The following is a 72,089-nucleotide window of genomic DNA, read 5'->3' as shown; positions in this document are numbered from 1 at the left end:
TCCCTACACTCTCTGACTGGCCTCCCTTGGCCCTCTTCCTTCTCCCACCTGCATGGCTAAGAACCTCTGGGTTATCTTTGACTCCACTCTCTCATTCGCCCCTCACATTTCAGATGTCTCTAAGAAGTCAAACTACCAACTTGACCTCCTCAAAGGTATTCTTCCGTTCCTCTCATTCGCCCAGAAGCTCACTGTATCTAGAGCTCTGGTCCTCTCTAGGCTTTACTATTGTAATAGCCTCTTTTTAAATCTGCCTGCCTCTACTCTCCATCCTCTCCAACTCACCCAGAACAGGGATGTAAGACCTGTCCTTGGCCTCAAGCCCAGGGATCGTATCTCTCCAGCACTGAAATCTCTCATTGGATCCCAGTGGCTGCAAGGATCAAAGTCAGGACCGTTTGCATTGTCTACAAGGCCTTCTGGGGCCTGGGACCAAAATATCTCCAGCTTTCACTTCTAAAGTATCTCCCTACTCAAGCTCTTCGCTCTTCCACCTCCAACTCCTTGAGGGTAAATCACTTTTCCAAGCAAAGAGCTAGAGGCAGATCTCGAAACTTGAGCAGAACCATCTCTGGTTCCGGATGCTGCTCAAGGCTTTCCTCTTTGCTTCAGCCTTTTCTCTACCTCTTCCCTGCTGATTTCCTGCCTGCCACTGCACTGGTTACCAGACTGCACTGGTTACCTGGCAACCCTCTGAACCTCGGGCTCAGGTCCCTGCCCCCCCAGTTGCACAACTGTGCTGCCGCCTGGCAACCCTTTACTTGGAGCTGTATCTGTTACCCTACAGTCCCCTTAACTGCACTTCCCAATCACCTGCTGCCTGCACTTAACCCTTGCATTCCCACCTGCTGGCCGCACTTCCTTTTCTGTTTGTTTGTGCTTTTGGTCCTATGTCCTACACTTCTCCCCCTCCCCTTCTCCTGGGACTTCTCCCCCTTTCCCCTCCCTCCTCTTACGCAATCTCAATGTCACTGGGCCTAATAAGATTGCTTCTTGTTCCCCTTGTTCCCTTACCATGCCTCGTCGCGCCTTGAAACACTTATGTAAAGGCAAGCTATGAATAAAATATCATATCATATCAAAAGCATGGGTATACCTGCTGGTTGTTTATATATTATGATTTGTTGATTTGAAAGCGTGGACTAACGAATTGTTAATATGTGTTTGTCTAATAGAATTGTAACACACGATTTAAATACAATGGGCCTCATTACAACCCAGGCGGTAAAGGGTTAACAGTGCCGTAAAAGGTGGCGATGTCGTTAACCCCTTACTGCCTAATTACAAGGTCCCTTTGTGGGTCCCCACCTTAACGGCTGGTTTTATCAGCCGTTAAGGATTGGACCTGCAAAGGGACCTTGGAGGTAATTACGGTACTGCAATTTGTGGTACCGTAACTACCGCCTTCCCCATTTCCATCGACCCCTATGGGGGCAAAAATGGGAATGGGGAAGGGCCAATGGTGAATGGGGAATTACCGCCCCGCCAACCTTGGAATGGGGCGGTAATTCCACCATTCACCATAGCGGAATCAGTAAAATACTGGCAGCAACCATGGCGCTAGTAGCGCCATGGTTACTGCCTGGGTCGTAATGAGGCCCAATGTAATGCATTTTTAATTCATACTTTTGTATTAATTAAAGATCCCTATTTTAAGGAGACTAGCTCCACATTCACGTTGCTCATGGAAAACCAATTTCTTTTTGCTTCAAACACCAAAGACAGTGGCATCCCCCTTCTAAAAAGAAGGTAATTATGTATGCTCTTGCACCTGCCCTCAACTCAACTAATGAACGTAGCTGAAATAGATCTGTTAAGTTAAGTTCCTCTTGAATCATACTGCTCCCTTGCAGCAAGTGTGTTGTGTCACACAGCCAATCAATCTGCCACTAAATAATTCACTGCCTGCGATCACCAACACTTCCACATCCAACCATTTTTCCAGCCTCTGCAAAATAAGCTGACCCAGTACAAATTCCTCCTCTGTCCTACTGCTCACTTGGTGTGCTTAATCAAGAGTGGTTTGTGTTACCTCGCCAATCAATCTAGCATTAATGCACACCACCTGTGGTCAACATCACTGCAACAACATTTCTTAGAAACCCAAATTGATTTAATGATGTCTAAAACAATTCATTTGATTGTATTGTGTGTGAATATACCAGTTCAAAAAAGCTTTCGTATCACAATTTCCTCCACTATTATCCTGTTCAATGAAGGATGCTGAATTAGTTGGTGTTTTGCATCAAACAGCCAACCAACCTGTCACTAATGCTCACCATTTTCAATCACCTGCCACAACAATTTTCCCAGCACACCCCCAAAGGTTTTTCTGCTCTCTGAGAACTATTTCACTGCTTTTTGTGTGTTTAAGTTTCCAGGTATAAACAAGTTATCCCGGAGGAAATTCAACCTATGTCCTACTGCTCGCTCTCTCTGTTCAAGCATGTGGTGCCTTGTGTAACACAGCTACGCGACCTGATACTAACTCCCACTGCCTGCGATCACCAACACATCCAACAAATGTTCCCAACTCCCCCACATTTGTTTTTATTCTCCGAAAGATTTGGCAAACATGTTGAACGCAACTGCTTGTGTTTGAGCTTATGTTTAATCAAGAAGTCCCAGTGCACATATGCAATGTAAAGTGTTGAGCTGCCAGGCACAGAAAGTGAAGTGTTTCAAAACCTAATCCCAAAGGCAAGCCTGCCTTGGTGTGTGAAAACATAAAAAATACAATTATATGGTGCTGAGTACTGCGTAAAATCATGCTACGCAAATTATTTCCTATAATATTAAATGTAAAACATGCAATGTTTTGTTTTAAAGTCCGAAAAGCCCTACATAAAAAGGAAAGTAAATTGATAAAGCTCTCAAACAGCTACATGCACCTAAAACTTCCTTTCTTTTCAAATGTTCCTTCTTCCAGTCGCTCCCAGTAGATATATCAAAGGCCCATCATGTAAAGATTTCTCGTTTAAATCCCCAAAGAGCCCCACCTAGAAAAGAAAGTATCATGTTCCAGCTCTCAAACAGCAACAGACATCATTTCACACCACCTCCCCCCCTCTGAAAGATTTCCAGTGTCTGCTGAAGAGACCCATAAGGTTTCCACAATATATAGTCCGGCAAATCTGTTTCCTGAAACGTGTTTACCTTAATATCTTAAAGGTTTGAGAAGTTTGGTAGATCCGGAATACAGTGAAAAGTTGGTGATTTGGCATTGAAACAAATAATGTGGGCCAAGCTTACTAGCGCGGACCAGACGTTACCCATGTTCCCAATTTCTGATAGCTGCTCACCTTCACAAAGGCTACACTCTCCTAATCCTTTTGGGGATCTATGCTGACTTGTATACTGTCAACCAACCCTCTCTGCTTCAGAACCTTGTCAAGCTTGTCATTTCAATACTGCTATTGACTTGACTGTGACTTAATTTCTTATCATGGCTTCACTATCGTATAGACAATAGATAACTCTGAGTGCACCCAACTGCCTGTTAGCGTTCCCAAAGTATCTGTATTTGGCTCTCTGCTATGCACTCTCTACACTTCTCTCAGACAACTCATCTGCTCCTTAGTCTTCTCCTATCACCCATTTGCTGACAGAACACTCATTTTCGTCTTCTTCCCTCTTATCACAATTGATCTCTCTGTGGGCACCTCAGAAGGTCTCTCAGCTAGCTGTCACTGGATGATACTTCACTGTCTTTTGCTTAACTCCATGAATATCAAAGGCATCTACCTCCTGGACTCCTATATCCATATCAAAATTGGAATATTACTGTGCCGCTGCAGCTCAGTGGATGCAGCAATTTCTGTGTGCAAAATTCAGGTTGCCACCTTTAAAACATGGTTTCAGTGTAGGTTTTTAGTTGCTCAAATGTGCAGATCAACCTTCACCAATTTATCACTGCTAATACAACTGTTGACAATGTTAACCTCCTCAGTTTCAGAAGAAACAACTCGCTCCTCAAGTACATGTCTGCCAACAGCCTTATGCTAACTCTGGCTAACTCTGGTACTCAGTGCCCCCCTATTGTTTCTCCCAATATTCAACACTGCTACTCACAACCTCTTTAAACTCCACCGCTCTCCTGCAACACTATATCTATGCTCACTGGTGCTGTATGAAAACGGTGTCCCTTTTCAAAAGAATTGACTATAGATTTTAATGGAACAAACAAAAAACTAATTTCTGTTACATTCAAATCTATTCATGTTATCCCCCATCCAACCTGGATGAAAATATCTCCTCCTCACATCTTCCCTAATATCACTGTTTACCAGCCAACCTGCAGATTGTCCTGATTCCACTCCTTCTCTCGTCTTGCTACTTTACATGGCAACCTACTACGACCATATGCCAAAAAAGCCACTACCACCCCTCATTTAATTCTTCAGTAAAGCTGCATCTCTCACTTCCCCTACTAGACTACTCGGTCTATCCTACCACTGTACCCATTCAGCGCCTTGAATTACTCTCTCTTGTGTACCATACCTGGTGTATGCATCAGATTCACCAATAATCAACAAGCCTTTTGCGTGTTACTTTTTTTCTCTATTGAAAGGCTCTTGCTACAAATACATATCCAGTCCAATTGAGCTACCGTGGTGCCAATGTAAAAACCCAGCTAGTTTTACGTATCATTATGGACCAAATAGGTGACAGGTGACAGTGTCAATGAACAATGTATTACATTCCACCATTTAATTGGAGTCATTGATATTTTTGGAGGGCAGTTATTAGATGCGCTTTGGCCTTTCACCTTACATGTGACAAACAGCCGTATGTTGTACATTTATAGGGTATCTGGAATTGTGTGGGGATGCACAGAATTATCAAAGTCACATTGCGGTAGAAACAACACATTGACCAGTCTGCAATGGTGAATTGTAGACGCCTAATAGAACTTACTAAGTGGGGTTATAAAAATGTAGCATCCTCTAAATAACTTTGCTATCACTCATCTATCACACATCCAACACGGCTGACTAGTTTATCCTTTCAATTAGCACAGAAAATATGAAGACATAAGACATTATCTATTCTACTACTCTGTACATTTGGGCAACTAAAAACCTACATTGAAACCATGTTTCAAAGGTGGCAACCTCAATTTTGCGCAAAGAAATTACTGCATCCATTGAGCCACAGTGGCACAGTAATAGCATCAATATCCCCACAGGTCCCCTACTCAGAGAGATTTACATGAAAACTAGTGTATACATGCCACATTTGATAGTATATACAGCACATCAAATATTAATTGTGTTTCATCGTTCACCAGTGTATTGTTTGAAGAAATAATATCCTGGATATCAAAGAGAGGTAGCTGCTGGAAGAAAACACATTTGCTGGCCATATTCCCAGTAGTCACAATTATTTTCAAAAGCACGGCATACATCCTGTACCACCCCCTGATTCCTCAACACCTTGGGTTTCACAAAGTATTACACATTTTCCTAGAAATCTGCCATGATACTGTGAATTATTTCAAAAGTAAACTCCTAGTCAACAAAAGGAAAAGTGAGGTAGAATGAAAAACACTGACTGGCTGAAAAGTCCGAATATGTGTAATCAATGGGCTACAAAAGTAATCATAGGATTCCATGTCACCAGATCCATTAAATTGTTTGGTCAACATGCATGGTGGACATTGTGAAACGTGAAACAATGTTATAGGGTTACAGAGCCTTTGGCCTACGGCAACATTTCGAGTCAGATATACGACACATGAAAAATAAAATGCATTCACCATGGTGTTTTTTAGTGGCCTACAATAAATGACTTTGTGCAAAGCCAGATCTTGGTCTGCAGTTGCAATTCACAACAATCACTGCTTATTGCTGCTTTCAGCTGAGAAACTGGCGATGAAATAAACATAGTGTCTGAACAATACAAATCTTTTCCTGAGCTGGGTTAATGCTTTTTGGAGGCCGGTGTGAAGTTATAAACTTTAACTTGGCACTGCCTTGTGCAGTCCTCTCAATAAAACTGACACATTCATCCAAGCAGATCATACAAACCACAGCACTTGACAACAGATATGTGTCAAAGTGGCCACTGTTTTTGTTTAGATTGATACGAATCAATTGTGTGCTAGCAAAATAGGTCGAAGTGGTCATGAACGTTTTGCACACAGGATAAGTTGTACTTTTTTTGGAGCACACAATTATCAATTTTGATGGAGGAGCTGTTTTAGTCAGAGGGCTTGTGCATAATGTGGGAGAGGGCACCACCCCGTCAGTACCATTGTGCATTATGGGGAGCCTTGCCAGCCCATTAAGAGCAGCTGAAGGAGCTTCCTGTGCTGACTTAAAACGTAATGAAGAAATGTGGTTTCCCTTTGACTGTTTGGTTCCTGTGATGAATCCCACCGACTCCTCAATAATTTCCTGCCTAAATTCTCCTCCGAGGTGACCAGGGAAAGGCAGATACTTTCTGATCCTGACCTTGGGGGTGGTGTCCTGTGGGAGGATCAACTGGGAGTAGAAAAGGCCAAGGGTAGTGAGATGAATCTGTGAGAGGAGACACAGTATTTGTCCTAATTTAGAGAGGAGGGTTCTGTAATGCCAAAGTATTTAATGCCTTGTTGTAATAACCATATTCCTGTTCCACAAGATACAAATATAAATAGGAGTGAAAACAATCACAAACTCCTAGGTCTTGTGAGAAATCAAAACCCTTCTAAAATGTGAGAGACTTGTAAAGCTGAAGACCTCTTTGACACCCAAAGCTACAGTAAATTAAAGTCTATGAACAATAACAGCATGCCCATTGTCAATCACGCTTGGTGCTTATTCTTATGAAAGTTCTTTAAATAAATATTGCAAGTAACACACTTGTGTTTAAAAATGAAAATCAAGTTCAGAAACCCAACTTTCTCATTAGGGACTGCAAATCCCATATTTACCTACGTACTGGGACGAGGAAGAGGGCAGAAGATGTGCAATTCTGCAGGATTAGTCAAATCATTAGCACAAATGACACACACCTGAGGGACACTGAGATGCTTAAAAAGCCCCCTCAGGTGCAGGCCAGGAGAGAGCAGGATAAGAGCAGCAGCAGTAAGAAGCAGCAGCAGAGTGACTCATGCAGGCAGCCCAGACTGAAGCTGGAGGAGAGAGAAGATGGCAGATTGCAGCTACAGGTCCTGAGAGGGTCCGTGCCTCCTGGAGTCTGAAGGGCAGAGGTCACACCGCAGGAAGCGTGCAGGAGAGAAGCGTGTCGTTGGAGACCAAGTTTGCACAGTCTGTGCAGTGGGAAGCAAAGGCAACAGAAGCTTTCCTTCCCACGAGGCCGTCTCAGGTGGCTGGCATGCCCCCGAGGGCATCAAGGAGGGTCTGATGGCTGGCTTGCATCAGAAGATCTCTGGAGCAAGAGAAGCTCCGAACGCAGGTGGTGCGGGTGAAGGCAGACTAAAGGAAGCAGTTTGCCGAGAAGTGAGAAGCCGCAAAATGAGAAGTCCTGCAAGCAGCGAGGGGAATGGAGTTGCATGGCTTACCCGGTGAGTTGACAGGTTTGTGGTAACCCCGGAGCACTCAATCCCTACTAGCATGGCTCAGGCAGGCGTTCGATGAGTGATTAATGTTCACGTAGGAGTGAAGGAAGTTCAGAGATCAATTGTGAAAACCGAACTATTAAACATCAGCAGACGCGACATTCGTGTACGAGAGAAAGTGATTGCCAATGTGATTTTGAAACTCTAACTAGTGAAAGGCAACATGTTGTAACCAAGGCAAATTACTGTAATGTTATAATTGAGGATTTGTGGAAAGCCCAGGTAACCAAGGGGTCAATTTTAGTAAAAACTAAGAACTACACGCATTGCCCGAGCCAAGAGAGACTACTGGTATACGCTAAAACCAACAAGCATTGCCCAAGTCAAGCGAGACTAAACCGTAGGCAAGCACAATTTAGTCAATATTGCTAACAGCAGAAGGGGGCTAATGAAATGTCCACAAATTGGGAGACATATTGCCCATACTTTGTCACACATATGATGACAGCTGGTATACATTTACATTGCCAAAGCCAAGGAAGAATCAGAAAGAAACACGTGTGTATAGGCACGTTACAAATGCCATATCATATCATATACTTGGCAGTCATTGGTTACTAGTGTAGTGGGGAAAAAAGAGTGGCAAAGGGCTGCCCTTCTCGGAAAGGTAAATCCAGAAGGAGAGGAGCATCATTTGTAGAAGAATATTGTAGAGCACCAATGTGAATCTTGTTTTCCCTGAAGAGTGGTTGCAGTTGCTGAAGTTGAAATGTCTTGAATACTATGCAGTCATTGCGAACCAAAAACAATGTTGATCTAAAACAGTGTTTGGGCAGGGGACTATACCTGAATTACAAACCTTTGGAGAAGTAGGCCTGGCATAGGATTAAACCAGGTCAAAGTTGAAGAATTAATACCCAGTGGTTCTGACAGAGACAATTTGTGTTGTTTGTGGTGCTGAAAGAGAAGCTGAGTAAAGCTGTTGCCAACAAACTATATTTCTTGTGAACTTATTTTTTGTGGAAATCATCTTGACCAAGACTAGTATTTTTGCAATTGATGAACTGAGAACGTATTCAATAAGGAAGAGAAGCATTATACTTTCTGTGTGGGAACTTTTTGCTGACAAGTGACATAAAACGCTGTTGGAACTTTGGTTGAAAACCAGGATTTCCTCGTGTCCTTTTGTTGAACTGTGGCACAGAATCACGTTTAAACCTGGGGAAGGGGAATTCACCCAGGTTGTGAAGAGAAACTGTGGATACATTGTGAATTTACTCATTGTTGTTTTTGAACTTCCATGCATTTCCTTATTTATTTGTTATATGAATAAGGGTGAGGGACAGATATCCTTTGTTAGAGTGTTTTATTTTGTTTATTTTAGGCTGGAAAATGCTTGTCAGGGTAGGGATAGTGAGGCGTTCATCCAACCTGTGAATATAATGAAATGGCATTTGTTGAGAAACCTTTACAGCATGGTCCACCTCACATTTCTGACCCCTCACCTTCCCCACTGTACATGTCCAATGGACCATGGAGGGCCAGCGTATTTAACTTCCTCAGCAATACATGGCCCATTGAAGATGCAGGCTGGGGAACTACACCTCTGAATGTGCATAGGGGGCCTCCTGCACCTCCCGCATGTTCAGATGTCTCGGGGAGGTAAGCAGGGAATGCTCCAGCTCCTGTGCATATGAACAGGAACCAGGAAGCCCTGTTTCCTTCCATGTTCTTGTTCATGTGGCTGTAGGGCCTCTGTGGCAGTGGAAGGTGCCAGGGGCAAAGCAGAGTTTGGAGGGGTCTGAAGGTAAGGTTAACTTTATAATCTATGTTGTGTTTATGTATGCATGTATGCATGTCTGTATGAATGTGTGTATGATGAATGGGTGGCTGGGTGTGTGGGTGTTTGGTGTGTTTGGTGTGTGTGTGCGCATGTGAATGAGAAAACAAATGCTGTGTGTGAATTAGTGAGAGAATTCTGTCAGAATGTGTGTGTGTTGTGTTTGTGCAGTGAACTGATTTTGACATGAGGTGAGGGAGCAGGATGCAAATACAATGGGGAGGTAAGCAGGGAGTGATCCAGCCCCTGTGCATATGAATAGGAACCAGGAAACCCTGTTTCCTTCCATGTTCTTGTTGAAGTGGCTGTAGGGCCTCTGTGGCAGTGGAAGGTGCCAGGGGCAAAGTAGAATTTGGAGGGGGCTGAAGGTACGGTTAACTTTATAATCTATGTTGTGTGTATGTATGCATGTATGCATGTGTGAATGAGTGTATGTATGATGAATGGGTGGCTGGTGTGTGGGTGTTTTGTGTGTGTGCTCATGTGAATGAGAAAACTAATGCTGTGTGTGAATTAGTGAGATCATTCTGTCAGAATGTGGGTGTGTTGTGTTTGTGCAGTGCACTGATTTTGACATGAGGTGAGGGAGCGGGATGAAAATACTATAGCATTTTTTTAATGGGCACCAATTATAAAGCAAGCATGATAAGTGATATTGCTTGACTAGACTGGCATTTTGGTGCAGCCAGTCTCACTATTACTTACTCTTCACATGACATTTTTTTATTGAGCACCTCTATATAAAGCAACCATGTTGAGAGTTTTCACATGACTAGTCTAAGATGATGATGCCACCAGTCTACAGATACTTTTATCTGGGCATCTTCTATAACACAAACATGATAAATGGTGTTATGTGGCTAGATTGGCATTGTGGTGTGCCCAACCTAACTATTTCTTACTGTGGCATGACATTTTTTACTGCCCATTTATAGTAAAGTAAGCATGGTATGGCATTTTGTAATGGGCATCTTTGATAAGGCAAGATGATAACTGTTATTAAGTGGCTAAACTTCCATATTGTGTTGCAGCCACTCTAACTATAATGTCTTGCTATGGCATGTCTACAGGGTATTAAGGGTGAAGTAAACATAATATGTGTTATTACGTGTCTAGAGTGGCCTCCATTTTGAACACGTTTTCTTGTTGTGGGATGGCATTTTTAAAGCGAAGCCAGCTGGAGTATGTTCTTATATGTGAATACTGGCATGTAGTAGTGCAGGCCGCAGTGCAATATATGGGCACAGCCATGGCAAAACAAAGTTTTTAGTCAGGCATATGTTGTGGACAAAGGCATCATGAAAATGGGTTTGGAAATGTGCCTGTGCACTGTTGGTGGCATGCATCTATTTGACTTTTTCATGAGTTACCCTGCAAAACCGATGACAACTGCTTGGCTTTGAACCCAATTTTTCAGAGAAAGTGTACTATACAATGCACAATTTTAAACCACTATTCCAAAAATGTTCTCGGAATGGAAAACCGCTCTTAACCCCACCTTGGTTTTTCTGGGCTCTCTTGCTATGCTAAGTCGTCTGGCATATGTTTTCAAAAAATTAATGCCTTTCCAATTAAAAAATAATACACAGACTGCCTCTGGTTTTAGTTGTATTACTGTATCAGTTGTTTGTTTAGGCATCAGGGCGCACATAAACACATAAACAAAGAGAGGAGAAAAGACAGGACGGGATCAAAAGACATGGTCAATTTAACTGAACAAAAGTGCCTTCAGATGTTTAAGAAATGTGAGCAAGTTATTTCCTTCCGTAAATCAGCAGGAAGGCTGGTCCATTCTGTTACTGCTTGCACAAGGAACGAGCCTCAGCTCCCCCTTTCTCTTCTGACTTTCGGGCATATACGCCGAAAGGTATTGCTGGATCTAGTGGGTCTACCAGATGCTTGCTGGATAAGGCTTTCTCTATGATAAGAACGGGCTGAACCAAACAGACATTTATGTGTCAGGGTGTTTATTTTAAAGCAATTCCTGGAAGCCAATATAGTTCTTTTCTAGACGTGGTAATATGGCATCTCTTGGGGATAGTCTTAATGATGCAAACAGCATTGTTTTGCAGCATTTGAAGTTATATGTACTCTGTTATTGTTGGCACCACCTAGGTGTGGATTGCAATAATCCAATCTAGGCATAATGGTAGCCCTCACCATTATTTCACAATTTTTCATGGTTACATAAGGTTTTATTAACCTCATCAATCTAAGGTGGTACTGAGAATTCTTTTTACTAGACTCTCTACATGGACATCAGCACCAAGAGAGGAATCAAAAAATACACCTACTGTCTTCACTTTGTCTTTCTCCTCAATACAACGAGTGTCAATGAAATAAATAAAAAAAAATGTATCAAGGTTTCTCCTTGCTTGTGGTGACCCAAAGATAAAACAGTTTCTGTCTTTGCGCTATTAAGGCACAGACAATTGTAAGTCATCCAGTCCTTGACTACGTTATAGATGCTTTGAATTCGTTCATTGGCCTAAATGTAGTCACAGCTCAGTTCAATCAACTTCTGAGTGTTGTCAGCATAATTTGTAAATTTGGCTCCTATTCCGTCAAGTATGTCACACAGGGGACGCATATACACATTGAAGAGAACTGCCGATAGGTACTCCACGTGTAAATTGTGTAGACGTGGAGGTTGCCTAGTCCCAGCAGACTCTTGATTTCCGATTGGTGAGAAAGGACCCAAATCAGTAGGTAGCCACCCCTGAAAAAGATCCTGTAGTAGATAATATATTCAGCAGTCTTTTAAGATCAAGAATATCAAAGGCTGCTGATAGGTCAATGTCACGGCTCGCTCCCTTCGCTCCCGTTCCCGCCACTTGGGGGCATGTTTTGGGGTTTATTCCCTACTGGACATTTCCTCCGAACCTAATGCTACAGTGTTCTGATGAATTGGGAGCGCTAAAACCTTATTTTCCAAGTTACTTCCCTTCCGGATCCATTCCAGGTTTTTGGCAGCCAGCATGCTACTTTAATCAAATGACTATGCTTCCCAGAATGCCTGGCTCACTGCTTCACCTCCTCCCTTGCAGGACAAGGTTGGGTGGAGGATAGGCAACACCTGTGGCTGCAGGTGCAGCAGGCGGCACACCTGAGGGGTGTGCTCGTTAAGCAGCTTTAAAAGCCTCAGTTTGCTTCAGTCCAGCGCTGGTCATTGTTGCAGTGTTCCTGTTGTGACTGGTCCCTTGTTCCTTGTTCCTAGCTTTTGTGCCTAGTTCCTAGTTCCTGTTTCTTGTTCCTCTGCCCTGGATTTCGGATTTATGTGCTTAATTGATTTCTGCTTTCTGGATTTCCCTTTCTGTCTTCCTCTGTCTGCAGGCAGCCTTTCTCTGTGCTTTACCCTTTGATGCTGCCAATTTGCCTGTGTTCTCTGTTTCTTTGATGCTGTCCTTTGCTACTGAAAAACTTGAAGCATTAGTCTTTCCCTTTATAGATTTAGCTTCCTGCCTTAAGGTTTCCTTTTGTGATATCATTTTCCCTGCTCCTGATCCTTACTTTCTATTGGGATCCATTCCATGTTTTCCATTGCACTTCTGCATTTATTTCCCATTGATTATTAGGTGTGGGTGTTGTTGTAACTAGTCCCAGTGTGAATGCCCTTTTGTTTTCCTCACTATTTTATAATCACTATTCCTACTTGCCCCTTGACTAGGGTCTTATGTATTTAGTTTCCTCCACCCATTGCTGTTATAGCCTTCAGGGTCCCTGTTTGATCAACTGGGTTCGTGAGTTTACTGACATTCAAGTGGTCTTTCCGGTCCTCATGAGTACTGTTTCTAAGTTCCTTATTCAGTATCATCCAGAGTGTCAGCTCACAGATCCTGTCCTTGCTTGCCCTCTACGTGGGCTTAGCGCTGTCAGTATCTGTAATAGCATAGTGGGTAAGGAGTTTGCCGACTTTCCTTTCAGTCATAAGGAGGTTCTAAGTGCTTACCCCACATCCCTTTTCATATATTGGTATTATTGTTTCACTCTATTTGTACTCCTGGGTTTTAGTATACACGAGTCTTGGGTATTGTATGCACATATTTAGATTCAAAGTTGTACACTGTGCGATTCCGTGCACATTGCCTTCTTCCTTTCTTAACAGAATGACCAGCCGTTATTCCCGTTTGAATATGGCCAGTTTAAGAAAGAAAGGGAGCAAGGCCACTAACAAGTTTGTGCAGAAAGCTTCCCTTAAGTTTACCTGTGACAATCAAATCATTGATCCTGGCTTAAATGAACTCCTTGTTACAAATGGGTATTTACGTGCAAAGTATTTTACCCACAGGATGGCCCATCGTACATTGCCTGATACTAGTTCTGTCTTTAATTTTGATCCAGATTCTATGTCCGCACAAGCCTTATCAGCGGAAAACAACACACTGTTAGATTTAATACACACGAGTGTGTCTGTTGTTGAACCCCATGATTCCGGTTGTGCTTTACCTCAGATTGAACAGTTTCATGATTCAAACATAAAGAATGCAGGGGTTCATTGCATATCTTCTGTTTTCAGCCCTCAGTCTACTGCTTACTCCTCTGCACAAGTACTTACTGTAGTCCCTAATGTCAAGAGGTCTGATGTCAGTAGTCTGCTTAAGGGTAACACAGACCAAGTCGGTAAGAGAGAGTATAGATCACAAAACCTGCAAGCAGTAAATGACAATGTACAATCAGTGCACATCCGGATGGCTAGGGCAGGATCCAGCCCTGATGCCACCATGCCTTCCCCTGTGCCTACTGATAGGGATGTACAGTAAAGGCGGGGCATGCTAAAAGCTGAACTTGAGGAGTTAAAACAAGAATACATTACTTTACTAGAGGAGAATAAAACCTTACGGTCTTTTCTGAATACACCTCAAACTTTATCCCTTGATGAAGTGAATACTGTTCAATCCCTGAGTGCGGAGGTTTTTGTAGGTCATGATACTTGTCAATATGAACAATCTATTGGGAGTGAAAGTCCTCTTTCTAGCACAGCACTTATTCAGGGCACAGGTTCTGACAATTGTTCTACCGTTTGTCAGGAATTGCCGTTAGCTGAAGATTTACAAGCCACTCCTTTACCTAAGATTTCCTGTTTAGCAGTCTGTCATAATTCTGAGCTTGAACACATACATGCTTCTGATTCCCAAACACAATCCACAATGGTGGCATACACAGAATCAGTCACTACTGTAGGCTTAGGTTCTGCCCTTGATCTAGCTGCTGAGACTGAAGTAGACATTCAAGCTGATGTGGAAAACGATGCTACCTCTGTGTTCGCTCCTTCTTCTGCCAATTTTTGTCACAATGAACAGTCAAAGACAGTACAAAATTCATGTTTTGATGGACTCATTCCACAGTATCCTGAACCAAAGACCCGGCAGGCAATTCCTGAACGGTTGATTGTTAATATGCTACTTTCAGAAGCTAAAACAGAGGAATGGACATTTGACGAAATCCTGATTAACAGAGACTTTACTATGGTGATTCCTCTGGTTGATTTTGACTTCTACAAAGGAAGAGACTCTGTGTCATCCACTAAGGAGAGGGACGGCATGGGTACAGCTCAGTCTTTGGTTACTGGTGCCAAGGAGTCAACCGCCCTAAAGGTGCTTTCCATTCCTGAGCCACAAATGTGCCTGTTGACTTCTGGGACTTCAGTCTGTCCTCCTACAACTATTGACTCTTCGATTATCCAGTCCACGGCTCTGCAGTCATCGTTGTCAAACGTGTCTTCAATCAATGAACAATTGCTATGTCTGCCAGTCACTCAAGAGCCTTCACCATGTACGTGGTCAGAGCCAAAGACCTTGACAAGTTTGTCTTCAGCTAACGAGACGGCTCCAGCTTGCATGCCCTCAGCCTCTGAATTTCCTCTGGCATGCCTGTTTCCGGCTACAGTGACTCATCCAGCGGATTATCCTTCAGCCATGGAGTCTCTGGTAGCACATCCTGAGTGCCTGTCTCCGGTCCCAGAGCCTACTGCTAATTTGGCTTCAGTTCATGAAAGACCTGTATCCTGCTCAGCCTCGCTGCCAATATCGGAGGTGTACCTGTCTACTCTGTCTGATCATGTTGCAGATTCATCTACTTCAGAGTTACCTCCTGAATCCCAACCATTTATTACGGATGAACGTCCAACCTGCCCTTCTTATGCTTCAGGAGGATCACCAGAAGGCCAGCCTTTTACACAAGTTGATTCTCCCAACTGCTTGACTGTAGAATCAGCACCTCCCGCATATGCAACATCTGAGTCTGAGACTTCTGCCAGAAACATCAAGCTGGATCACGACTCGGGAGGGCCTTACATGCAAGGCCGTTGGACTTGCCTGGAGTGTTACGAGAGGGAGACGGATACCATCCGCCATGGCCCAGACACCGAACAAGTAGCCAACTAGGATAACGGGCTGGACGGTTCACATTTGGGGGCCGGTTTGGATCAGCCGCTTGATAGCCTTTTTGTTGCCGGATCCCACATGAGCCTGAGGGAGGGGACGGGCACGGCCCCCCAACTGCTGCACCATCCGGGTGCTAGTAGCCAAAGGAAGGGTATGACTGCTGCAGTTCAAGATGTGCCTGTTATTGCTCCTGCTGCGAGTGTGCCTGATGTACCAAGTACTGCGTCTATCACTCCTATCGGTATGCCAAACGTCCCTGCGGTTGTATCCCACGTGCAACAAGGTGGCTACATGACTGACACCAGGAGTGTCAGCCTCGTACAACCCATTGGACTTCCAGGATCCCAGGGCGTGGGACAGATGCAGTCGAACCTTGGTCACCCTCAACCACAGGCCTTTAACCAGATGAATGATGAGAGAAGATCCGAACCTCTACCTCGGCTGCCACCTTCTTTTTCTGAACATGAACATTTCCTGAAACCTGCTATTTTCTCACCTCCTGTGTGTCCGCTCTCAGCAGGGAGACTACCAGAGCATCTACCATTGTCCAAAGCATGTTGCACCAGCCTGCCTCCCTCCTCAATGATGTATGAGCGTTCGCTCCCAGAGACTGAGCTTCCTGGACCTTCCAACTCTGCTTCGGGTCCTGCAAGTCCTTCATGCCTTTATTTGACCCATGAGTCTCTTCCTCACCGAAAACCTGCCTATGGCTCTTCTAGACTGCGGCCTGATTCTATTCATTCCAGTCCCTCTGCTTCTGCCCGTGGGTCATCGTTTCCGTCAGTGCCACCTCCGAAGACAAAGCGCTCCTGTCATGAAAGGAAGATGTTTTGTGCGGGTAACGGCCGCCTGGAGTCGGCCGTGGGAGGGGGTATAGTGTCACGGCTCGCTCCCTTCGCTCCCATTCCCGCCACTTGGGGGCATGTTTTGGGGTTTATTCCCTACTGGACATTTCCTCCAAACCTAATGCTACAGTGTTCTGATGAATTGGGAGCGCTAAAACCTTATTTTCCAAGTTACTTCCCTTCCAGATCCATTCCAGGTTTTTGGCAGCCAGCATGCTACTTTAATCAAATGACTATGCTTCCCAGAATGCCTGGCTCACTGCTTCACCTCCTCCCTTGCAGGACAAGGTTGGGTGGAGGATAGGCAACACCTGTGGCTGCAGGTGCAGCAGGCGGCACACCTGAGGGGTGTGCCCGTTAAGCAGCTTTAAAAGCCTCAGTTTGCTTCAGTCCAGCGCTGGTCATTGTTGCAGTGTTCCTGTTGTGACTGGTCCCTTGTTCCTTGTTCCTAGCTTTTGTGCCTAGTTCCTGTTTCTTGCTCCTCTGCCCTGGATTTCGGATTTATGTGCTTAATTGATTTCTGCTTTCTGGATTTCCCTTTCTGTCTTCCTCTGTCTGCAGGCAGCTTTTCTCTGTGCTTTACCCTTTGATGCTGCCAATTTGCCTGTGTTCTCTGTTTCTTTGATGCTGTCCTTTTCTACTGAAAAACTTGATGCATTAGTCTTTCCCTTTATAGATTTAGCTTCCTGCCTTAAGGTTTCCTTTTGTGATATCATTTTCCCTGCTCCTGATCCTTACTTTCTATTGGGATCCATTCCATGTTTTCCATTGCACTTCTGCATTTATTTCCCATTGATTATTAGGTGTGGGTGTTGTTGTAACTAGTCCCAGTGTGAATGCCCTTTTGTTTTCCTCACTATTTTATAATCACTATTCCTACTTGCCCCTTGACTAGGGTCTTATGTATTTAGTTTCCTCCACCCATTGCTGTTATAGCCTTCAGGGTCCCTGTTTGATCAACTGGGTTCATGAGTTTACTGACATTCAAGTGGTCTTTCCGGTCCTCGTGAGTACTGTTTCTAAGTTCCTTATTCAGTATCATCCAGGGTGTCAGCTCACAGATCCTGTCCTTGCTTGCCCTCTACGTGGGCTTAGCGCTGTCAGTATCTGTAATAGCATAGTGGGTAAGGAGTTTGCCGACTTTCCTTTCAGTCATAAGGAGGTTCTAAGTGCTTACCCCACATCCCTTTTCATATATTGGTATTATTGTTTCACTCTATTTGTACTCCTGGGTTTTAGTATACACGAGTCTTGGGTATTGTATGCACATATTTAGATTCAAAGTTGTACACTGTGCGATTCCGTGCACATTGCCTTCTTCCTTTCTTAACAGTCAAGCAGCATCATCAGCCAAGTCTTTCTTCTATCAATACTGTTTAGCACCTGGGTTTGAAGATCCAGTAATGAACTCTCAGTTCCATGGTTGGATCTAAATCCAGACTGTGTGGGGTGAAGGATGTTAACACACTCCAGGCTGCTCCTGAAATGGTGTAGTGGCTGTGTTATCAACATTTTATTTTAAAAGGGGACTTTCGTAATGTGCCTTAAATTATTAGAAATGTTAGGATCTTGCCCTCTTTTATTTTGCAATGGGTGATTCCAAAATCTTTTACAGAATTATATATAATGTTATGAGAAAATGTAGCATTAGTAAAACGGGCAAAGAACAGAGCAAGTCGATTTAATGTTGCTCAAGTTCAATTTAACCAGAATTATGTCTTCAAGACAAGATGTGTGGCACATCTTTTAAAAAATATTTAACATCTCTAGCACAGATATAGAAGTGAAACAGAAAACAGATTGAGCTACAGTTCTAGGGGAACTAAGGCCACCAGATGTGACATCTAAAACAGAATCCTTGCATGAGCCAATTTGATTTTGTCTGCAAAGAGGTGCTGTATTCTCACACAGTCTTCATTCGTAGGCACACATGATTCAAACTGCATATGTGGCTTCTCCAATTTCTTAAATATTTCGAAAAGCTTTTTCATTTTATTATTGGAATTTTCGATTCACGTATTGAAAATGTTCTTTTAAGCCTAACATATTTCTCTTTTTTTAGATTTCCACCAACATTTTCCAGGTATTTTAATTGTATGAACTTGGTCAACTAATGGGGTGAACTAGTTATGATAGTTCAAGCCATCCCTAACTATATCAGACTTCATGGGGGCCACCCTTGCTATATTCAGTCTGTCCGCCATATTTGTGCAAAATATGTATGCCCTTCCAATTCAAAAATAGACAAACTGCCACTGGTTTTAGTTGTATTACTGTATCAGTTGTTGAAGGGGTTCCCTGCAAATTTAAATATTCTGTGTAATTTTGATCATTACGGAACGTGATAGTCGACTCTGCATTCTTTCCTTTTAAAATGTAATATTCTCCCGGCTGACACTGACAGGTTAAAAGTCGATTTCATGTCAGCCTTCTTGAATACAACTTTGTGAACATGGATCAATCATGGGCCAGACAACCACTTTTGTGTCTACAAAGAATTATTCCAGGATTAAAACACAGGAATATCAAAATATTAACTGGGCACAAATGTTGAACTTAAGACTGGTCAGGATAGCTTTAAACAGAAACAATCCTTTGTTCAGGTGTGCTTCCAGGGTGGTTGGCCATCTCCCTGTATTTAGCAGGAAAAGGAATATAAAGGTTCATTGAAACTTGAAAAGCATGTGTTGCAGCCCATTCCTACCTTTGTCAAAGTCCTATGATTGAAGTGTTCCCACATATATGTCTTAGTTATAATGCTTCCTTGACTTTATCTTCATTCTTGGGTTTGGTGTTCAGACCATCCACTCTGTCTCTGGTTTTAACTGGCAGGGCTAGAGTGAGGTTGTTAGCACAAGACAACCTACTGCTTATCAATACATATTTCATCGAAGCCACCTGGACACCGTCTCCGTACTGGTCAAATGTTCATGATTTTGACCAGTTGCTTTAAAAATGAAGTCTTCATTGTCTTGAAAAACTAAGGCTGGCACAGGACAGGGCTCATTCCTTTACTCAGATTGGTAGGGATTGTAGGCAGACATGCCACGTCAACAGGGGGCTAAATGAGAGTTTTGCTAATGAATGGAAAAGGGGGAGTTGGCAGTTCGTTCTGTGACCAGGAGACGGTGCCATATCTGTGGTACTCCAACTGGGTCGAGCGCTGGCTACGAGCATTATCAGCTGGCTGCACCCCAGACATATACAGAGAAGTTTCGCACTGAGCCTGGGTCTGCGAAGACAGCGAGGTCGCACAGGGAATTCAGATTTCACTGGCCTTGCTAAGATTGGTGACAAGTGAGGAAAAAAAAAGTAAGATGTACGTGTGTTGCTAGAATCCATTGGCAGTGCAGGGACGTTAGAAACATTGTATGTTTATTTATTTTTTATGTTCAAAGTGTGAGAACATAAATTCATGTTTGCAAAATATCTGCTTGTTTCTGTTCTATTGTTCTTTTATATCTTGCAGGTGATGCTGTAAATATCATGTGGTAAGATGTTTTGCGGTTTGTAATTGTCATGTAATACAAAGTACAGATAAAAAAACAGAGACTTTGGTGTCATTTATGCATCTGTGAATCATTTATATATATGTGAAGTACAGAGGTGATGTTTGTATCAGTGAAGTAGTGCATTTACCAATTTACCACTGTAGTTAAAATAGCAAACAAGAGAAATTCAGTAGTACATATCTACAAAGTAGGAAGGTGTGTGTGTGCAATGTAATGAGTGATTCCTTCCTTGCATGCTGAAGGGAACGGGTGCCAAATTAGGCACATAGATTACTGGATGTACATAAGCCAGTAGTACCCGCCACAAACAATAGGTGGCGCTATGAATAAACTCATCTGATTCTCTCAAGTGTCATAAGTCTGGGGACTCTCTACAGGTGACTAAAAGACATTCTAATAGAAAGGAAAGGTTTATGATGAGGCTGTAGTATAAAAACATGCTCATGACTATACCACAGGAATAAGATAATTCTTAAAATACCACAAAGTAAGATACCACTAAAATTACCGGAAATACAAGCTAACAATATATGGTCACTAAAATAGAGTGATACCGAACCTACTCTAAATGTAAGGCAAGTTTACTGCCAAATTACCACCAATATTTTTACGGTAAGAAAATACCGCCAAATCTGCCAAATCCCGAATTTACCACAATAAGACAAAATCTATTACACACTCCAGCTCCTACATCTCACTCTCGTCAGGGTTCTCCTGTCTTCTAATGTTTCTCCTCATCGATCATCTGATCTCATCCTCCTCCTCTCTCCAAAATTCCTTCTCTCTTACTCTCCCCAACTATCCCCTCCTCCTCACTCCAACAGATGTTCCTCTTCTCCATATCCTCTCACCTTCCACCCTACTCCTGCTCTCTCAAACCTCTTGCTTCCTGCTCCTTCTCCATCTGCTCTCTGCTACAGGCACCTCCTGATGCACAACTTCACCAAACATCTTCAACCATCTGCTCAGTACTTGTTCTGAAGTAGGCTCATATCCCCACCACCCATGACTCCCACTGTCTAATGGTTTTAGGCATATTGCGTAATCCATTTTATGTTATTACTGGTTTGCTAGGCTTGCTCCTAGGCCTTCCTGCCCTGTGTTTGGTATTGCCCCTTCAATGTGTGTTTGCACTAGGGGAGCTAATAAAGAATGTATATTTCGAAGGTATAAGAGGTATTTGTGGTATGAACACAAACTCCCCCTGGCCAGAACCGGTTAGCACTGTAGCCTCAATCATATTTCTGTGGATAGCGTTCACTCACAATCTGGTGCAATTAAAGAGCTTGGGTGGGTTGATGTTCCGCAATAATCTCACAGGTGCTCCCAATTTGAGAAGAAGTTTGTGGTCAGGAAGACCAGGAGGATTTAAAGTGTTCAAGAACTCATCGGGGTACTGGACTGTGTCATCACTTTGAACAACTGAGTTTACAGATTTCTCCTCCATTTGGACTCCTCCGAAATAATCAATACTGTTCTTTGAAGTTAAAAATGGCACGCTCACTTTTCCATTCTGTAGGTTTCTCCATTAGATTTTTTATGTCGGAGTACATACAGGTCTGCTAGGGAATCAACGACTGTGCCTATGTTGGAAGGGATGACAATTTTTCTCTCACATACAGGAAACTCTTTGTTACCAAAGACACAGACACATCATTTCACAAATTCCACCTCCCTTAACTGGATTTTCAGAAAATGGTAAAACACATGTTTCTCTATTTTTGGAGAATAATCTAAACACCATTTTCCGAGTATTTAGCATCTTCTCTTTATGAGATATAGGTATCCTCATAAAATAATTCACCCTCCCTTCTCACCCCCTTAGGGTCAGAATTTCCAAAAATCCTTCTTTAGTGAGTGATTACGACATGAAAACAATGTACCTTCCAAATTTCAAATTCCTAGGTTAAACGGTTTGAACTGGGAGTTGATGAGTCAGTCTGTCATTCACCCGCCCTTTTCACCCACTTCGGGATGGAATTTCCAAAAATCCTTCTTTAATGGGTGCCTATGTCATGAAAATAATGTACCTTCCATATGTCATGTTTCTAGGTTAAATGGTTTGAGCTGGGCATTGATGAGTCAGTCAGTCATTCTCCCCCCTTTTCACCCCTTATGGACAGAATTTACGAAAGTCCTTCTTTAGTGGGTTAGTGGGTGTCTACGTCATGAAACCAATGTTCTTTCCACATTTCACATTGTTTGTTTGTTTGTTTGTTTATTTTATTTATAAAGCGCACCTGACCCACAGGTAATTGGGCGCTGTTAGGACAATAAGGTTACAAAGAGCAGTCACAGTAAAATAACAACAGTATGAAATATACATATTATACATATTATACATTTTATACAATCAGAGCGTTAAAAGGTCAAGGCAAAAGTACAGGGCAACATGTCTAAGCAAAATGTGCAGACCATCAGAGGTCACTGGTATTTACAGCTATGGCGATTATATTTTGTTGAGTAGCCAAGTGATAACATGGTTTCTGAATTTGTTAAAATCTTGAATCATTTGAATATTCTGAGGGAGGGAGTTCCATAGCTGGGCGGCTAATATCGGGAAGCTTGTGCCACCGGCTCTTTTTAGATAAAATCTAGGCACTACCAGACAAGGTCTATTGGATGATCTGGTGGTTCTGTTGGGCACTTTCCATGTGAACTTGTCTGTGAGATAGGGGGGGGCTTGGTGGTTAAGCGCTTTATGAGTGAGGCAGATAGTTTTTAGGTCAATTTTATCATGTATAGAGAGCCATTTGTGTTGCTTTCTAGTTTCTGATATGTGCTCTCTATTGGGAATGTTTAACGCTACTCTAAGCGCGTTATTTTGCATAATCTGTAGTTTGTTTAGAATGGCTTTATTGGCACCAAGGTAGAGACTGTTACAATAATACAATTTAGATTGTATGAGCGCTCTTGCCAATGTCAGGCAGCTGGTGGGGGAGAGAAAAGGTCTGCACGCTCTAATCAGTTTGCCAGTGTATGCAGTAGCAGATGAGGTGATGTTCATCTGTTTGGTTAGATTAGATTGTGCATCAAGGTAAAAGCCTTAAGTTTTTACATGTTTGGCTATGGGTATGTTGTTCCCATCGATGAGGATACTTGTATAGCAAGGACTAAGTTTGAGCAGGTTGTTAGGAGAGCCGACTAGGAGTAACTCTGTCTTATCATCATTCAGGCAGAGGCCATGTGTGGCCATCCATGCCTGAATGATGGTGTAGACTTCGTTAATCCGTGCAACATCTTGTTTCATAAGTTCCTGATAGGGGTAGGAGTATTTGGGTGTCATCCGCATAGTTTGTGTAGGTGACACCCAGACGGTCCAATTTGTCGAATAGTGGCTTTGTAAAAATATTATATAAAGTGGACGAGACACATGACCCTTGGGGTACTCCGCAGGAAATGGGATCAGCAGCTGCCGAAGGTGAGAATACGTGCATTGTTCTATTTGCAAGGAAAGATTGGATCCAGAAGACTGCAGAGCTGGAGAAATGAGCCGCTGATGATAAGTGGTCGCAGAGTATGGCATGGTCCACCAGATCAAAAGCCGCTGAAAGGTCCAGAAGGAGTAAGATAGCCATCTTTCCATTATCTTTCAATTCATCAATCTGGCTCTTAAGATCAACAAGGGCCGTTTCTGTGCCATGCTGCAGTCTGAAGCCAGATTGACGGGTTCTGAGTAATTTGTGAGTTTCAAGATAGTATTGTATTTGCAAATAGGCAATTCTGTCCAATATTTTCAGTAAAAAGGGGACTGTCGTAATTGGTCTATAGTTGGTGGGGATAGCCGGGTCAAGGGTCTGTTTCTTTAGTAACGGTAAAACCCAGGACTGCTTCAGGTTACTAGGGACAGAGTTGCTGGCGAAGGAGGAGTTTAGGAGCTTCGTAATGAATGGCGCTAGGTCTCTAGCTGCATCCCTTATGATCTGGGCTGGGCAACTATCACCCTTACAATTGGATGGTTTTAGAGACGCAATGATTTTTTGGACTACAGGTATGGTGACTTTTTTAAACATGAAGCCTGAGTTAGTATGTGAGGTGTTGGTAGGTACTGGAGTGTTGACTGTTAGTTGGGATCTTTTGTCAGCTATTTTAGTCTGAAGTGTCTTCATTTTGTTGGAAAGGGTATTTTGTATGCTAGTACACCAAACTTTATCATTAGTGCAAGTATCTGGAGTAGGGGTAGGGTTCTCAAGTTCTGTTAGGATATTGAAAAGTTCTTTAGTACTAGAGCTGGCTTGGGCTATTCTGTCATTGTATGTTTCTTTTTTGGTCTGGATTATTTTATTTTTGTAAGTGGCAGAGATGGTGGCAAGGTTAGTTTTGTTTTCAGGTGTGGGTGAGGATTTCCAGCGTGATTCCAGTTTTCTTTTTGCTGTACAGAGTATTTTTAGCTCTGGGGTGAACCACGAGTTAAGATGGGCTCTCGGTTTACTTTTGCGCAGTTTTAGCGGGGCAATAGCATCAATAGCTTTGGACATGGTCTCATTATAGGCGGTAGTCAAGGTGTTGGGATCGTTGGTGTCAGGTAGGACATTAAGTATGGGGACTACCAAAGGAACTAAGGCTTCTACTGTGATGTTATGTTTGTTTCTTGTGAGGCAAGGGGGAGCAATGATAGGCTTTTTCTTTTCCAGGTTATTGATGTTCACTTCAAAGGTGATGAGATGGTGGTCTGACCATATTAATGGAGTAGTGTCTAATAGAGAGGTGTTGCAATTGAGGACCGCTACCCAATCAATTATCCTACCCTTTTCGTGGGTGGGTTTGGAACTAATTTGGGAGTATCCATGATCTACTAGCAGAGGCTAGGGAGGTGGCGTGTGAGTCACTAGTGTCATTATAACCATGGTTAAAGTCTCCTAGGATGATGTTTTGCGCCATAGGCTTGGTGTTGTCAGCTGCTAAGGCTGTGATGTCTTCTTCGAAGGATCCCGGGGGATCCTTCGAAGAAGACATTCCCATGTTAAAGGATTCCCATGTTAAACGGTTTTGCTGGGCTTAGACAAGTCTGTCAGTCAGGACTTGTTCTTTTATATACATATATACATATATATTGATCATCACTAGGTTAATGGATCTAATCTTGAGATCTGCAGGAAAAAAGTGTTCCTTACTCCAAGACACTCTTCTGACATTACTCGCCATCACACAAAAATAGGCTAGCCTACAATGGTTACAATTCTATATCTTCAGCAATGCTTAACAGGAATAGCTCAATGCCGTGTACAGAAAGAATAATGTCACAATAGGTTTGTAAAGGCCAGATAAAGCACTGCTGTCATAGAAGGACCAACAAAAGGTTTATGGTATGGTATATTAGGTGAATTTATTACGCACACGTTCCCCCAAAGGCATCTTGGCACAAGGAAGAACAAAACAAAATCGCAGCCAACATCGGTTTAGCAAAAGAGATTAGTTTTGAGTAAGTGACAAAAGGCCAAATGGTTTTCAATCAGTCTAAGATTAAGCAGAAGACTGTTGCAAAGTTTACCGGCTGCTACAGAGAAGGCCTGGCCACCAACTCTCAGAAGGCAAAACTTGGGAACTTTGACCAAATGGCCACCACCAGAGCAGAGAGTCAGGTTGGGAATGTAAGGCTGGAACTTATCCCGAAGGAATTCAGGCCCAACCTGATAATAGGTGCGATGAACGAAACCAATAGATTTAAAAGCTATACACTGTTGTACTGGAAGCCAGTGTAGGTGACGCAAAACTGGACTGATGTGGGAACCATATGGGGTTGCAGTGGCAACCCGAGCAGCCATATTTTGTAACAGTTGCAGTCGATGAATAAGACCAGCCGGCTGAGCCAAATAAAGAGCCTTGCAATAATCAGGCCTACTAGAAACAAGAGCAACCACATCTAACAGACACAGCAAAAGTGGAAGGAAAGGTAAATCCTTGTGGCGAACCCACAACAAAAAGTATCCAGACTGACACACCGCACTCACCTGCGAGGCCATGGACAACGATGCAGATTCTTCACCACCATCACCAGAGTCAGAAATACACCCAGTTAGGAAGGCCAAAAAGAAGAAGACCAGGAAGCTGATGCCGAGGAGATCCCTACTACCATTACCTCCATCGTATCCCTATTTAGCTTGAGCCAACTGGTGCCCATCCAGTCCCCCATGGCTGAAAGGCAGTCGCACAAGCTGGATGACACTTCACCCAGTCAAGATCTAACAGACCAGGATTTGGGTGTCGTCCACTTAAACGTAACACCTAAAGCCATGGGAGAGGATAAGGGCCACCAGGCAGCAAACAGAGATGTTAAATAACATTGAGGACAAAGTGGAGCCCTGCGGGACCCCACAAGAGAGTACAAATGGGAAAGAAAAGGAGGCAGAGATACAGATTGGCCACGATCGTGTAGGAACAAAGTGAACCAGGCCGTACGCGACCAGAGATTCTGATGGAAGCCAGGTGAGAGAGGAGGAGGGGGTGGTCCACAGTATCAAAAGCTGCTGAAACATCGAGCAGAATCAGGGCCCCTAACCCCCCATCATCAACAAGCCTGCTCAGGTAATCCATCATCGATACCAAGATGCTCTCTGTAGCCCTTCCAGGGCGAACACCAGACTGAAAGGGGCCAAGCACCGAAGAAGACTCCAAAAAGGAAGGCCGAAGGGGAGAAATTAAGGCCTCAAGAAATTTCATTATAAAAGGAAGTAACGAAATAGGATGAAAATTGGAGAGAACGGAAGCATCCAGGCACTGTTTCTTTAGAAGGGGAACCACAGCAGCCTGTTTAAGTTCACTAGGAATAAATCCTAGACCACAGAAGAGATTAACAGCCTGAGTCACCAATGCAATAATCATAGGCAAAAGATCCTTTAGAATAGATAGAGGAACTGGATTGGACGTGGCTGCAAACGTAAGACAAGAGATGTCAAACAGGACAATCTCATCGGTTAACACCAGAAAGGAGGCCCAACCAGTGGTTACTGATGGGTTGATGTTAACAGCCTTCGCCCCTTGATAGAATGGGAAGATTAAATATTATCACGTATGCTAGCGATTTTAGAATGAAAGAAACAGCTAACGTGTCACAGTGAGACTGAGATGGCAGAGCAGTAGGAAGGAAACAAGCAGTAGATGAGAAAGATTTTACAACAGAAAAAAAAGCTCCTTTGACTGGCTAAGAGCAGCTTCAATACTATGTGTGAAAGAAGCCTGCCTGGCCATTTTAATCGTCAAGTGATACTTCCTCGATAGAGAAATAAGTATAACTTTGTCATAGGGGTTGTTAGAAGAGTGCCATTTACTCTCAGCTTGGCAAACACCAAGTTTTGCTGCTTTAAGTTCATTAGAGAACCATTTTGAGATGGTCGACAACGAACACTAGTAGGCTAAGAGGAACAAGTTGATCAGCATCATTCAACAATGCTTGAGACAAAGTAGCAAAGTCAGTAGGCCTATAATTAGAGCAATTTGCGTGACAACAGATGCTAAGTAAAGCAAATCCACATTAGGCCAGTTTCTCCTAAGAGTAGACAGCTTGACAGTGGGGCGTCATGTGAGTCATCAAGGCCACAGAGAAGGAGATCAGATAATGGTCTGTCCAAATGTGCGGACTAACAGGTAGAATCACTACACCCGGAGTGGCTGTAAGGATTAAGTCCAGAATTCCACCAAGCCCCGGTGAGTGGGTTTCAACCAAGTATTGTTTCATGCCTGGGTCTAGAAAATGTTCCCAAAATTGACCAAGATTAGGGGCGTTATGCATTGTGCTACCATATTGACAGCAGAACAAAACACCACCTGACAGTCAGATAATATATTATGCTCCATTGCACACCCTTTTAGTCTAGTCAAGACCACTTTATCCATCTCCTTCAAAGGGAGGTCACTAAGACAGGTGGTCCTATGACATATCAGATTTTCTCTCTTACCTTTCTAAAGTATGGGAAATATTGCATATATTAGCCAAGCAGAAGACTGAATCTGAGATCAAATTCCTATAGAAACAATATTTAATAACAGTGGGTCACAGAGCGTTGGCAACATTTTGTAAAGTCTCCATGTCCTTCATCAGGTGCAGGTGATTTAAAATAAAGCCGAGCTTACTTCAAATTGTTTCCAGAAATTCCAGGAGGAAATTCCACAAGGTGCGTAAGCTGTCTATATTCATGGTAAATAAATATCTATGCACCAAAGAAACCCTTAAACAATCAGAACAATGTTTGCCAATACTTGTCCTTAGCAAGGCATCATGTTGGAAACTGTTTACATGCCCAGTTCCTACATTTGTAGAGAATGCTCTCCAACTTTACTTTCAGCAACACTCAAGAATTGAATCCTATATGACCCCTCCTGATTGTCATTTAGCATGCCTCGGATTCATTTTGCTGATTACCTTGCACCTAGATGTTGTATTCATTAGTTGCACTACATTGTTTGTAGCTCCATTTGCCACTTGCTTTAGGAACTGTATTTCATGTTTAGATCTTCAGTGAATTGCTTTTAGTTTAATTGAAAAGTACAATTTTATTTGATATGATCTCCTTGTAAAACATTTCTAAATTTACTTGCTGCCTTTTACTGTTTTTAAGTTGCCTAACTGCTTATTTGCACTCTTTCCTGCACTAGGACTACATTTCCCATTCATGTTGTAGTCCACATGCAGTATATCGCGTCCAACTGGTCTGCGCTGATACTTTAAGGGCACATCCCTCCCACCTCGCTTTTATATTCATTAGTTGCACTACATTGGAAACTTTATTTCATTTTTAGATCTTTAGTGAATTGCTTGTAGTTTAATTGAAAACTATAATTTTTGCATCCGGGTCCAGCTGGTCTGTGCTGGTCTACGTTAGTATGCGTGCATGGGAGGCTGGATAAACGCTTGCCAGAACTAACTTGGTAAGTTTTGACCCAATGCCATGTCACTGCACAGAGAAATAGTTGCAGTCTTAGCGGCTCAGAAGTTAAGAAGGGAACCTATTATCCAGAGCTTCATGGAGTACCTTCAGTTTGATAACACACATTTAGAGAAAACATTTGAGGTGAGGACAAATACCCCCTTACATATTTACAATAATGTTCAACCCCAAGAAGTGACTGCATGGGGATTGATACAAAATTAACATCCTGTTTTAAATATTGATCCTGATAACATTGTAATGAATCAAATACTGCCAATAAGCAAGCACAGAGGTATCCGTTGGTAAAGATGTAGGGAAGGAAGTAATGGATAAACTACCTGTATCTAGGCCTGGAGACCTAATCAGGAACCATATGGCATTGGGAAACAGAACAATAGGTAGGCAGAGTAAGAACTGCTCTTCCTACAAAGGAAACTCCTATGGAACTTGGTACTATGAAATTGGCCCTTTTAAATACTAGATTGCTGCCCAAACATGTAATAGATATAAAAGACTACATCATGGATAATGGGATTGATGTAATGTGTATTACAAAGACATGAATAAAGGAATCTCACGATGCTCGAATTGATATGGTTACATCTGAATACTATGGCTTTTTTGTCAATCAGTAAATGGGGCCAGAGGAGTAGCGTTCATTGCAAAAGAAGTGCTCTGAGTGTTTGAAGCGAACATAGGTTGTGAAAACGATGAGATTATTCACATTAAGTTCACCGCGATGCAAATAACTGAATGAATTGTGTTTTGCTCTATCGTCCAAAAGAGCAAGATCTGGCTTTTAATGAAGAACTGGTCTCCCTTTTGACCACCTTGAATAAACCCAATAGCGGTAGTTTAATATTGGGAGATTTTAATCAGTGGTATAGATAGCCATTAGAAAAGGAAACGTCAAGATTAGAACATGATCTAAACCCTCCAGAGTTTAAAATTCAAAGCACAAAACTAACACATGTAAAGGGAAACATGTTGTAATAGGTCGCCTCACGTAACATTGTGATAGAATGCGACTAGAAACTCTTGTGTACAGGTGCCTTATGAATGCCATATCATATCATATCATAGCATATGATATCATATCATATCATAGAGAATGCAGAGACAAAGCCCTTTATTTAGTCCAATCATTAGATTATAAAATGCTCTATAATACTAGCAGAGAAGCCACAACATGTAAATAATATTCCAAAGAAAATCTCCAGACGAAATCTAAACAAGAACAATATTGTCGACTTAGAAAACTTTCTTAAAATGATTATGGAGGTAACTACTGATCTGGAACCTCCTAGCAGATTAGTTGATGTTTATGGGCTTCACCTAAAGAACCTGTTAGATAGAGTGGCTCCTATAACATCTAAAATGATAACAGATAAGCCGCATTATCAGAATTGGTTTACCGAGCCCTGACGGACCTTAAGAAAATCAAAAGACAGGAGGAACCGGTTTGGATAAAAAAAACACATCTGATGCTAATAGGACCACATGGAAGCTACAGGAAAAAAATATATAAATCTAAAATCTACAAACCAATTTTTTTATAATGAACACATTGAAAAGGCAGAGAATGACACAAAAAACCTTTTTGAGATCTTTCGAAACTTGGAGAAACCGAAAGTACAATTACAACTATTTGTTCCGAGAAGAGAGGATTGTGCTAGAACTCAACAAGCCTTCTTAGATAAGGTTAATCTTGATCGTACCAAGATTAGTAAAAAATTAAATATAGAATCAATCCTTGACCAAGCAAGGCTAGATGAAAGTAAAAAGCTGGAATTTCAATTAAAATCTACCAACACTGTTGATATGGAAAAGATCCTTTAAAAGGTGCACCTTATTACTTGTCCTGGTTACATTCCCCCCGCCAAACTCATTCTAGAAAATATTAAGTCCTTTTACTCTTTCTTACAAGGTGTGTAACTCTTCTTTTTTTTCTCATATCTCCACCTGATTGTATTAAAGAAGTTTTGGTGACCTAATTAGTAAAAATAATCCAGCCTAAAACCCAAAGGGTGCTTGAATCTCAGGGCAATTACACATACCCCATGTTTGTCAAAAATTGTAGATACAATTGTGGCTACACAACTTCAGGAACATTTAGAGGAGGCAGCCTTTTAGATTTACAAACACACATGTTAAACACCATAGATAAAAGCAAGACAGGACTACTGATATTACTGGATCTGTCTACTGTGTTTGACTTGTTGGACCTTGAACACTTATTGAAGACTCTTCCAATTACAGGCAACTGTTCTGGGGAAACTATTCAATTGATTAGCTCCTTTATACGCAGGAAAAAGTTACTGGTGTGTTGGGGGGAGACCTGATCATAATCAGCAGATATACTCTGTGGGGTTCTACAGTGAGCATGTTTATGACCTGCTCTTTTAAATATTTATATTGGGCCTCTGTTTGACCAATTGGAACACATGGGGATGAAATGTACAAATTATGCAAATTATATTCCGCAATTGATGGAACTAAAATGGGATTATGAGAAAGACTCAGGAAAATTGACAAACATCTATACATCTATTGAGTGTTGGAGGACAAAAAAATGGCTATGCTTTAATAGTACAATGACCAAACCTTTGGCCTACGGATACATGCAAGCAAAGGCAAAGCTAAGTCCTATGAGACTTTTGAGGTGGAAAATTGTTGTATCCTGTTGTCTGATGAAGTATAAATGCTAGGAGTTTTCTTGGAAGCCTCCCTTGGTGCCAAAGCTCAAGTGAATGCCGTGGTAAAACGTTCCTGCTAGCACATCAAAGTTCCAAGGCAGATTGAACCTTTGGTAACAGGCAAAAACTGTGAAACACTTGTTAGAGCAATTATTATGCCAAGATTATATTATTGTAAAGCCTCACATAGTGGTGCTAGCAAGAGCTGTATAGAGAAACTCCAAGTAATACAGAATGAGGCATTTAGGGTCATTAGGAATGTTGCAAGAAGAGATCACATAACTAGTGCTAGGGAGGACCTGCAATGGTTATCTGTAGCCACCATAATATGCTTCAAAGCAATCTTACAGACCCATACAGGCCTCTACGGGAAAGACCTACTGAATCTGAAACAACTGTAGAAGTTTTTTTTTAACCCAATAGATCTTTACTTTCCAGTTCCACATACTACCCAACCATCCCCAGCATTAAAAGAGTAAGAGGCAATGCCCGGTACTTTCTGGTCCTGGCAGCTCAGACTTGGAATACCCTACCAGTAGAACTACGACAGGAAAAAAGGTCACACGTTTTTAGAAAACGCCGGAAAACTTGTTTGTTTGAGTAGATTGGATTGAGTATGTGTAGGCCTTATGTTGTCGTGTCTGTCTTTGTTGATTGTACGCCTTGAAGCCCACTGGCTTTTGGCGTGGTATAAACAGATACATACAAATAAATACATAGGTAGTAAACCTTGAGAAACACAAAGCCAATTAATGATGCAAGTTTGTTTTTAAGAAATTCTAGTTGATTTACCATCCATAGTCAGAATATATGTAATAGTGCAATATACACCATCAAATTAATTAATTACACTACTAATCGATCAGTAACATTAAGGTAGTTATCATTCAATTATGAGTCTTCTTCATTTACTTCTTTTAAAACACAAAGCTCTTCTTTTAAGACCCATTTAATAAAATATCTACTATCAGAAGGAACAATACTATAGCATATATCATCACGTTGTTAGGCATGCCTTTCCATTATCAACCCTTAAGATGGATGCAGGGCTTTTGTATGGGCAAGCCTGCCCACCACAAAGATGCATAAGGTTTTTTTCCTGTGGGAGGGTGCTCACAGAAGTTTTGAACACTTTGTCTATCGAGAACCAGTTTTGCAATATCATGTGTCTAGGTTCCATGACAAATGGTGTCTGTGAAAAGAGATACAGCACATTGTCCCTTTTCTATTTTTGTTGGTGTGCAGTGGAAACACAGTTTGTGTGAGGGAGGAGGCAGCAGTTAGGAGAGTGGCATGGGTTGGGTGTGTATTCAGGTGGGGGAAAGGTGGATAGGACATGGGCTAAGGGGGAATGGCAGGGCCCAAGACTGACCAGGAAAAAGATGGCAGATGGCCAAGAGGCGCTGCATGGCCAGTGTTTTATGTGGGCTTTTGGGGGCTATTAATACCTGCATTTCAGGCCACCTCATTGGTTGGATCCCCGAAGTGGTTGCCAATAGATGGTAATCCATGTTCAATCCTAAACTTTCTTTACAACCCAGACATTTTGAAGATACAGAGTAGTAACCACTTTCAATGCTGACAATTATGCCAATATCGATTATAATCCACATAACCTGGTGGTAAAAAAATCAATAGCAGCCAAGGGCTACGGGGGTTAACAAATGTCCCTTTTTTGGAGTTTCAGACCAAGTAAGGCCATTAGAAGAGAGATACCATTATCTACCACTGTTGTGTGTAGGTTATGACCTTGTTAATTGGAAGACACATGATTGGGTGACACAGTAGGAATGCCCCAACCACTAACAGATTGCAATCCGTATCATTCATTCCTAGGTGGGTCATTACCTAATCTTGCATTAAAGTCACCTCCTAGATTCAAACAATATCATGAACTTTATTCTAAAAATTATGTTTTTCCAACAATTTCATCAGGTTATTAAAGGCAAAAGATAATCTAGTCACCTATTAATAATTGGTAGAACAATTACAAAATAATTCATGATCGTTCTTAGCCGTTTTCATCTTGAGAATTTGAAGATTACTTGTAAATAACATATCAAGTTAAATTTGAACATCAACAATGTTGAAAGCCATGTAATGAGACTGATTTTCCATCTGCCCCTTATGGAGTGTAATACTATAAACAATTAGGGGCCGATTCATGGAAAAAACGTGCGCCGAAAATCTTCGCGCAAGCAGGCGCAAGCAGGCGCAAGCGGAAAAAAACAGGCGCACGCGCACGCGTGCGATTCATGGAAGTGCCTGCGCGTGTTTACCACGGGATGTGCGCCAAACCCGTGCATGGCGCACACGTCACTGCAACATCCCAAAAGACGTGCGCGATGCGCACAGTGAAAGCACACAACCTCGGCGCATACACCAGAAAGTGGGCGGAACACGGGGCGTAACGCGCGGAATGGGGAACAACTCGCGAAAACAAGGGCGTAACTGGGGATGTACTGCAGGGAAGCAGACGGAACGCCCACACGCACCCGAACCACACGTATTCATGGAATCGAATAGGGCAAAGCCACGCACAGCGAAAGACACGCACAAGCCGATACACGTCCGCCACACGAAGGCAGGCGGTAGCGTCCCTGCGCATTACAAAAGTGGCAACATACAGCAATTGTGCGAGCGGGGCACGTGTATTTCGGGGTTGCGCGGGAAGTTACACACGCGATTGAGCGGGATACGTGTATTCCGGGGGTTCGCGGGAAGTCACACACGCGATCTGGCCTGGGGGAGCGTGCTATGTGTATTTCAGGGGTTCGCGTGGACTTTCTCACGCGATCGGGCCTGGGGGAGCGGGCTACGTGTATTTCAGGGGTTCGCGTGAACTTTCTCACGCGATCGGGCCTGGGGGAGCGGGCTACGTGTATTTCAGAGGGGCCATCACAGTATTCAAGGTCATAAGAACAATACTCAGTTGTACAATTTGCCGTAATACATGTGGTCAACTCATTGTTACACCAATTCACTCATCCTAATAACCTTTCTGCATTGGATCTAAGCATACAACTCTTCTACTCTTCTCATCATTAGAGGTTCTGAGGGGTTTAATACATGACTATCCCATGGTACTTCCAAGCAAGTAAAAGGTGTTATTTAATAATGACAAGGGGGACTAGGTGCATAGGAATGTTCCTCAATACCAGAACAAAGGGCATATGAACTTGTGGTTAAGTGATACTATTCATCTTTCTGTACCTACAGGGTATGCTCATGCATTGAGTTGACACTTCTATCCAGTTATGTGAACGTAATAGATATGGCATTCATAGTTCAGACCAAAACCTGCCAATAAAAATCTAATCTGCTAGCCCACCCCTATTTGACAACTTGGACCCAACAGGACTACAGAGGTCCCAACCACAACATACCCTTCTCACTTTCTGTTGCACTTTGCCCTGATTTCAGCTCCTTAGCAGTTTTCAGAATAAAAAGTCTGGCAAGAGAAAATGCATCATAAAAATGTGTGGTGGCAGAAAAGCAGAACTCTGTACCTCACCAAAGGCAGTGATTCTAATTGTGTCCCGCACCAGTTGTGCCTACTAATGAACACAACATCAATGTGTGCTTATAACTCTGTTATTTGGCATTTCCCAGCATTGGATTTTGGTTCAAATCCCTGATTTGGTCTTGTCAGAAGAACTTGAGATTGTGTTTGGACATTGTGAAAGAAAGGGATTGTCTCAATGTTAGTCCAGTTTTAAAATCAATCAAAATCTAAATTGTGATACCTTTTCTTGGCCTGACAAAATATTATGCTAAGATGGTGGTATCATAATATTTTGAAGTCCCAGAGACCTCTTAATTAAATGGTGGTCGCAAGTCAAATGATCAACAAAAAAGAAAAACACACATAGATGGATCTGGACATCACTTTTACATGGAAATTTGGCATGGTATTCCCCAACTTTAAACTCAATTGGCAGCAAGAAAAGAATGTGCCAGGAATTCAGTCTTGCATGGCACCTTAATCTAAAGGGCCATATATTGGAAAAACAGACAAATGCTGAAACACTTTTAGGCAGTTTTCTTTACTGAAAAGTTATCTTTCAAACAGGGCCATGTTTTTCGAACAATTTGAACGTAATGCATTATGTGTCCAAAAGTGTAATCACGTAGTGTCTAATGCGTGAAACCCAGAAGAGAGAAAGGTTGAGTATAGGTGCACAGAAAGGTTGAGCATAGGTGCACACCTCTGGTTCAATAAAGATTGTTAGATAGTTTGAAGTTGTATTCATATCATTTTAGGTGCTGTGGAGGAACTGGAGTCATGGCACAAAACCCTGACACATAAAATGAAAAAAGAAAAGGATTCAACCTAGGAATCCTCCCGTCCCCTGCACACTTTTGGGTGTTTGGATTAAGTCCAATACTGTTATTTTAATACATCAACAGAATTTTTAAGGAGTAATACTTCATAAAAAGAAATGTCAATAGACAAAATTATACAAAAACATTTTTTATATATCGCAAATAATGTGGTTCAATTCTATCGATATGAAATTTACAACATAAAGAAGCACAAATGGTATCAAAAGATCATATCAAGTTTGGAGAGAATTTTTTTTTTTGAAAAGCGAAAAAGGATTTTTTCTGAAGAAAGAGATGTATACATGTGGAGTCCAATTCACTTGGCGACGCGTTTCGAGGATACTTTCCTCTTCTTCATATGACCCAAATTGGATTCTTAACACAAAGAGAAAGCATTCATTCAGTTGCTTGTAAAAAACAAAAACTATTATTCAATTTCAGTGAATTATACAGTTACATAGTGTACTTATGTAATATTCCATGACTTTTGATAATACTGAATCTCCTCGTTAATCGAAATTCAAAATTACATAACTTATTCTTATATACTGATTAGGTTAGTATAATGTTGTTCATGAAAACATGAACATTGGCTCGGTACTCATCATTCTGTGGGACTGGCAACAGAGTCATTCAATTGCTGTTTCCAGAGTCACCGGTTTTAAGTAACCGTGGGTTGTGATAGAAGCATGAATATTGAATAGAGTGAGGAATGGTAAAAAATAAAAATAAAAAGGAAATATATAATTAACTGTGTATATTACTGGTTCCAATCTCAAGCAAACAAAGTGTTAAGAGGGGATGACTATTGTCGATATTCAGAAAGCGCTATGTCTGAAAATTAAAAACTAATGAGCAAATATATTAACCTGAAACTAAACGAATAGACGTACCAAAAAATGAAACGTGATGAAATAAAGATGAGCGGTAAAAGGGTCATGGTATAACTCAATATGATGCCAGCGGATGGTGGCAGCATTCAGAAGTCCAACCTATGTATATGGGTTTAGGATATGGATCAAGAGGTCAGTGAAAAAAACTGGCAGAGGCAGTTCTGGTAAATAAATAAGTAGTTGCTATAACAAGTACCTCAATGGTGCGTCTAGCTCAGTTGACAGGTGGAGGAATATCAATTCAGCAGTATTGCTGTAGAGACAGCGAATCCAGGTCACAGTGAGCGCTGCAACAAGCGTGCAAGGGTGCCTGCAGAGTAAGGGAATGTGGTTTAGGAAGTGAAATATCCTAGAGATGGCTACGTGTCTAACATAAATGAAAATGTGAAGACACTTACCTAGAGTGCAGGAAAGAACGATCTGCGGGATCTATTTTCGGAGCTGAATCGGATTCACGGTTCCGCGTCCTTCCATAGCAGCCATGGAAACGACATGCGCCATGGAGGATCATGGATAGTGTCAGAAAAGAGAGGCCTGGGATAACTGTAAAGTCAGTAGAGAAAGGACTACAATTACTAGATAAAATTACGGCCATTTTAAAGTGGTCAAAGAAGAATGGAGCTATACTCACTGAAGAGTGGCAAAGATAAATTACTGTATAGACCAAATGGTCATAAAAGGAAGTCAAAAAATGAAAGAAGAAACGGTCATCCAAAATGTTAAAAAAAGTAAAAAATGATGAAAATGTGTCCCCTCCCGTAAGTAGAGGCGGTGGGGGGAAATAGGAAAATGATAGATCTAATAGTGTTGTCAAGCCGTCAGAACGGTGAGTAGTCAAGCCAATCATGAATCAAAATTGTGGCTGATTCAAAATTCAATTTAGATAAGTTAGAGCACAATTCATCATACTATGTACCTAATTTCCGCAACATATGTAACCTTTGTTGGACATAGTCCAGCAGTACTCAGTTAAGTATCTACATAAATTCAGACATACAGTTTGTCAATGTGAAGCAGTAAAAAATACTATATAATCTAATTACATAGTAACTTCTAGACATGAATAAACACATTTGGCTCTAATTCCCAATATTACAGGTCTGTCACTAGTGTTGTATTGCTTCTAGATCACAGGAAGAAATTTACGGTAAAGTCCTCGTTCAAACCCCAGGGCTGCAAGGAGCCAATTTTATCGATCCAATATGCCTCTCTTTGTAATAGGAGGGACTGGTAATCACCTCCTCTTGTGGGTCGTTTGACGACTTCAAGTACCTGAAATTTTAATTGTGCAATAGAGTGCTTTTGTGAATTGAAGTGGCGAGCCACTGGTGAGTACTGGTTATTGCATCTGATAATCGACTTGTGTTCTGTCAATCTCAGTTTGCGGTCGTGTAGTCTGGCCTACATAGACTTTTCCACAACGGCATTTTAATAGGTAGATAACTCCAGATGAAAGGCAGGTGGAGAAATGCCTAAGCTTAATCTTTTGTCCATTTCTCGGATGAGCCACTACATCACCTTTAATCACGTTGTTGCAGTGTGTGCATCCCAAGCAGGGGAAGGTTCCCAACTTTTTAGTAGTTAAGAATTGTTGATTGTCCTTGGGGATTTTTTCTGCTTTCACAAGCTTATCTCTGATGTTCTTTCCTCTTTTAAAACACACCATCGATGGAGTAGGAAATCATTTTTGCAAAGTTTGATCATTGTGTAATATGTTCCAGTGTTTTTTTATGCATCTTGAGATCTGGAAGCTTTGTCTGGATAATTTGGATATAAACAACAGTGGAGTGTCTTTCACATTTGATTTTGTTCTTAGTAGGTCAGTACGTGTAATTTCTGCGGCTCTGTTTTTGCCTTCTTCTAGGATTTCTGGGGGATATCCTCTATTTCGAAATTTGCTGACAAGGTTTGTACATTCTTTGTCCAGGTCTTCTGGATCCGAGATAATTCTTTTAAGTCTCAAGATTTGACTATATGGAAGGCTTTGAAGCATAGCTCTTGGATGGAAGCTTGAATAATGCAACACATTATTGGCATCAGTTGGCTTATGGTAAATAGATGTAGCAATTTTATTGTTAATGATGTTCAAATTTACGTCCAGAAAGTGTAGGTAAGGGTTACCAATTTCCATGGTAAACTTAATTCTAGGGTGCACAAGGTTGATGTATTCAAAGGACCTATTTAGTTTTTCCTGTGTGCCACACCAGATACAAAAAATATCATCAATAAACCTCTTCCATGTTATGATGTAAGGTGACCAGATTGGGTGTTCCAGTACGTGTTGACTTTCAAACTGAAACATAAAAGTGTTCGCATAGACGGGTGCCATCGATGAGCCCATCGATGTACCTGAGGTCTGTAAAAAGTATTTGCCCTGGAATCTGAAGTAACTGTTGTAGAGGATCAAGCCAAGTAGTTCTAAGATAAATTGTGGATTCCCTTTAATATCAGGATTGTTGAGGAGTAACCATTCCACAGATTCCATACCCTCACTGTGGGGGATTGAAGTATATAGGCTGCATACGTCTAGACTGAAGAGTATACAGTCCGAACTGATGAATGAAAAATCTTTAAGACCGTTCAGGACATCTGTTGTGTCCTTTAACTCAGCATAAAAAACAGTAATTCTATTAAATGGAAATTCTAAAATGTAAGATTGAAAAGCACACAGGATGAGAAGGAAGGGATATGCTTTTTCACATCTTCCCTGCACAGTAAGATTTTTCACGTGTACAATGGTGTGCATTTTCCAATTTTATGAGCTGACATGCATTTTTCCAATTACAATGTGTATAAGCATCTTCCTGGCAGTCACAGCAAAAGTATTACTTGTAATGGTTGCAATTTCCCACCTGACTAAGAAAAACACGGTTCACCTGTGTGTGGAGACTAAAACATTTGCTACATTTTTCTGCAGTGATAAGGTGTTACAATAGGTTAACCTAAATTACTTAGGCCTACTTGTCTGCATTTGCACCCAATACAGACATATTCCCCAAGCTTCCAAGGTACTATCTCCAAATGTATCCTATGTGTGACTCATATTTTATAGTGTCTTAATGACTCACACACAAAGTGGCAAATACAAATATATGGTATCCAGTGATAAAGGTGCATGGGAAAAGGTTACCAAGGGCGACATTTCCCCCATATTTGCACTCCCACAAAAATCAAGCAATTTTCCCAAATAGTCTACTTCTGGAGTTAGAAAAGAACATTTTACCAGTCCTAGAATATGTGTGAGAAGGTTTTTAGGGATGCAGGGAAATAAGTGGCCTACCTGTTTACTTTTTCCCAGGGCACATGTCACATGGAACCAAAAATACTTTACCACTGTGCCAATACTTTCTGCTCAGACATCCAAAATTAGCTTATTTGAGGACCCTGTGCACACCCATTTGGAGATCTAAATACTGAGCCTCATTACACATTTGGTGGTATCCTGCTGACAATTTCAGAGGGATACCACAAAATGAAATTACCCTTACCGGCACTTGGTCCGCTGGAATTACCGGCAGATTACAAGTGCCGATAGGGGCGGTAAATCTCCCTTCCATGGACTCTCATAGGACTCCATGGGGGGATTTGCCCATATTCCCTGCACTAGTAATACCAGTTCCGTTAATATGGGTTATTTTTGCTGGTCGGATGGCTGAATTATCTCCAGCTCTTGACTCGAGGTAATACCGGCCTCCCCATCAGCAAACTTGTAGTTTGTTGGTGCGGAAACGTGCCGTAAACTGAATTACCAGAATGTTATTTCTACACCGTTAATATAATAAACAAGACCATTGTGTCTGAAAGTTGCATGTTATGTTATGTTATTTTGCATTTATATGGCGCCTTATATACTATTGGTATGGTCTGAAGGAGCTGGTAGGTTGAACGCCCTTGGGAACCGAAGTTAAGATCAGTAGAAAGAGTAGAGAGATTCAAAGGTGCGTGTGAGCACCGGGTATGTGTGCAGCTGGTGTGGTATTCGTGTAATAGCTGCTTCTTAGCGGTAGGTGTGGTGGTTGAGAGATCAGGAGTATGTGTTCATTCTGGCAGGATTTATCCAGACCGAATGTGGCTGCGTTAGGCCTGAGGAGAACGCCTGGCTGGGGTGTGTAACCAGCAGTGTTTACTTAGAATGATGGGGAGTGTGCGGCGGATGTTGGTATGAGAGCAGGTATACCGAATGGTGTCATAGTATTCTGCGTTCTAGTTGAGTGATGGTGTAAAGAAGAGAGTAAGCGTGGTGGTGTGATATGATGGGTTATATGCTCTTTCAGACTCCTAAAACAATCCATTGTTAAGCCAAATAAGATTAAACCACCATCTCTTTGTGAGGATGTGGAAGTTTGGCTTAGGGGTCAGAAGAAGAAAATGATCCGATAGATGCTCAATGCACAGTGCGAGCGTCAGAACAAAAAACAAGAGAAACTGGGGTCATTGTCAAGGCATAGGTATAAGAGAGGTATAAGCAGCAGAACTTTATTTTTATTTCAGTATATATCGTCAAACAAAACCTTTTACACTATTAATGAAAAACAAAATACAAGCAATTTAATTTTACAAAATTCATGCACAATGTTTATGCTTACAATATTATATCAACTCATTAATAATTTTGCTTTTTGAAATAACCTTGAACATAATCAATTGAAATAAAAACAAATTCTTCTATAATTATAATTGTTCTTTGATAATTCGCTAAATACCAGCAAGTGGTTTCTAAGTGCGGGATCAGGATTCAAACCTGCTTTTTGCGGCGTTTTCTTGCTTCCAAGTCAAACAAGTTGCCCCTGTTCTATCCTATATTCCCTACACTGTATATATATATTCTTTTTTCAAGCCTTTTTGGTCAATAAGGGTTGTATGTGATTCCATAAATGATACACCGCTCCAGAGAGTGTCAAGGAATTACCCCTTATTGTGTGTGACCAAAATTGATTACTTTTGATTTCTTTCATTTCACATACAAAATTGTAATAGCCAGGACTATAAAAGGTAAATAATGAAGAACGTTGATACATGATGTACAGATTCTAATCTTTCAGACATATGCAGCAGATTATATGCTCTTAACTGCTAGGACAAGAACACTTCTCCTCAGCATTTAACAGGATAAGGTGTTTTATACCATGATCCCATGATCATTCATGTTGGGAAAAGTTTAAACCCTAAGCACATGTAGACTCTGCGAAGTTGAGGATTGTTATATTTTTTAATATATTCGTACGGAGAAAGATAAGGGAAGCCCTGCCTAACATATTTGTGTTGGGACTTCTTAGAAGTTAAATACTCAATGTTAAATAAGCGAACACACTCCAAGGCTTTTTTGGTCATTTGTTTCTTGGAATTGCCATAATTAATGATATTCTCCATTTTCCCATCAATATCCTTACAAAACTCATCACAAGATGTTAAAAATGTGTTCAATCAGCTGTTAATGTAGTCATCCTTTTTGATCAATTAAGATAAATGGTCGAGTGTCAAATTGTCATTGTTGTAATCCACCAGGATTTTCATGTGGAGACTGCAGCGTTTGATATTCAGGACAGTGGTCAGTGATGTTAAGCCAAGCTCCATTCTGATAGCTTCTATATGTATGTAGCATGGTAGTTCATCATTTTCCTTTCACCTTGTTTAACCATCTACGTTGTCTCTGAGTGTAGCATTCTAATTCCTAAAAGCTGACAGTGACTACACTGGACTTTTAGATTTTAATAAGCCCTTCCATTGAAACCCTCCCTTTAGTTTGTTTCAAATTCATGATAGCTCTGAATTTCCTTTACGTTGTTGATTTGACATGATTGTCAATACATTGCTGCTGAGAGAAGAACTAATTAGAGTAGCTAAATATGAGCACCTGTCTACTTCATCAATGGGAAATATGCCAATTATCCATCTAATGTTTTTACATTTGCATGTTTCAATAAATAGAATCTTCATTTTTTGTATTTGTATTCTTACTTACAAGCTTTCTTTTGAATAATTTGCTAGAGCATGTAGGGTTCTTTGCAATATGATGGGCTTCTATCTATAATTACAGTGTCATCCGCACAGGAGAGCCATACAGCGAGTTGGTTATCAATCCTGGGTGGAACATTATTACGCTTACTTAAGGCTTCATTCTGGTCTACAACATAAATATTATAAAGAAGTGGTGCTAGTGCACACCCCTGTTTTAGACCCATATTCATGCCCAGAGAAGTAGACAAAGCTCCTGACTTAGTTAGTCTAGTAGACACTGTAGTAAATTGATAGATTTGCTTTATTAAGTTTAAAACGGCTGGATCTAAACCCCAGCTTTCTAACTTGCTCCATTATATTTTGCAATCCACATTCTCACAAACTCCCAAATAGTCAATGAAAGCTAGGCAGAGATTGGTATTTGGCGATTCCTTGGTGGTCCATATGAAACGTTGGAGGGTTAAGATGTTATATATAATTCCTATTCCCTTATGGAAATCAGTGTGTTGCTTCTGGAGCAGTTGTTTCTTTTGACCCAAGTCTGTAGGTCTTCCATCAAGCTGTTCCAAAATATCTTGAAGGAAAAATATTCTATGGCCTCAAACGATTCCTGAGATTCCTTTTTGTGGACCGATATCAATATGGATTTTCTGAAGGATCTGGAATTCTGCCTTCACTGTATATTTTACGGTGAAAATGATTTAAGATGTTTGCCCAGATTTCAGTTTGTTTGATAAACATGTTTTATCCAGGAAGACTCAGAGACTGTATTGATTGTGGGTTTTTTGGATACTAGTACTTGGTATATTTGCCAGAATGTATTATTATCATTGTTACGTAAGCCATTGAAGACTATTTGCCATAATGCAGTTTCTTTTTTACTTTTGATGAGTCGTTAACCAATTTTTATAGTTTGTTTGGAGATTCTTTGTCATTTGTCTTCTTTTGCCTACGTCCACAGTATCCGATTAGATATTACTCACATGTTGAGTTTCAATGTAAATTATATGTGTGAATAGTGCAACTTCATAGTTTTTCAGTCTGTTATTAAAACTATTCAATTTCCTTTCATTTCAAATAATGATATTACCCTGGGGGTTACCTCTCAGATATGGATGTTTATCTGCCATATATATACTATCCATAAGTTGCAATATAGTGTGGTCACTCAAGTGTTTGCGAACTGCTTTAAAGGAGTGTTTTTGTTTCTTGGATATACTAGATTTAAATATGTCAATCCTACTAGCCGCTTTGCAATTGGATTGGACCAGGTATAATATGCCTTATTATCTTCCTCAGTGTAATAAGCATAATCAAGATAATACCCTTAAAAAAATGGCAAACATTTATCCCCTTGTTTCATTTGTGGCAATTTGATCATGGTGCTAATAGTCCTACTACTAGAGTCCCACCTGCCCTTGTGTTTTAACTTAGCTATGTAAAATACAAGTTGACGTCACCTGTTATAATGACCTCCTCCTTGGGGTGATTTCGGCTCCATCCAATAATATATTACACATTGTGGCCACAATTATTGCTGTACTCCCACCCCCCGTCCCCCAGAGGAGACATAGACATTTATAAACAGCATTTGAAGGAGACCTTTGGCAGAATATATGTTTATAGTTGCACACAATATACACACAATATATTAGTCAGAATACTTGAGGGCAGGTATTCTGTCAGCTAGTGAAACACTTTTGCTCCAATGATCAAATACCATGAAGGCTATCAGAAAGAATGCTTAATAGCAGGTCTGCTCTCAATTGTATAGCCATCCAGCAATCGACAGTGTATTGGTTATCCATGACTCTTGGAGCACAAATTAATCACACAAGGCCAGAATGTGATAGCCGCTAGTATTATATGTATAATGTCCGTGGGCTCTAGTGTTTCAAGATCTCAATATGAAAGGAAGGGGCTTGGTACTTTCTGTCTTTCATTTCAAACTGATTGATTTTCAGAATTACCAGGACATCTCCTGCCACTGTTATTCTCCACAGTTGTATGTATCTGTCTTCCACAATTACTAGTAGTCATTTTGAATTGACTTAATAGTGGTCATTATTTATCAGAGGCTGAATCAGAGATGGTAATACTGATGTATCCCTCTCCATTTCATAACCAATTGTTTTAAATTTCTTAGACAATATTGGGCTTAGGTCATGACAACCTCTAGACTTAATGGTGAGTAAAATACTATACAAGCCCAATTAGCCTCACTATAGAGATCCAGGAGTACTTCCATTTCCAAATCTCTGGTAGTAATGACTTTTAATTGGGGTACAAAGTGAACCAAGTTGAGAATATTCTGTCTGTGCAGGAATCTGCTGACAAGAGTAGCAAATCATTCCGTTATCATCATGGTAGGTGATTTGTTCTTGTTGCTTGCATCCCATCCGAGATGGTGATTTTTTTACCCGGTTCAAAGATATGTGATTAGGTGGGTACGTAGCAATAGGGGCTTCCTCAGTAAGGGGGTTCCTCAATCCAATAGGTGGCTTTCTTCTTCAGTAATAGCATTATAGACCAAAACACATGTAGATGATTAATATTTGGTGTCTTCCATTGCTATGATGAGTTCAGACTCTCTGGTCAGCTCCTTCGACATCTATAAACACGCGTCCATTGTGCCCATGGTGGTTTTGTTGTTGCTTCTTTTTTTCTGCTGCTTTTTGTTGGGGACTGATTTCCTGATTTCATAATTATCTGTTGTGGAGCATGTAGTATTATTTAGCATGTTTTTGGAGTGCAGCATCACTGCATGGGATCAATGTATTGCTATAATGCGGTACAGCAAGCCATGTGTTCCCAATGTAACATATGGATGTTTAAATGAAGACAGACTACACATGTTAAAAAAAACCATTTTTTTCACATTTAAAAGCGCACATTTTTTCTCTTCTCAATTGAAATGTCTCACTAATGGAGACACATTAGATACTTAATTATTTAACCTAATTAACACATACTAACACAATTTTAGCTCATTAATATTATAATGTGTTCTCCATGTGCAAAATGAGGGAGGCTGAGATTCATTTTAAACACGCATTCAGAGGTTTTTTTTCTCTCTCTTTGCCCTGCCACGGTCTTTGCAGGAAGCAATAGCAGGAAATTAGTTGATACAGTTGCCGACTGTAAAAGTGAGCTATTGTTTAAAGAAGGAGGGTATGACATGATGGACTTTGATTGGGTACATGTCATTTTAAGGGTTGTGACAGAGGTTTCTTGAAGCAGCTCGGGGAGAAGGAGAGTTAGTGGACATTTTGCAGAGCTTCAGTGAAGACTTGGCTGGAGTTGCTGTGGGGTTGCCTGGCTGGGCTGCTGGGAGGCGTTGTTCCAGTGCAGTGCTGACCTTTGGAGACTGGGGTTCCCCGTCAATTAGCACCAGCTTGAGAACAGAAGATTGCAGATTGGAACTGCATGTTCTCGCTGGGTGCTTTAAAAAGAAAACCCTGAGCCACTTATCTGAGGCGACCAACCAGGAGATTCTGCGTGCTGAAAAGTTACAAATTGCTGGTAATTATCTCGTACAAATTAAGGGAGCGATGTGTGCATGAAGTCTATTTTAGGCAGGCAGCATAGCGATAATTACTATTGGGGAATCACTGTGTTTAAATGCCACATTCTAATGTTGCCATCTAAATGCAAGTCAATTGAGGTACTGTTTTTTTTTTTATTGTTGCAAAGAACTCAATGAAATGCCTTGTAGTTTTGCAATTGTTTCTCTTCTGTTTATTCTAGAAAAGACTGCCTCGCAAAGCTGGTAATGTATAATTTTGAAATGAAACTGGTATAAATCAAAACCTGTGTAAAGGTTTTTTTTTGCTTCTGTCTTTCTCTGGTGCATTTAGCCCATGTCACATAATAAAAGGGGAGGTTATTAGTTAATATATGTGCCAAACTTCCTATGTAGATAAAGTAATGTTATGAGCAATTATAAATAGCTGTGTGCGTGGTTCCACTCAGTGTATATGAGTGTGTGGCTTCTGAGTGGAACATAACACAATAGTCTGCTGGACGTACATGAGTCAGCAGAGAAAGAGGCCTCTGGAAATATAATCTCACTAATGTAAATAAATTAGTGATAATACCACATGTTTTTGTGAATACACCATGGAAACATAATCTCACTAATGTAAATAAATTAATTATAATACCACATGTTATTGTGAATACTCCATGGAAACATAATTTCACTAATATAAATAAATTAGTGATAATACCACAGGGGTTGGTGAAGGCTATATGTGAAAATTGTGGTATCCATAAAATGTAGGCCCAAGGTCTCTCTAGTGATCACACGAACAGACCAAGCAAGAAAAAGGGGGTTTTGTATATTGGGGACCACAAGTAGAACCGAAAATCATGCTCATCACTATACCACAACGTAATCCATACCAACCAAATGTATTTTTGTACTGAAATAATGCATACCCACTATACCATTATAATACCAAACCCAATCTAAATGCAAGGGGTGATTATTGTTTTTGGCTGTAAGAAAATACCGCTAGGCCCTAAATCTACACAAAATACCCAACAAGCAACACATGACTCAAGGTCGAAGCAGCAGCCAGGTTTCCAGAGTTCTTTTTGACAGCACCATGTTTTTCTTTTTTCCCCCTTTTCATTTGTTAGTATATTTTGTTTGTTCTGATTCCTATAGCCTTCCCTAATATGCCTTTTCCTTTTACCAGGTAAACCTGGAACCACTAGAATTGCGGTCTATTATGCCCTCTTCCCCATCAATTGAATTGCATCTTGCTTTAATTTGACTGTTTCAACTGGATCATTTTCACCAGAAACGGGCGGGTTAACTTTAGGAACCATAGTGTGGGCACTTATGTTGTTAGTTCGTTTGTCGTTGGAAATCATTTGAATGACCTCCTCCTTCCCATTAGTCACAAAATATGTTTTTCCTTATCTTTTGATTGCCTTATGTTGTTGCACTTGCTCCTTAAGGATGTCTTTGCATAAGGTGAGAACGTATTTAAATCATGTTTTATTAGACAGCAGTCTTCAATGAAATCATTCTGTAGTATCTCACTTGTAAAACTTGCCTAGAATAATATTGGCTCTGGTGCTCTGACAAGTAGCTGGAGGCTCAGGAATTTGAAATCCCAGAGATTCCCTCTGTAGATTGTAGTAGAGGTTAAGTACTGAGTTATTGTCAATTGGTAGGAGTAGGATTAAGCTATTAACTTGTGGATGATCTGTTACTGCCTCTTTCTCTGTAGCGACTGGTGTCGATACATTTGCTGTTGCAGCTTGACATGGTGGAATTCAATTCAATATTTTGAATGGAGGATAGCACAGGGGCAACGCGCGGATCTTGGAAGCAAGACCACGCAGAGCAACAGAGGTTCGATTCCCGGATCTATGCTTAGAAATCAAACTCAGGTACGGTATTAGGCACATTATAAAAAAACAATTAAATAGAAGCTTTATGTCAGCAAACAAGCCATAAAAGAATCCAATAAAAAAAGAAAAGTTAAGAAGAGAGTTAAAACACAGCCAATAGACATACATTTTAAAAGGTGCCCTTTCCATCATGGTCCCATTTGCTTTGTAGAATACAGTTGAACTTTGAATCAAATTTGGTACACGGCAGGTTCAACATTAATTAATTCTAAAAAGAGAAATCATACATTTATGGAATGGTTTCAACTAAGCTCATATTGGGCTGATACAGAGACAAGCTTGATATGTTACTAAATTGAGCATATTAATAGCCACCTTAATTTACATAAAGTGCCTAAATGTAATGTTTACATTAAATGGTTTTCACATGTATACTCATTAAGGCCCATGCCCTCATGAGAAAAAGAGACACAGCAAAGATCACATCTGTAGAAACCATTTTTTGTAGAATGTTTCTACTGTGTACATAGTTCTAATTTGATGGTTAATGAGGCAGGGTTTTATATTTATTGATCTACGTTTCTTATAGGCTGGGCAGATAAAGAGAAAATGTGCAAGGCTTTCCCTATTTGTTAAGCAATAGGGACATCTATATGAGCCATCCTCCTTCTATTAAATGTGAAAGTGCCTAGCGGTTAAGTACCTGTTCTTAGTTTGAATAAAAGTGCTTGTGTGTGGGGATTTCGAAATAAATCTCAATATTTCCGAGCTTCTACATTAACTTGCATAGGTAAATAGACAATAAGAAGGCTATTCGTTCCTGTCTTGTTTAGTAAGAGGTGAAGGTTCAGGTTGTCAATCTTGGCTTTCAATGTACCCCAAGCATTATCCGTAATCATACTAGGCGATGTCTACCAGCTAACACTACCCAGAGATTCGCAAAGTTTTTTTTAATGTGCTGAAATCACTGCAAAGATCCGCTATTGGACAGCAGATCTAGAGTGGCTTTTCTCTACTTCACAAGTGCTGGGAATGTCCAGAGAAGGAAACAATAGAAAAGAGCCCTGGTCTTCAAAATTAAGTTGATTCCTAACCAATTGAGTTTGAAGTGTAAGATTAAATCGGATGATGATTTTGGAACTCATATGACTTTTTCTGGGACCCATTTTCGCTCAACCTAAACTGAGCATCCACAGAGGGTCCCCAGATTTCTGCCCCATAAATGGCTTCCTGTCTCGCCTTGGCTTTCAAAACTTTCAATGTAGGTCCTACTCCTCTTTGTCCATGTTGTTGGGAAAGGTCTGTGGTGACTACCAAAAGTTGTTTCAATACATGAGCTGGTTTACACGTATGCTCTGTCTATTGGCCATGACTGGCGAAGCACATCCCAAGATTGTCACAGTATTGGACCTCCTCAACACTTTCACCATTGATAACTAAATAAATGTTCCTGGAATATGACTTTTTGTTCACCTTTATGACCATTGTTTTAGTTTAGTTACCTAATCTTTAAGCCACTTACAGTTTTTGAAATTAATACTGCATCGTCTGTGAATAATACAATTAGAATTCTCTCATCAGCGAGTACTGGGGGGTCTGCATTAAGGGTAAGAAGTATGGTGGAAATGTCATCAACATAGACAGAAACTAGCATGGGGCAAGCACACAACATAGTCTTGCCCCATCTCTCTACTAGTTCAATGTGATATGTCTCCTTAATTATGACAGGGATATTGGAATTCACTTTTTGCAAAGTTCCTCTTCCCCTTTGTTTAATACTTAGAGGAGTTTTAAGAGGGCCAGAGATTTTAAGTTATGAAGAATATATGTTTTACTTTTCCCTGACATTTCGATTCCTTCCAGACCACAATGCTATGGGCCTATTAGAGGTTACTAGCAGACAACAATTTTTGTGACCTGGCTTACCAGCTCCTTCCAGTATAACCTACAACCCCCAGCCGACAGTCGACTGCTGACTTCACATTCAACACACCTGCCCATGAGCTATCTGAGCTGCATCAGCTTTTGAAGATCCAGGTATGATGAGGAGGAGGAGCACAGAACACCATCAAAGTAATAAACTGCTGTTAAAAAGTTCAATGTTTAAGTCCCAATGCTGACTGCAGTTTCAACGCATTTGTCCATGCATGGGAGCTCCGCGTGCTGCAGCAGCTTTTGAAGATCCAGGTAAGACGGGAAGGAACCAGGAACACAGTCAATGTAAAAACCCACATCAGGATGGATCAGCGTTTAAATCTGAATGCTGCCTGCATTTTCAACACACTTGTCCAAGCGCATGTGCGCTGCAGCTGCTTTTGACGATTCAGGTAAGACGGGGAGGAGCCAGGAACACTGTCAAAATACAAAAATGGTGTGTGTAGGCAGGTTCAATGTTTGACATAGTTCCTTGCAAATTTCATCAACATACATTTCTTGTGGACATTTCTTGAATAGGATGAGGTATACCACATTGGATGATTTGCGATTGTATGTTCCTTGTATATGTTATGTTTGGTTTTGTGGAGTTTTTGCAGCTGATTTGGTGTGGATATGTTGCCGGGTTTTGTATCTCCTGACACTGAAATAGGATCTTCCCTCTGGTCTTTGTACTTCATCTTGTAGAAATGTGCTTCTGGTGAGGGACTGTGCAAGATTATTTTGTTGTTTGTATGAAAATAAAGGGGCTTACATGCATATATCACTCAGCTCCTCATCGCTGTTAAATGTTGATTGTTGGTCCTTAACAATTCTATTCAGTTGTGTAAGTGCTGGATGATATAAGAACCCTGAGGATATTCTTTCTTTGGTTTCACAGTCTCTGTATTAAAGCAGGTCATTTCTGGGTACTTTCAATGCCATATCGAATTCCGGGTCAATTTGTCATTAAATACTTTCTGAGAAAGCTAGGACTGCAAAACCTTTGTAGATGATGATATCACTGATAATTAGTTACCTTTGAATGCCTACATGTCGGAATTTGCACTGCTCCAAAACACATTTAACTTTACATAAAGAAGGTAAGTGACGTTTACCTACGTTAAGTATGTAAAACCTACTAGTTTTAGAAAATTATTTCTCTTCCCTGTGAAAAAATGTTATCCTGTAACTCACAGCAATCCATCACTCACCTCACCTTAGACTTAGGGCTGACTCTAGAATCACTGCTATCAATATGTGCTGAAAGTGCAGCTGAAAGAAAGCTGTTTGTCTGTTTTGCATGCAGTAAAAAGCTTTTACCCCAGAGCCTGGTAAAAACCCCTGATATCTGTCTCTCCTCTGTGGCCTTGCAATGCCCATCTATTCCACTGTCCCATTATCTTCTTTTCTTCCCTCTTACCAAATCTCCCTTTACTGACAAACCATTCTCTCCTCTATGCCAGCCTCTGAGGATCCTCTCCACAGCCTCCTTTGCCCCAATCTCCCCAATATCACTATCTCCATTCACACTCAATGTTCTACTATACCTTCCACTCTCTGGCATCTAATCAACTCTCTCTTAAATTGTAACCAACTATTTTCCCTGGACCATGCTTTTGCACCCTCTCCTAGCTGTCCTTTCCTTACTCTGCCCCCTCCTTAAACTCCACTCATCTATTATTTTCCGCAAGTTCATACTACATGTTTTCACTTGCTCAATATCTTCACCCCCTCACATGCTCAGCACTCCTCTCCCAGACCTCCTTGTCTAAATGATCTCCAATTACCTCATCACCATCTAGTGTTCTCTTTTCCTTTCTCATACCACCTCCCTTTTCTTACTGGCCACTGAGTCCCTTTCAATGGCCAGGCTCCGGCTATGCGTGGTCTTGGCTCGTTTTTGTAACTCCCTCTCTCAATGCACGTTTCCATACACAATATTGCTTCTTCCATCTCTGCCCCCTCTATTTTTTTATCTTCACTAATGCTATCACCTTTTTTCATTGACCACGTCCACTCTTTTCTGAAGCTGCTCCGGAATCATCTGTAAGCCTTTCTATATCAGCAACCAATACCTTTCCATGTGACACCATGTAACTGAAGGTGAGTGATTGTGTGTTTTTCTATATGTCATGTATAATATGAATTGTTGTTTATATAAGATACATTAAGTATGCTTAGTTTTCTGATTTAGGCCATTTTATAAGTATTATTTGGAAAGTAGGGTTTTCCATATTTTACTTCAGTGTTTTCAGGAGAGTGATCAAGCAGTAGCACATGTTATTTATATGTATTTTATTTATTTATTTATTTATTTGTATTTAGTTCCAATAGAACTTTCACAACACATGAAATCTCAATTAACCTAACCATATAAAACATCTAAAACACAGGTTACAAATTACAGAGTGCAATGTACGACTTTACAGGTTTACAGCGTCACAGAGTCCCCATCGTGGTCATGGACTATACAGACCAGAAAACCAAAAGCATGCAGTCCTATACTCGCACATACAAACTAACTGTATTTGTTTCTCATTAGATGGTAAGCCCTGGCCAATGGTCAAATGTATGCATTAAAACATAAGACATAAAGGGGCTGATTCATGGAATTTGTGCGCCGAAAAATGGGGATTTGTGCGCCATTCTGCCCGCAAATACCTGTTTAACAAATGGGGATTTGCGGGCAGAATGGCACACAAATCCCCATTTTTCGGTTCACAAATTCCATGAATCAGCCCCAAAATCATCAAGACAAAAAAAAAAAAATGTGCTGATACAGCTGTGTGTAGTCTATTAAAAGGCACCATTATCCACCTAAAATTAAGTTATCTACAATCAACAGACATTACATTTCAATAGTTACACAGTACATGCAGATTGTATACAATAAGTCAACATAACACAGTATAAAACAATAAAAGACGGTATAAAACATTACATCTTGAATACTAAAAGTTCCTAAGGCCATTCTAACAGATATAGTTAAAATTCAATAGTGGCCTTCATGAATCAATTGCCATTGAGCAGGCCTTTTTAATAATACACCATAGTCGATACAGTGCAATATGTACGCTTTCAGTTTCTGTGTTAAGGTAATTGCTTCAGAATGCATCTTCCCTAAGCGACTCATACCTATGCACCATACTACCCCAGTTGGTTATATTTTCTGAACCCAAAGCTGCACATTCGGTGCAGAGATGTTTAGCCCTCTTCACTTTGCCAGGAATTTTACAGATGCGACAAAACCAATCCTTTAATTGGATCTCAAGGCGGGCTCCAAGGAAGACATATATTGGCAATTGGTTTATATGAAGCCTCAAATGGAAGTTCTGCACTGCAGGCTTCGACATTGGGCCTCATTACGAGGCTGGCGGTAGCTGTGTCTGTAATACAGGCACGGCTGCCGCTTGTATTTCATTTTTTCAAGCACTTATAAATGGGCAATTACCGGGTCATTACGGCTTTGCTGGACCTGGTATTTGACCTTTCCTGGGCATCGGGAAAATTTCTTCCCCATAGGGTTCAATTAGAACGGTGCCGGTGCATCTGACATGCTGTGCTCGCGGGTGCCACTCTGTCCACCAGGTCCAACCTGGCGGCAGAAAGGCACCCACGAGCACAATTCGTAGTTTGTCGGTCCGGGAACTACGGTACTGGAAAGCTTACCGGTACCGTAGTTCCCGGACCGGAAAAACTTGTATGAGGCCCATTGTCTCAAATATCTCTGAGGTTGGAAGTACTTGTGCACCACCCCTGGGCCATAAGTTTTGCTACGTAGTGTCTCCAAGTGGGTGTAATTATTAATCCAGTCCCACTGCTAAACTTTGCATTTTAAAATGTGCTTTAGGGTGCCATATTTTGTTCCTCTAGAGATGTCAGGGCACCAGCCAATACTCCTGTAAATATTGCCATTTAGCAAGTCAAATCTCTCTTCTCTGTGACCATGGGACAGATTCACCCCTGCCCTAGTAACACAAGTAGTTGGCATTTAGGTTTCGAATATATTTTCTTATGAAATAATCCTTGCCTTAGTAGCAGCTCACCTCTATGCTAAACCAACCCAAACTCCAGCCGAATGTATACCATTGTAGTTGTGGCACTTTGTCTCATAATACGCTTCCAGAAAGTTCCTTCTAAGACATCTAGCCAGTGTAAATCCAGCATGGCCAACACCTATATCCCATACATGACCATAGGGCAGAAACATAGTTTGTAGAAGATAATGATCCCCTCCAAAGAAAACCCTGCAGCCAATCAGCTGTATCATCCGCAGAGCCTTTTTCCTTCTTAGCACCCACTATATTCATTTATGCACTACTACTGCTCATGTCTAATCCTAAGTAAGGATATTTTGCAACATAATCCACTTTTCCCAATTGAGTGCTAAAACTGGGCACTTAACCTTTTTAGAGGAGACTACCAGGACCTTAGTCTTCCCCATATTGGCACTCAACTAATTTTCCACTGTATATTTGGTCAGAGCATCAAACAAAGCATTAGTGCCACTATAGGTATAATTTAGCATGACATTTTCAGCATAGAGCATACATGGGATAGTCACCCTCCCACCCCACTATTTTTGGGCAACAGCAAATACCTGTTTTGAAATGGGCTGGGAGATAAGCCATATATAAATTGTACAGCAATGGTACGATCGTACAGCCCTGATTCACCCTTTTACCAATCTTAAGTGGGGCAGTCACTCCCCCATATGCCATTCAAGCAAACTTGTGCTTGGATACCACAATGTAGACCTTTCAAAAGGTTTACCAACCACTTGGGGCACCTGCAGGCCATCAGTGTACACCAAAGTTTCACATGGTTAGGCCCGTTGAATGCTGCTCTAAAGTCAGTGAAGGTAACTTATAATGCAGGTCCACCAAGCCCCAGTGTCCCCTCAATCAGAAAATCCAATATCCTAAGGTTGTGTGACATACAACACTGTAAGTGACTCCAATCAAGCAATCCCACTAAGTCAGTGCCTTGTCTGGGATGCCCAAGGGAAGCCCTTATTTATATATTTTTATGGCAAGTTATAATCTGGATAATGAACCCTTGTATAACACCCCTCGCTTAGAATCCCCCTGACCCCACTGTGCCAAGAAGTAGATTTGTTTTGCAAATTTTAAAAGGTTTATTTGAAAAATTAAACAATATATTTATATCACACTTTTATAATAAATTAATAATTGATATCACACTTATGAATATAATGTTGATCAACAATGGGTAACCTGACACTCGCACACTTCTTTACAATCAATGAGGAGTTGGTATAGGATGGATAAGGCACCGAAAATACTTTTATGGTTTCAAGGGAAAAGCAATGAGGAATGAAATGCAGTACAGAAATCACTTCATATGATTTTAGCAAAAGATAATATAATCACTTTTTCTCTGGCAATTCACCCCCCCCCATGCAATGTAAGAAATGGAAGGAGGAGCACACAGTTCTCAGGAATGCAATCAAATACAATACGAAATTCAGTTCCCCCCCAGCAAGCTTAGAGTAAAACAGGTAGAAGTTTGAAACACAGGCCCAAAATGCTTTGAATGTGATGACAATGAAATGAGAAATGTGCTAAAAATGCTTTTAATTCCCTCTAGAAGTTCAGGGTGGGTGATATCTAGTTGATATTAGTTCAGGCTCACTTTAGCAATGCTCTATGAGTAACTAGCAGGTTAAAATGAATTTTAGCAAAGGAAAGCAAGGAGCTGCTGATTTTTACACGTGGCTGAAATTGTGCAAAATGTCAAATCGCGGCAAATTTAGTCGCGTGCGTCGAGCGCGATTACGGAGGCACAAGTCAGTTCTAGGTTTGTCGGAAAGCCTAGAATCTTAGCTTTTCGCTCCTAGCACAAACGGTTCCGGAGATACGGACGATGTTGTGAAGGTGGTTTTTCGGATTTGAAATTTAAAAGTTCAAAATGACAGGTGACAGTTTTCAGCTTTAAAAATGACAGAATGACAAGATTCTAGGAGGCAGTTCTAATAGGCTAAAATAGTTTGGATTAGATTATTTTAAACTAAGAGATTGGTTTTGGCACAGTGAGTACTCACACTATCTTTTGAAATAAGCCGTCAAGGTCTGGTCAGGTTGGACGAGACTTCCGGCGGGAGTTCTGAAGTCCCGGCTATCAGGGTCAGCTCTGCTCTCTGGGTCTGTCAAGCACCGGTTCTGCTCTCAGCACTGCACAGTTCTGGTCTCTCTGGCTCTCTGGTCTCTCTGGATCTCTGGTCTCTCTGGATCTCTGGAGGTTGATGGATTTGAAGTCTGGAGTCTCCCGGCAAAGCGTCCCACAAGAAAGTGGAAAGTGACTCCCTACCTGGGTTTCAGTGGCCCTTTTTATGTGTTTTGAAAATGGGTGTGTGCCTGGGCCTAGCTAAGCCTGCCCCTCTCACTTATCATTGGCCAAGCTTTCCTCTCTCCCTTGATTGGGGGGAAGAAATGGAGTGTCAGAGTGATGCTGTAGGTTTTATGGTCAGAGGAACCTCCCCTTGTCAAATTGCACACAGATCTATTTCTGACCTAAATACATATTTATCTATGTACCATTTTTCTAATATTATAGGTCCAGTTAACATATTTTCTGTAGCACCAAACCATCCGATCCCTGTCTTTGTATGATGTCGTGTCCAGTGATGACAGAATTCTCCCCTTTTCATCCAGATAACGACCTCTAAACCTTTCCAGATTTTACACAAATGTGCACCAGGAATATGGGTGACAGATGATAAAGTGTCAGATTTTTAACATGCAGACATTTGGAGTGACAACCTTATTTCTGCTACTACTCCCTAGAACATACCACAGGGTCCCAACACCTCTTAAAATGTGCACCGAAAAATCACAAGAATAATGGTATTAATTATATAATTTTGACAGGTCCGTACTATGAATTATCTATCTTTTTAAAATTATGCCCTGGTCAAAAAGGGGTGTGGCTTCCCACATCACATGGTGGAATAACTGGCTTATCCACTTCCCCCAAGCTCAGCTTGCTAGCAGAGGCACTGCCCCTCCCAGTTTCCCCCAAGAGGAAGCCATTTTACGACCCCCCAATATAACATTTATAACATAGCCAAAGAAGGCCCATTGTTCAGTTCCCTGCAGTCCCCAGGTGCCACTCCCCTTTCAATCAACAGGGCCATGTGATCTCCTTTTGGTGGGGCCAACAGGATGCAGCCAGGCCTGGGAAGAGTTGTTGAGCCAGTTCAACTCCTGTTGGGGGTATTTGTCAGGCAGAATTCAGCTAAATGTCACTTTAGTTCCCAGTTTTCTACATTCAAATCCAACTTACATGCAGCTATTTCTTATATATACATTAAATAATTACTTCCTTCAAGTCATTTCAGAATATAGTTTTACATTGTATCCACCTCTTAGCAAGTCTTTCCTTGGCCTGGTTTTGGTTCATTTGTTCAGTTTTACACAAAAGTCTGGTGGTTTTAAAACACCGGCTTTCTGATAGAGGTGAGTACCGTTATTGCATCCATTTTTGACATTAAGAAAATGAATTCCCCACAGTTCTGGGTTGATTTTGGCAATCAGCATTGCCATTCCCAATGGTTTCAGGTTACTGGGTTTGTAGCCCAATGGTGGTTTTAGGCAGTGCCCTCCTGTGCTCACAACATAGGCAAAAATGGGTGGCAGCCTATTCTTCATGTTTTCCCTGTGCACTCTCTGGGGAGTTCTGGCCATCATGATGTTTTCAATGCCAGTACTGCACAGTTTTATGGTAAGGCTTGGATGCATGGGTAAAAACATCCCACAACATTTATTTATTTATTTATTTATTTATTTAATATTTATATTGCGCCGGTAGCTCGCGAGCCTCGGGGCGCAGAAACAAGGACACGAGAACGGACGGAACAGATAGTGATTAGACAGAGCAGACGGGACAGTCACATAGAATTAAGCTAACTGAGGCATATGCCGTGATGGCCGTTTATTTGAAGATATGGGTTTTTACCTGTTTGCGAAAACGCGAGTAGTTGGTTTCCAGTCTAAGGTGGTCTGGTAGGTTGTTCCAAAGGTTGGCTGCAAGGGTTGGAAAGGCTCTACCTAAGCCACTTTTGAGTTTGTGAGGTGACGTAGCAATTTTAACAAGTTGGGATGATCTCAGTGTTCTATTAGGAACGTATGGTTTGATCCTAGTTTTTAAGTAGATTGGTGCCTTTCCGTAGATGCATCTGTGAACGATGGTTAAGGTTTTGAAATGCACCCTATCTTCGATTTTCAGCCAATGAAGCTCTCTTCTGGAGTTGCTGATATGTTCTGTTTTAGTTTTGAGCTTGACAATTCTTACCGCGTTGTTCTGTACAATTTGGTAGCTTTGTAGGCATTGCTTGGAGGCACCCAGGACTAGAGCGTTGCCATAGTCAAGGCGCGATAAGATGGTGGCTCTTGCTATGGTCGCACAATTTTCCTCGGATATGAAAGGTCTGATGGCTTTTATTAGACGGAGGTGGTAGGCACAGTTTTTTTTGATGAACTGTACTTGGGCGTCCGCACCCAACGATGCTTCTAGCAGCATACCTAGGGTTTTAACCTTGCTTAGGACCGGAATGGGGGTATCTTTAATGTGGAAGGATGTGTAGGATGAGGGTAGCTTAGCACGAGCAGAGGATGAGCCGAAAATCATGAGTTCCGTTTTTTTTCCGTTTAGGCACATCCAATTGGAGTCCATCCATTGCTCCACGTGGTTGTATATCGTGGTAAGTTGCTCGCTATCTTTCTGATAATTGCCACTTAGTTCGAATACAAGCTGTGTGTCGTCAGCATAGTTAGTGAAATAGGTGTTTATGTGGTCTAGAACAAGGCATAGGTATTTAAAGTAAAGATTGAACAGTAGGGGTGACATACTGGCCCCTTGGGGAACTCCACAGAGGATTTCTTTTTCAAGGGAGAACTTGTCCCCCCAGTGCACTCTGGATATTCTGTTTTTTAGAAAGGACATTATCCATCTGATGGCTTCATCAGAGCAGTTGGTGGTCTTTTTTAGCGCATTCTGGAGTAGGTTATGGTCGAGGAGATCAAATGCGGCGCTGAGGTCGAGTAGAACGAGGAGGCCTGTCTTACCCTTGTCAATAATACCGAGCATTTTGGTCTGCAGATCTAACATGGCCGTCTCGGTACTGTGTGCGGGGCGAAAACCAGACTGCTGTGGGTGGAGGGAATTAGATTCCTCTACGTGTGCCTGGAGCTGCATGGTGGCGATCTTATCCATGATTTTGAGGATGAAGTTGCAGTTTGTTATGGGTCTGAGATTATTCGGATCGCGTTGGTCGAGATTGGGTTTTTTTACCAGAGGGGTTACTGTGACTTTTTTGATGGCATTAGGGACTTCCTGATCTCTAAAAGAGGCATTAATGATCTTTGTCAGGATGGGGGCGAAAATGTCTATGTTGTCCAATATTATCTTAGGTGGAATGATATTCTCTGCACAGGTAGTGGGTTTCATGGTCGCCAGTACTTTGATCATTTCACTGTTGTTGATCTCTGTGAACTTGAAAGTTCCAATACCTGCTGTTGCAGTCTCAGCTGGCAGAGTAACTGTCGTTTTTTTGTTGGTCAGGGAATTTATGATGGCGTCCCTGGCTTTTGAAATTTTGTTGAAGAAGGCGATCTGGGTGGCATCGCATTCTTCTTGAGAGGGTAGGAAAGGAGGGGTAATGGCTTTGGGTTTTTCTATGGATTTGAGGATATTGAATAGTTTGCTGGTGGAATTGGTGGCTGTAGAAATCTGTTCGTTATAGAAGTTTTTTTTGGCCTTGGTTATCATATGTTTATATATTATTTTGCTTTCCTTCCAGCGGGCTTTATTGGCTGATGAAGGATTTTTTAGCCATACATTTTCTCTGTTTCGTTTGTCCTTTTTTTGTTCTGCAAGTTCTTTGGAGAACCATTGTGGTTTTTTTTGTGTGGGTCTAGTTGATTTAGTTTGAAGGGGGGCAATTTGGTCCGTGAGTTTCTCGAGGTGACTAAGTAGATTTGCTAACGTTGTTTCGCAGGAGTCATTCTCGGTTTGGTTTTTATCCACCTCAGCTAGGCATTGTATGAGGTGGTTCCTATCAATGTTTTTGTAGTTACGGTGTGTCGAGAGGGTCGGGCAGTTAGGGGTTTTGGGTTTGGGAAGAGGCAGGGTGATGTGGAAGGATATGCTATGATGGTCTGACCAAATGCAGGGTTCAGTCTTAAACTCTCGGGTTTCGAGGTTGTTAGAGACGACCCAGTCAAGAAGATGGCCGTTGTCCATTGTGGGCTCTTGGTTGTTGATCTCAAAGTCAATGTTGTTTAGGGATCTTTGAAGTTTACTAGCTTCTTTGTCTTTTGTATCGCCAAACCAGCGGTTAAAGTCGCCCATGACTAGTGTGGCTGTGTTGGGTCCTTTAAGCATATTGAGTTGATGCGTTATTTCGTCGTTGAATTCTGGGGTGGACATTGGGGGCAACATGTGGGCAGAATCTCGTCTGCATAAATTCCAGTACCTGGGATTCCTCAGCTCAGTGCTCAAGCGCCTTCAAAACAAAGTTCTAGAAAATTGTACCTGTTATATCTAATAGTGAGAGCAGCCTATAATTCTTGGGCGGCAAGCAATCTTCTTTCTTATATACCGGGACCAGTAGAGACTGCTGCCAAAATACCGGGATTATCTGTGTCACACCTACTTTATCAAATACCATTTTTATTATCCTGGTCCACTGGGTGGGGTTCTGCTTTAATACCACATTGGCCAAGCAATTGGGGCCAGGGGCACTTGAGTTTTTAAGTTTCAATTTTGCAGTTCGAATATCGGTTTCATCATAGATCAAGAGCCACCCACCGATCATATACCCCGGGTGGAGGGCAAGATGTTATCCTCACTACGTTTTTTCAGGTGCCCCAGCCATTCTAATTACTGTATTGGATTCACCATCCATTTCTTACTGTCTCCCTTGGCTAAAGCCAACATACCACAGATCTTTCTCGGGTTGCCACTTCTGAATGCCACATCGTTTTCTGCCAACTCGCATTAGCATGGAAGACCTCCATCACCTAAGTCACCTTTGTTAATTTTTCTTGACACACCTTATACAGGATGCCAGTGCAGGGACCGGCAATCCCTATCCATGTGCCGTCTGTATCTCTTTCCTCATGACTCATTTCGCCTCTTGCACAGCCCCATCAAATATATGCAAAGGTTTACTACACACTACCTGGGAAACTTAAATGCCAATACCAGCTTTAGAGGTCAGTGCACCAACCCATTCCTCTGTCTCATTACAACTCATAGTGCTCATGGCTTGAATGTCCTCATCTCGGAGCCCTGAGATTATTGTATCAATCTTGTGCAAGTGTTTCGCCATCCAGCAAATACAAGCACCCACTTGGTTTAGATGTATGCCTGTGCAACCACTCTCACTGAGGTGAGTTTGTTGTAAGTTGATGGCCAGTGCAAAAGGTTATGATCACTGAACTCAATAGGGATGACCTTATGCTATTCAGTGATCTGGAGGCAAGCATTATTACCAAAGAGATAGTCCAAGGTCACCTCACAGTCATTTCCACCCCAATTAAAATGTCCTGGGCTATCTCCCTCGGTCCTACCATCTAGCATATATAGGTCCCAGTGTCTCATAAATGTGACCCAAAGACTACCCTTGGTATTACAAATCCCTTGTGCCATCACACTTTTTGTCAACATTACTATAGGCAGCTGATACGTATTGTCCATACACTTAGCATTTCGGTCTCCACCTAAAATAATCAAATATGCAGCAGGTTTCCCTTCGCTTAACAACAAGATATCTTCAATGTTTGAGTGTATCTCATTCATAGCTTTGGTACTTGGGGGAACATACATATTTATAATCAACATTAACACTTTCCTTTTGCCTCACCTCAACCACCATCACATTTGCCTCGGCAGATTGAACCACCACCCAATTGGAGAAAATGTGTTGTTTAATGCCAATTATAAGGCCCCCATATGGTCTACCCCTTATTCCTTTCTTGGCCAACTGCTGATGGATGTGATACACCTCCTCTTGGAGAGGGCAATTGAGCCATGTCTCTTGTAACATAAAAATATCAAATGTTTCAAGAGGGGCATAGAGAACTGTACATGCAGTAGATGTCCATGCCCATGTGTATTCCAACTAGCGATTCTGACCCGTCAGTGGGCTTGCCTCCATGCATTGCTTCATACTCAGGATATCCACCCCCACGCAACTGAGTGCCAGGCCGATTTGCATGGGGATTGCCACCACGCCTTACCCCATCTATAGACTCAGTGACCATATCACAAGCGATACTGGTAGCTATGTGCAGGGCGTGTGTTGCAAACTGTGAGCTTCAAGCCCAAGCTGAGCAGCTTGTTACCATTTGCACACAATAGTGACAAAGCTGGGGCTACCGCACTTCGGGAGCTTAATCTGAAGTATATCTGCAGTTTCTGATTTAGTCCAGATTATTAGTATTATTTGGAACCTAGGCTTTTCCATATTATACTTCAGTGTTGTCAGGAGAATGATCAAGCAGTAGCATATGTTATGCTATGTTTATGTCTGAGAAAAAATATAATTCCAATTAAAGGTTGTTTCTCACTGACATTGGAAGATGTGAAACAAATGGGGGTGCATAAGAAACCCGAGTGTCAACCAAGCAGCATAACTCTACCCTTGACAGATATTGCAGCTGTGTATGTGCTTTGTAGGATATGAAGGTGTTTCCTGTGGCCCTATATTAGTGACTTTCTACTGTGTTAGAGATGTGAAAATTGATCTTCTAACTAAAGCATTCCATGACATGCAATGCAGTGACTGTGGTTGTAATTTACAATCAACACTGCAAAATCTAGTATGTATTGATTATATTTCAAAGATACAGGGCCTCATTATGACCCTGGCGGTAGGGGTTTAGCGGCGCCGATAGAGCTGCCGGCCCCATTAAACCCCTACCGCCTCATTAAGAGGTCCGCTCGCGGGACCCGTTAAGGACGCCTGGTAAAACCAGGCGTCCTTAGTGGGTCCTGCGAGCGGCCCAGCATGCTAACAACGGGCCTGTGATTAACGGGCCTTTTGTTAGCATGCTCCCCATTCTCATTGAGCCCTATGGGGATGGGGATGTACCGGGTCCGGGTTCCCTGAATGGGGAAATACCGGGCCCTCCAAGGTCGGAATGGCCCAGTATTTCCCCATTCAGGGAACTCGGACCTGGTGCCCGGAATGGGGGTAGCCATGCCGCAAATAGCGGCATGGCTACCTCCATTCTTGGAATGAGGCGGGAACATTACCACATCAGTAATTAATTTTGTATAAAGTCAAGTGTGTATTAGTAAGAACACTTTTAAGATGTGTGCAATTATTTTTCATGAGGGGGCATATATTCACTGTGGACATTTCACAACATGGGAGCCTACATAAGTAGATTGGCTTTTTTGCAATAACTCTAATGTCACACACCAAGCTAGATTGACAACGGGTTTAAAGAATGCATATTTCATGTTTTTAGAACCCAAGTTTTAAAATATATGTGTTATATTCTTTGTGAATATAAACATGTAAAATAAGAGTTTGAACAGGAAGAATAGGGTAATACATGTTTTATGTAAAGTAGAAGATGGATTGTTACCAGGATGTATTTTAAAAATAGAATTAAATACATGTAGAGACATATTCTGAAGATTACATTAATTAGAAGAGATAACAGCATTCTGCAATCTTCTACTTATATATTTCAATATGTACAAGTGTTCTCTATAAGTCCTAGGTTACATAAATGGTCCTGTGTACAGTATTTTGAGTGTTAGGGAGTGTAGAAGGTCATGACAGTGTACATATGCAAAACATAAACAGTAGAATGTAGATACAAAAACAATAAAGTGCAATATTTGTAAAATAAATGCGATCTAACAACTACTAAAAGTTTAAGGAAAGGATTTAAATACATTACACGGACGGCGGTAAGGGTTAACGGTCACCGTTAATGGCAACGGTGACCGTTAACCCTTACCGCCGTACTACGAGGTCCCTTTGCGGGTTGGAGGATTTAATGCCTGCTTCTTGCAGGCGTTAAAATCCAACCCGCTAAGGGACCTCGGAGCTAATTACGGCACCGCAAAATTGCGGTGCCGTAATTAGCGCCTTCCCCATTTCCATAGAGCCCTATGGGGCAGAAATGGGAATGGGGAAGGGCAATGGCGGAAAGGGGATTTACCGCCCCTCCAACCTTAGAATGGGGCGGTAAATCCCCTTTCCGCCAAGGCGGTGCCGGTATTTTACCGGCATGAGCCATGGTGCTAATAGCGCCATGGCTCACCGCCTACCGTGTAATGAGGCCCAATGGGCCTCATTACAGGTACAGCGGTAACCCTGCCGGTAAAATTGGCGTGTTTGTGTCTGGACCCGAAATAAATTACTGGCGCCTGACTTCCCGGTGGCACCGGGCTATTCCGAGTCTGGTGGCTGGAAAGTCAGGCGCCAGAAATTGTGTAAGTCCCCATTCCCATGGAGTCCCACTGGACTCTGTGGGAATGGGGACATGGGCACACCGGCACAGTTAACAATGGTGTTGGTGCTTTCTTGAGAACTCTGCGATTAGGTGCCACCCCACCTGGCAGGTCTGACCCTGGCAGGCAGGACAGCACCCACCCTCAAAGTTGTAGTGTTCCTGTCTGGAAAAAACAGTGCAGGTAGGCTTACCCGCACCTTTTTTTCCAGACTGGCGCCATTGTAATGAGGCCCACTGTGTTTACTTGTCATGTAGGTGGTCAAAATAAGGACACAAACAATGTTTTAAAAACGTATTCCAATTCAATAAAAAAATGTAAACAGCTTACTGTAAGTGTTAGTTTGTTTAATGTTAAAAGCAGTGTGGAAGTTTTCAGAAAAGTCGCACAATGTCCGAGTCAAATTTTGATGGAATGTGTGATGCCTTGTGTGAAGTCTTATTAAAGCTCTGCAAGCAGAGCATGTTGGCACTGAGTGTTTGAAGATGTGTGTGGTATGCTTGGGGACCCATCATTGGAGCTTGTCAGCAAAGAGGGTAGCTTACTGAAGGAGACCCAGTGTACTGTTGCAGTGATGCAGTTAGTGATCTGCGAACCAGTCCTCATGTGCATGGTTAGGTGCAGCCTTTCCTCCTCCCACTCTCTTGCGGTGCCTTGTGTAGCTCTTCCAGCACTATTAAAAAAAAAAAGAGCTGGAACTGCAACCCTTGTAAAATATTGGCGATTTAGAATCTTCCAGATGGGCAGATCCTTTAAAATAATCACTGCTATTAGAACAACGAGTTGAAGGGCAATGTGTTGTTGGTGATTGGAAGGTATTTGTATCTCCAAATCCTCAGTAAGCATCGGCTGGTGCATTTTACCTGTAAGGTGCTTTTTGTTGTCTTTGTGCTTGGCCCCATATTGATTGATCCTGAAACGGCTGACTACTGGTATACTGCTCCCCTTGACTGCTTGGCTCAATACCCACTTTCGCTGTTTTTTCATGTGGGTGATCAGTCCTGATGTGCCCAGTTGTGATCCCCGCTTGCACCTGCTCACCTCATTTTTGCACAAGGAACAAAATGCAATGTTGCTCCTTATTTTGTCAGTAGTGAAGTAAGTCCACGCTCCTGAGTTTCTGTGGAATGGGGTGCTGTTGCTATCAGTTTGTGGGCATTTGTTTGGCTGCCACTGGAGTCGGCGTATAGTATTGTGGGTTCTAAGTGCAGTCGTTGACAGACTCTGCTCAGAAACTTCCTCTTGTTCTTCAAACACAGAAGATGTCTGCACTGAGTCCTCAGAGTTCTCAGCCAGATACGGTGCATTCAATGTTGATTTCTTTTTTAAACTTTTGGGGAGGATCCCTCTGCGAGTACTGGGTGAAAAGCTGCAATCTGTTGCCGATTTGCATTTTTTCTTTGTGAACAACGCCACTCATTGCTAGGGCCAATGGCAGAGAATGGGAGGGCCTCCTGAAATCAAGAGCAGCAACAACGTCCACTTTGACTTAAATTTGCTAAAGCAAGTCTGGTGGACATATGGCGCAAGGAGGTGCTCACGTGATAAAGCAAAACATGAAGACTATTAGCAGCTGAGTTAAGCTCCAAGCTAATTAGGCCCCCACCACTCTACACACAATTGAAGTGTGAAGTTGTGGAAGGGCCATATGGAAGCATAACACAACACGCCTCATGAACATGCCACACTACAAATGTATGGGAAATAGACAAGATGTTCCAGTATGAGAGATACAAAAGCTGGCCCCGCCAACATACACACATGTCAATGGAAGTAGGGGAACGGCCATGTGGAAGCATGACACAACACAACTCAAGAGCAAACTGCCCCTGAATGCATGACAGATAGACTAGCTGTCCCAATGAGAGATACATAAATTGTCCCTGCCACCTTGGACACATTTAATTGGGAGTGGAAAAAGGTCTATTTGGAAATATTACACAACACAACTCAAGAAAGAACTACCCACAACATTCATGAGAGATAGACAGGTTGGCCCTGCATGGGAATTGCACAAGTTAGGCCATCATCAAATGCATGATAGATACACAACCTGGACCTGTCACCCACATGCATGCAAAATACACAAGTTGACCCCATGGCCCAAATGCATGAGAGATAAACAAAGAAAAAAAACTAGGTTGATTGCCCAGGCTTACCAAAGGGATGAGGTGCAGCAGCATTGCAAGCACAGCTAAGTAGTAGTCTTGGCCATCATGGTCAGCGCTTATCCAGTTCCCAAGCCACCCCGGTTGACATCAGTGACAGATGAAAAACAACTGTTACCGAACACACCAGAACCAACACACATGTTTTCACAGGTCTGGGTGAGCCAGTTCCTCTGTGCACTGCTAATAATTGGCATAAAGGTAACTGGTAAAACTAAAACAACATACCATTGGCCATTCCCAAATGGTTGCCATTTAGAACCATCAGAGCCGAGAGAACCACAATGTTATGATTTTTCACCACACAAAGCACACCGAACGTGCCAAATGAACCGAGTCAGAAGGAGCCATTTTTGGCTTGAAAAATATGCAGATGGTGCACAGAATAAGTGAAATCCTCGTGAAATTCCTGGAAGAGCAAAGGTTCATCCAAGGGGTGGGGGCGCAAAACACTTCAAAACGCAGGAAAATTCTTCTGCATCAAAAGCAGAATCAGGAGCAAAAATCACATTTTCAGTTCCGATGCTGGACATTATGCTTGCCCCTAAAATTAGCCCAAAGCTTTAGAAGAGACACATTTGGAGCGATGATGAGGGAGGGTGGGAGTCAGGGATCAATGGGGTACCAAATTTCGCTGCCAGAACACCCTCATATCGAAATATACTTATGTTGATGCTTCTTAGTACAGGACAATGCAAACAAGAAAATACCAGCACAACGTGGCCCATCCTTAGGATTCGCCAAGCACTGTCTATGTCCTTGGTATATGAGGAACAGAGATCTAATTTTGAGTATATTGTTAGATTACAGACACACATAATAAAGGATCAGTTGCTAAGAGGTCCTCATTGTCCATGAAACTTTGGTTTGAATACGTGCATATTACAAGTCTTCTATTTGGTGTGTGAAATCACAGGGTATTTTAGGGTACTCAGATGGAAAGGAAATTCAAAGTGATGCCTCTGATGGCCACACTGTGTTGAGAGGAATGGAGTACTAGCTGTTTTTAACCTGAAGTTTGCGAGTGGATACTCAATGACTGCAGTGTCAAGTGAAAACTAGAATGGTGAGCATTTTAGTGAGGGGCAAAAATAATGACAAAGCAACATAAAACAATACAAGGCATGGTATAGCAAGACAGCAAGGCATGAAAAGGCCTACAAAGGCAGAAACGTGCACATATTCCTTATTTCACGACCTCCTAACAAAGGCTTTCATTTTTATTCTCTTACTTTGCCAACGTCAAAGCCTATTTATCTGTTTCTCTTTTGAATTGATACATTTTACTTTATGTGCAAAAAGAACCGGGGATTTGTATGTTAGGGTAGGGGGCAGACGGGTTGCTTCACTCATTACTATAAGAAAAGTGCAGGGGGTTCTGGGAGGCATGATCATTTTGGTTAAGAGAATCAGCTGCCCGGCATATGAACACCACTAGCATTAATTTCACCTTTCTTAGTATGTTGGTTTTCTGGCTATGAGCCCTCTGAAGCCTCACTGTAACTTACTCAGATGTCCAGCATAGGTTGGCCTTATGTTACTTTTGCCAATCAGGGCAACACCTGTTGGGCAAATAATGGCATATAGCAGGTGTTCCTGAGGCAATGGGCAGGTGCTGGAATCCCTGAGATTTTTGGCTAGAAATCTACACAGTGTTGAAACAGTGTGTGGGGTTCTTCATATGGGAGTTGATGGGATGAGGTCGTGGAAATATAAAAGTTGGAATGATAATTCCACCAAGTGTCCATGAAGCAGGTGGCACTAGCTCTGCATCTTATTGGAGTGCCACAGCTTTTGGCAGGGTGGACAGCAGAATTCAGCATGTGAAGGAGAAACTATGTGGATGGCACACAGAATTCCTTTGTGTGGACCAGAATGTACAATCCTGCGCCACCGCAAACACAAAGCTGTTGTATCACAACACCTTATTCGGTACTGGCATCTACCAGTGCTTGTTAACATCTGTCAATCTACGAGCTTAAGATGGGCCCAGGCCAACAGGGCACATGGCTGTGCTTGTGAGAAGCGAATATGAAACACAAACCTGTTTTTTCCACTGGCAAGGCGTGGGAATGTAATGGTAGGAGAGAGGAAGTGGCAGTCAAAGGGCACTGAGATATCCAGTCTAAACAAGGTCTCTTGGATGGTGCCAAGAGCAAAGGTTGAGTCTCATAGGTTTTCAAATTCCCGTATTGCTGATGCCCTTATTTGGCTGGGGTAGGGAAAGGATTACCAAGTGTTATTTTGTTGGTGGGACCCAGAAACCAAGAGAGGGGGTCAAGTAGTGGATTCTGTTATTTGCATTAGTTTTAAAGGTATTCCATTACCAGTACAGAACTCTTAATATCAGAGTACACAGTGGGGAGGAAGGGACCCTCTGCATTATTCACAATGCTTTCTGGGGCCTGGGACTTACCTACCTACAACACTGCCTACCTATATACTGTCCCTCATGAGCCCTCTGCTCATATAAGTCCAACCTCCTGTGAATGAGCCGATCCTCCAAGCAGACGTTTGGAGGGAGATCCCTTTCCTCAGCAGGTGCCTCCCTTTGGAATAGCCTCCCTGCCGCCATCCATCTTGAGCCAGATTTTCTTAAGTTCTTGAAACTCCTCAAGACCTTCCTCTTCTCCTCTTCCTTCTCTCTCCCTCTCCCCTGCTAACCTAGCTCTCTGCTGTTCCCCTCTTTCCATCCTCTTCTTTATAGCAGGTCCCTGGCACCCCCATGAGTCCTCTTTCGCACTTGCCTCAGGGCCCTACACCCCACTCACACTCACTGCACTTGAGAATTAACCCAAGAGAGTGGCTCTCTCTGCACTTACCCCATTATCCACCGACTGGGTGCACTTGGACCTCCCCCTCCCTGTGACCGTGTGCACTTGCACGATGCATACGCACCTTGCCTGAAGATCGTCTGTCTGTTCTCCCTTGTCTTCTCCCCTTAATTGCACTGGTAAAACTGCAGAATCCCCATCAGGCCTATTTGCTGTATCTCAAACTGTTAAATGTATTTTATGCACTTATCCTACCTTTGCAGACTATTATCGTCTCAAGGGCTCCGAGCGACTTTTGTTTTTCCCCTGTTCCTACCCTCCTTGAGTGCTTTGAAACACTTGCCTGTGTATAGGCGCTTTATAAATAAACAATACCATACCATACCAAAGAAAAATAAAATAAGTATTGGAGGGTTGCTCCCATGTGACTTTAGATAACTTGAGCTGACAGTAGTATTTGTTAGCCATGATGTAGAGCACAATTAAATATTATTATTATTTGAAACAGATAGATTGCTTGTTATTTGGGATTATGTGAATAAAACATGCAGTATTGCACTTTTAAGCTCGTCAATAAAGGAACAAGCTAACCTGCTCAGTTTACTTTTACTTTCACACATTATTCAATGAGCTCCAGCTCATTGTTTAGATATATCTTTAAATATGCAGTTGCCCACAACATTCTTTGCAATAATTAGCAGCTTTTAGGACAATTGTAAACTCTCCACATGAAATTCACAAATTATAAATTTGCTCTCATGGTCCATTTGACATTTGTTGATGCCTGATGTGCAGCCAGTAACAGGGAAATAGTTATACATTACAGCATAGACAAAAGAAAGGTTAAATCAGAGCACAGCAGGACGTGTTCACAGTGGGAACCGTGGCCAAGACTGATTGGAACTGAGGTTCACCTTTGACCTGTCAGAACCCTCTAGATATTACCTGAGTATCCAGAGGGATTGGGGGTTGCTGGTTACACATTATCAAGGACGTGCACTGAAAAAGCACAAGACATGTTAAATCGGAATTGCTGGAAAGGTCTGATGTCGGTGCCACAAACTCTACATATATCATCAGTGAATGAAGGAACCCAGGGGTGTACATGTTTAATGGAACAGAATGGAACCTTTCATAATTTGAGGTAAGACTGGGCATACGATGGAGAGTATGAGTCAGGACTGAGTGAAAATTGAATAGGGATGAGGTAACCACCCATCCAGTCATAACTTTGTGTGTATGAACAAATAGTTTCCAATGCACTTCTAATATACATGCAAATATCTGATGTATCGCAGAAATATTTACCAATATGTGCAAGTGTCACAGAGAAGTGGGGCTGGGGAGGTATTCATGCCAAAAAATTGTTTTTATAGAAAACAAATAATAATAAAAAGCTAAATTCCATTGATCTATCTTAACACATGCATCAGTGTATTGTAATTTAAAGTGGTCTTATGCCACAACCTTCTACTGTTTGCGTGACCTCACTGCATGCGGCCCTGTAAGAAAAAAGGGGGGTTTATTAGTGGGATATAGAGGGAAGCAGATGCAAAACATGTACTGTTGATGGGCTCAGGCTGGAAGTACCTGAAATCTGAGGGCTGCTCTCTTTCCAGTTTAGCCATAATGTTTACCATAACAATGTCAGCACTACAAGATGGCGCAGCTCCAATAATGGACCTTTTCTGGCAATGTGAACCTAATGCATACGTCCAGCTACCAACATCCTAGAATGGGGTGTGCTCCCTCGTCAACCTGCACACCCCATACTTTTCATTCCCGAAGAACATTTGTTTATTCCCAGGAAGAAACCTGCATCCCCTACTTGCCCCCAGCAGTGCAAATACAGAATGACTTGCAGTCCTTGAAACGCAGGAAGAGATCAAATTACCTCAGCAATAAAGCAGATAAAATCCTAGAAGAGGTTACAATCCAGTATCGCTTAATTACAAGGTATGAGAATGTCAAGCCCCTGGAAAACAAGCAGCTACAAATGCAAAATGGTTGAAAATCGTGCAATGGAACCTGGATCAGCTGTCAAACACAACTGAGCACAGAATCAACAACGTAAGGGAAGAACTGAGGGTGCTCTGTATTATGACACTTCAAAATTGTATGTTCCTCGACGTCCTAAGAGCCATGGAGTGTTTGTACAAATATTGACAGTTCTTTCTGTACCTATATTCCCCTAAACAAGCAGGATAATGGATCCCTCACTGTCACAATAAAGGCCTTGCATCATGTAAGATGAAGGGGCAATTAAAAGAGACATTATTAGGTGTCAGAAATATTTTTGTGCAGTTGCAGGAACATGTTGCCAATTCTGATCCTTTTAATCCTGATTTGGAGTATTTATCAAGTTATAAGCGCCTGTTGTTGTGTATCTCGTAGATATGGTTTAAAATGACTTGCAGTAAAGGTAGAAGAGGCCACTTCTCCTTGGAAGCATGAAAACACACAAACAGAAGAGGTAGCGTTAAACCCATACCCAACATGATACCATAGATCATCCCAGAGTCAGAACACAACTCAAAGCCCAA

This window comes from Ambystoma mexicanum, chromosome 5p, assembly GCF_040938575.1.
Source record: "Ambystoma mexicanum isolate Mex_15411 chromosome 5p, UKY_AmexF1_1, whole genome shotgun sequence".
Lineage (NCBI taxonomy): Eukaryota > Metazoa > Chordata > Amphibia > Caudata > Ambystomatidae > Ambystoma > Ambystoma mexicanum.
This window is presented reverse-complemented; position numbering follows the sequence as displayed.